Below are 69,620 nucleotides of genomic sequence, written 5' to 3'. Positions count from 1 at the left end.
TGGAACAATGGGAATACCTAAAGGTGATGAGGAAGCTGTATATTTGAGGTTGTTTCCCTTATCTTTAACAGGAAAAGCTAAAGTTTGGTTACAATCTCACCCAAATCAGAGTTTGACAAGCTGGGGTGATGTGGAAAACAAGTTTGTGAACATATTCTATCCATCATCCAATTATATTAAGGCCAAGTCAAAAATTACTACTTTCAGGCAAGGTGCAGATGAACCATTTTGTGAAGCCTGGGAAAGATTTAAGTCATTGCTTAGGAAATGTCCTAACCACGGGTTTGAAGATATAGCTCAACTCAATTTCTTTGTGAATGGAATCAAGCCTGAGGTGAAGATGTTAATGGATGCAGCAGCTGGTGGCACTATGATGACTGTGAGTCCAGAGGAAGCCACTCAAATCATAGAATCTCTGGCATCTTCTGATCACCAAGCAGAGCATGGGAGACACCAATCTCATAAAAGAGGAGTTCTTGATCTTAGCACTAATGATGCAATCCTTGCTCAGAATAAATTGCTGTCCCAACAGATTGAAGCATTGACTAAGCAGATGGACAAGATTCCACAACAGCTTCATGCTATTGCTTCTTCTTCAAATCAACCAAATCCTTCTCTAAAATGTGATTTTTGTGGAGGAGATCATCCCAATGGTCATTGTGCAGAAATTCCAAATGAAGAAGAGGTCAACTATGTGGGGAACCAACAGAAAGGAGGTAATTTTAATTCCCGTAATTATAATACTAATAATTATATGCAGGGAAATCAAGGTTGGAGAAACAACAACAACAACCAAGGATATGGATGGAGGAATGAAGCTGGACCATCCAATAGGCCACCACCACAACAACAACAGCAACACCAGCCTGTTTATCCTTCTGTGCATGAAAGAACCAGCAAGTTGGAGGATACTTTGAACTAGTTCATGCAGGTGTCTATGAACAATCAGAAGAACACAGAGGCATCTATCAAGAACTTGGAGGTGCAGGTGGGTCAGCTAGCTAAACAATTAGCTGACATGTCTGGAGGACCATTCTCAGCCAATACCAAGACCAATCCTAAAGAGCATTGCAAGGCCATAATAACAAGAAGTGGGAAGGTAGTTGGTGCAGATGTTGGAGTGAGTGAGAATAAAGAGGGTGCTGAGAATGAGGGAGAAAATAATGAATTGAAGGAGGTTGAGGAAGAAAGTGAGAAGAACGAGGGAGAAAACAATAAGAGTAAGAATGTAAATAATGAGAAAATAAGAGAGAAAAATGAAGTTGAGAAGGAGAAGAATAAAAAGAAGGGCAAGGAAGTCAATTCTGTTGTTCCTGCAAAGAACTTACCTTACCCTCATGCTCCTTCCAAGAAAGAAAAAGAAAGGCAATTTCTGAGATTTCTGGATATCATTAAGAAGCTACAGATCAATATTCCTTTCACTGAAGCTATGGAGCAAATGCCCACATATGCTAGGTTCATGAAGGAATTGTTAACTAAGAAAAGGAGAATTCTTGAAGAAGAGACTGTGGAGCTTGAAACAGGATGTAGTGCCATTATACAGAAGTCTCTACCTCAGAAGTCCAGAGATCCAGGCAGTTTCACTCTCCCTGTATCAATTGGTAATCTATCAGTGGGTAAGGCACTCTTAGATCTTGGAGCCAGTATTAATTTGATGCCTTTATCCATGTTGAAAAAGATAGGAGATGTGGAAGTGAGACCTACAAGAATGACCTTACAGTTGGCAGACAGATCAATTAAGCTTCCACATGGCATAGTGGAAGATATGATCGTGAAGGTTGACAAGTTCATGTTCCTAGTTGATTTTGTAGTGATGGACATGGAGGAAGATTTGGAAGTTCCATTGATTCTGGGCAGACCTTTCATGAAGACAGCTAGAGTTATCATAGACATGGATGATGGAAAGCTGAAGGTGAGAGTTCAAGACGAAGAGGTGAATTTCAATGTTTTTGAAGCAATGAAGTTTCCCAAAGGCAATAAGGATTGTTTCAGAATTGATGTGTTAGATGATGTGTATTTGGAAACTCAAAGCAATTTCAAGAGTTCATCACCATTGGAGAAAGCTTTGTCTATGTTTGATGACGAATGGGATAAAGTTATAGATAAGGAAGTCCAGGATGTGATTGATGCATTGAACAAAGGTGAAAGCTCATCAACTAATGTTCAGTCAAAGGAAGAATTGAAGAAGGAGGTGAAAGATCAAGCAGTGAAGCTGGAGTTGAAACAATTGCCACCACAGTTAAAGTATGTTTTCTTAGAAGAAAATGGTGGGAAGCCAATCATAATCAGCAGCCAGCTTTCAAAAGAGCAAGAGGATAGTTTGATTCAAGTGATAAAAGCCAATGAAGGTGCTATTGGTTGGACCCTATCTGATTTGAAAGGGATTAGTCCTTCTTATTGTATGCACAAGATTCATATGGAGCAGGATTACAAGCCAGTAGCCCAACCTCAGAGACGTTTGAATCCAACTATGAAAGAAGTGGTGAGAAAGGAAGTTACCAAGTTACTTGAGGCTGGTATGATTTATCCAATTTCTGACAGTGCTTGGGTTAGCCCTGTGCAAGTTGTGCCTAAGAAAGGAGGTATGATTGTGATTTATAATGATAAGAATGAACTGATTCCCACTCGTACTGTGACTGGGTGGAGGATGTGCATAGACTACAGGAAGCTGAACCAAGCCACAAGAAAAGACCACTACCCATTGCCTTTCATGGATCAAATGCTTGAAAGGTTAGCAAGGCAAGCTTATTATTGTTTTCTGGATGGTTACTCAGGGTACAATCAAATTGTTGTGGATCCAGAAGACCAAGAGAAGACAGCTTTTACTTGTCCCTTTGGTGTATTCGCATACAGGAAGATGTCATTTGGGTTGTGTAATGCACCAGCTACTTTTCAGCGTTGTATGTTTGCAATCTTCTCTGATTTGGTGGAGCAATGCATAGAAATCTTCATGTATGATTTCTCCGTGTTCGGCTCGTCTTTTGAAATTTGTTTTAATAATCTCAACACTGTACTCAAGCGGTGTGTAGAGACTAACTTGGTGCTGAACTGGGAGAAATGTCACTTCATGGTCAGAGAAGGCATTGTTCTTGGCCACAAGGTCTCTCAGAAGGGCATAGAAGTAGATCCAGCCAAGGTTGATATCATCTCAAAGTTGCCACCACCAATCAATGTGAAGGGGATTAGAAGTTTCTTGGGGCATGCAGGGTTTTATAGAAGATTTATCAAAGATTTCTCCAAGATAGCTAAGCCTCTTAGTAACCTTCTTCTTAAAAATAACAAGTTTGATTTTGATCATGATTGTTTACAAGCTTTTGAATTGTTAAAAAGTAAACTTGTTTCAGCCCCTATAATCACTGCTCCTGATTGGAAACTTGATTTTGAATTAATGTGTGATGCGAGTGATTATGCTATAGGAGCTGCTTTGGGCCAAAGGAAGGATAAATTTTTTCATGTTATTCACTATGCAAGTAAGGTGTTGAATGAAAATCAAATTAACTATGCAACAACTGAAAAAGAGTTACTTGCCATAGTGTATGCATTAGAAAAATTCTGTTCTTACCTTGTGGGTTCAAAGATCACTGTTTATACTGACCATGCTGCTATCAAGTATTTGTTGACAAAGGCAGATTCAAAGCCAAGATTGATCCGGTGGATTCTTCTGCTACAAGAGTTTGATTTAGAAATCAAGGATAAGAAGGGGTGTGAGAACCATGTTGCTGATCACCTATCTAGACTTATCAATGAGGAGGTGACCAGTCAAGAAGAAGAAATCTTAGAGGAATTTCCAGACGAGAAGTTGTTTGCAGTAAGTGAAAGACCCTGGTTTGCTGATATGGCAAATTACAAAGCAGCAGGGGTTATTCCAGAAGAGTATAACTGGCAACAAAAGAAGAAGTTCTTCAGAGATTCTCACTACTATGTTTGGGATGATCCATATCTGTTCAAGATAGGTGCGGATGGCTTGCTAAGGAGATGTGTCTTCGGGGTTGAGATTAGAGATATTCTCTGGCATTGTCATAACTCACCCTATGGTGGACATTACAATGGTGAAAGAACAGCAGCAAAGGTTCTCCAATCTGGATTTTATTGGCCAACCTTGTTCAGAGATGCATATGAACATTGCAAGAGCTGTGATAAGTGTCAAAGAACAGGGACAGTTTCCAAGAGACATGAGTTACCCCTGCAAAACATCTTAGAAGTGGAAGTTTTTGATTGTTGGGGAATTGATTTCATTGGGCCTTTGCCATCATCTTTTGGGAATGAGTATATCCTTGTGGCAGTTGATTATGTTTCAAAATGGGTGGAGGCTAGTGCTGTGCAAAAAGCTGATGCCAGAACTGTCATAAAATTTTTGAAGAAAAATATTTTTTGCAGGTTTGGATCACCAAGGGTACTAATTAGTGATGGTGGATCTCACTTTTGCAATGCTCAATTGCAGAAAGTTCTGGAACACTACAAGGTCAGGCACAAGGTCGCCACACCGTATCATCCTCAAACCAATGGGCAGGCTGAGGTATCCAATAGAGAATTGAAGAGGATTCTGGAGAAGACAGTGGCCAGTTCTAGGAAGGATTGGGCCTTGAAGCTAGATGACACACTATGGGCCTATAGGACTGCATTCAAGTCTCCTATTGGGTTCTCACCATTTCAGCTTGTCTATGGTAAAGCCTGTCATTTGCCGGTGGAATTGGAACACAAAGCATTTTGGGCTTTGAAGGCCTTAAATTATGATCTGAAGGCAGCAGGGGAGAAAATGAAGCTTCAGTTGCATGAATTGGAAGAAATGAGGTTGCAAGCCTATGAGTCTTCTAAGTCCTACAAGCATAAAGCCAAGATATACCATGACAAGAAGATTCTAAATAGGAACTTCCAACCTGGCCAGCAGGTATTACTGTTCAATTCCAGGTTGAAACTCTTCCCTGGGAAGCTCAAATCTAAGTGGTCAGGTCCTTTCTCAATTAAGTCTGTCAAATCCTATGGAGCTATTGAACTTGAAGATCTTGCTTCTGGAAGGACTTGGTTAGTTAATGGTCAGAGGCTCAAGCATTATTTGGGTGGTGAAGTTGAGAGATTCACTACCAGCACACATTTGAAGGAGCCATGAACAAACAGAATTGTCAAGCTAAAGACATTAAATTAGCATGTTTTTGTTTAAATTTCTGTTTTAAATTCTAAGTTTAGCTTGATTAGTGAATAGCTAAGAGTTTTTGTTCATAGACTGCTTGATTTCAGTGCGGATGTTGTTTGATGACTTGCATGTTGTGGAATGTGGTAACATTGCTGATTTAGTTTAGGTTATGTTGTGTTTTGTGTGTTAGGATATAATAAGTTATTTTGGTGCCCTCTTACAGGTGGTGCAACTTTTGGGTTTTAAGTTTTGAATATCATAATACTTAGTGTGTAATAGTAGAGATTTTGATGTGTTTGTTTTTGTTGACTAATTTCATGTTGATGATTAATGTTTAGTAGGTAATAATATTGCAGTATATTGGTACTATTGGAATCTTAAGACTCACTCAGCTTTATCCTTGGTTGTGAGGGCATTAGTAGTTGATAGAAATGCTATGTAACAATGGACAGTTTGAGAATGTGAGGCTTTAAGAAGGAGTGATTTTCAGCTTAGAATTGCAATTCTAAGTCCTAGTGTTGCAGCTCTGAGGCCAACGCTTTAGCGCCAAGTCTCTGGAGCCCTCAATTAAGCTCAAAAAGTCCAGCGCTGGAGTGCCATGCTCCACAGCCATGGCGCCAACTCTCTGTTTGAACCAAATTACATTTTGAAAGTCCACAGCTGAAGCCCCAGGACCACGGCCATAGAGCCAACTCTCTGGTCCAGTTTGTGATACATTCTAATGCCACAACTCCAGCGCTAGGCTTCACAGCTTTAGCGCCAAGTCTCTGGAGCTATCCCTTGAGTTTAAAAACTTCACAGCTGGAGCGCCAGGCTTACAGCCATGGCGCTAACTCTCTGGTAGCATATGCAATTCCCAACGCTCAAGCGCCAGTTGCCACAGCCTTAGCGCCAACTCTCTGTTGGCATCTTTGTGCATGATTAATCTTCAGCGCTCAAGCGCCAAAACCACAGCCATAGCGCCGATTTTCTGGCGCCAATTTCAGACCATGGAACTCAACCATTTGGGTCAGTTTTAAAACTGAACCTTCTCTCTCCACCTCTTCATTCCCTATTTCCTCCACTCACGAAAAACCTCCATCTCCCCACTCTTCATCTTCATCCTCACATTCTCTCTAGAAAGCTTCTAATTTGAGACATCAAGATTTCATTTTTCCTCAATCATTCCACACAAAAATACCAAAGCATCCATCTTTTTGCTAAGATACAACAACAACAACAACAACAACCAAGCCTTTATCCCACTAGGTGGGGTCGGCTATATGGATCAAACGACGCCATAGGGATCTATCATAAATCATCTCTCTTGATAAGGCATTGATCTCTATGTCCTTTAGCACTGTTTCCCCTATAGTTTTCCGAGGCCTTCCTCTCCTTCTAGCTCCAACAGTAGCCTCCATCTCATCGACCCTCCTCACCGGTGCGTCATCCGGTCTCCTCCACACATGCCCAAACCATCTAAGACGGGACTCAACCAACTTCTCCACAATAAGTGCAACCCCCACACTTTCTCGGATGCATTCATTTCTAATCCGATCTTTTATCGTGTGTCCGCACATCCACCGTAACATTTGCTAAGATATCAAGGTAAAAGTTTTCATCTTTCTTCCTCCTTCACAATGCTCTTCGTGTTTGTGAGCTTCTCATCTTCTTGAATTTTTTTTCTTAATCTCTCCTCAATTTTTGAACTTTTTGATTGGCTTGGAAGTACACAAGTGTGAAAAGCATGAATTTGGGTGTTTGAATCTTCAATGTAACACATGCATGAGCTTTCATATTTCGTGCTTGCTTTGTGTTTGACAAAATGCCCAAGTAAAAATTTCTCTCATTTTTCAATCAAAATAACCTCTGTGGTGGGTTTCTCAATTGAGCATTTGGCAAATTTGGTTATAGAGAAACTCTTCCAAACAAAGATTTTGGGGCTTTCAATGTGTTGCATGCGTCGTGGGTGAATGATCATGTTTGTAAATTTCAGGCATGCATTGTATACAATTCTACAGCTAAATGAAATGTACTGAACCTCATGTAGTGGAATATTAGCAATATCTCTTTTGCCACATGAAGAATTTTCTGAATCACTTGTGTGTTAACATGGTTGCAAGCATGGTTTTGATCTTTCAGATGGTTCGTTCAAGAGGGGCAGGTTCAGGCAGAAGCTTTAGAGCCACTCATGAGATCTCAACTGATAGAAAAAGAAAGAAAGTGGCCACTTCCTCCCCAACCTCATCAGCAACACCTTCTGAGGACGAAGAAGCACCACCCTCACCTCAGCCAACCAGAAAGTTCACTTTTCTGCCAAGCCGATTTCGCACCAGGCACAAGCAACAAATATTTTTGGATCTAGAAGGCCGCCAGATTATAGCTGAACGTCCAGTGGTTGAAATGCTTCCTCTATTAGATTTCTTGGATGAATATAAAAGGAGGAAGTGGACCAAACTTGGTGAGCTAGAAGAAAAATACAACGAAAGCATCATTCGAGAGTTCTTTGCTAATGCCTTTCCTATCCGACCTGATTGCAAGGATAGAGTCTCATGGGTGAGAGGTAAAATCATTCCTTATGATCCAGTGGCCATTAACACCTACTTGGAAACTGAGTATACCATTCCAGAACAAGATGATTATAGGAAGCTCATGAGGACCGCGATGGATGAAGAGATGTCGACTTTGATGCTTGAGACTTTGAGCCTGCCAGGAAGCCAATACCAAACAGGCACCAAGAGCCAGCCCACACACATTCTTCGAGCTGATCTGAAATCACTTGTGCGCTTATGGCAGGCCTTCCTTTACAGCAATGTCGTCCCACTCACACACACCTTTGACATAACCATCTCCAAGACAAAGCTAATTTTTTGTATATTGCTGCAGAAGGATGTGGACATAGCAACTCTAATATCAAATGAAATTCACGCTATTGTCCTTTCTAAGCCTTCTAAGTCTGGTGCTGTCAGACCCCTAGCTTTCCCTAGACTGATTACAGGTTTGTGCAAAGCAAAAGGAGTGGTGATTCCTCAGCCGCTGGTTCCAATTAGGAGGAAGATAGATCATTTGTTTGTAAATGCTCGTTGCTATAATCAACGAGAGTTTCCTCGGGCATCTCGCAGATCACGCCCACCACCTACCCAATACCCACCACCAGCTACCTCACCTCCAGTTCCACCAAATGGATCCTTTGATTTATCTGCCATGCAGGCTTGTATGATGCAACAATTTCAGCGCATGGAGGAGCAGCACCAATTGGAGATGGCTCATCTCCGCCATGTCCAACTTCAACAAGCTGCCAATCATCGAGGGCAAGTGGCTTTGCATTCTTATTTTTACCACTACACTCAAAATCAGGCCAGTACCGGTGAAAGCTTATATCCTTGGCCTACACCGGAGCAATTTCAAGATGTTATTCTATGGCCTGGGGACAGTCCTGTATTTTCAGGAGGAGGTGGTGAGCATGAGCATCCTCATGTAGGTGAACAAGGACAGCGGTCTGATGCTGAAGTTGAAGAAGGGAATGATGGAGGAGAGGACAATGAAGAAGGATTTGGAGATGAAGGGTCGCTGTCACCCACATTCTGAGCTCATTTTCTGAGGAAGCAGAGTTTACTTTAAATTCATGCAATTTTAAATTTCTGTCAATTTAAATTTCAGTCTTTTAAATTTCTGTTAATCATTTAAACTGTGGTGGTTTGTTTGTTTTGGGATTAGATGTCTAAACTTTTGGTATTTTGGTTGAATGGCATATCTGGTGGTGCAATTGTTAATGTTGAATTTGGGATACTAACTGTTTTGTTAGGAGCTTGCACCTTAGTTACTCTAAGAGCAGTAGTGTATATATATATAAAAAATATATAAATAAATAAATATTTGTAAATATATATATATATATATATATATATAATTATATATATATAGATATTTTTTGGGAAACATTGAAAATTATTTTTGAGAAGTAGTAAATGAGTTAACTTTTAGATCAACAAAAAGGAAAAGTATGTCTTTTAATTCACTTAAGAATGGTTTGCTTTGTGGCTTATTTTGAGGTTGCACTCAGTCAACTTTGTTTGATCATAAAATTGTGAGTTATTTGATTAGCATGGCATGAAAAATCAATAATTGAACAGTTAGCCAAGCTGGTGAGTGAGAGAGAACAAACAGTGCATATATCATATATATTTCCACTTTTGAGAGCCATCATCATGGTATATGTGTTTGTATTGATTGAATCTTGAATGATTGTTCTTGTGAGAAGTTTTGGACAGGATCAAGGCATTGTAACCATTCCATGTGCATAATTGAAATCTTTTAAGCCTAGAACCAAACAACCAGCCATAATTGAATCCATTCTTCAAAACCTGTTTGAGCTTTAACCTTCAAATCACCTTAAACCTTTCCCAAATACCAACTCATCACCCTGACCAAAAATTTTGAGAGTGAAATGAAAATGAATTGGGAATTAAGTTGGGGTAGTTGGTTAGAGTTGTCAAGTTGAGAGAAAATGGAGAAAGTAAGCCAATGCAATTTGAAGGGAAGAGTCACCTCTCTATTATGTTTTCTGCTTATAGTCAAGTGTGCTTGTTAGTTTTATCTTACCATTATCCTGTATTTGATCTCAAAAAAAAAAAAAAAAGAAGAAGAAGAAAAAAAAAATCAAATTAAATCAAAAGAAATAAACAAGCACTTGGATAAATAGTTTTAAAAGAGAGAGGGGTCTCTTAAAATTTAGGCAGCAAATTTTGAGGAAAAATGGTATGTAATTAGAGGAAGATTTTGGGCTGAGAGATTTGGTTGGAGTTGAATATTAAGAGTGAACAAGGTGGAATGTTTGGGTCATTTTCATTTTACTCTCTTGAGTTTAAACCTTGTTAATCTGAAAAACCACGTTCCCTTGGTAACCAAACCTCAGTAGAACCCTAAAAAAAGTCCTTGTGATCCTTAATTTTCTCTCAAAGAGCAGTAATGAAGAGATGATATCAATGCTTATGTTCATAAAAATGATGAGTGGAATTGAGAGAAACACTCACCCTGGAGAGTCATTCTTATGAGAGTTTGTTCAATTGTTGGTTTGTAATGTTTGTGTTATGATTTAGCTTGCAATCTTTTTGGTTAAGCATGATTGATATGTGGGCACCTCAGTGAGTCGAAAATGGTTTGTGATAGTGAATTGATTGAATGTTTGCCTTATTGTTGATCCAGAAGAAATCTCATGATGGGAAGTATCTTTTTGGTTTTGATTGGTATCTTGTTGGGGACCAACAAGAGATTAAGTTGGGGTAGTTGTTGAGTGTCTTTTTTGTATGTTTCGCACTCAACTTTTAGAAATCTTTTTGTATAATTGTAGATATTTATATGACATTTCACCCCTTTTATTTATAGAATTAAGTCATACTATAAGAGTAGATGAGTAGTAGTAATCTTAAGGAATTGTCTCATTTTTTGCAGGATTTTTTGGCTAGGCAGAGATCCACAGCCATAGCTGTGGATCTGGAGCTTGAGCTGTGGAAGTCTGGGAAGGATATAGAGGTCTAGAGACTTGCAGCTATAGCTGTGGTTCTGCGGCTATAGCTGTGGAAATCTGGAATGCTCATTTTTGGTTTCAGAGACTTGAAGCTACAGCTGCAGGGTCCAAGGCTTGAGCGTTGAGGCTTGGGAAATCAAGGGAAGCCACAGAGACTCACAGCCATAGCTGTGGTTTCACAGCTACAGCTCAGGAAGTTGCTTACTCATGAAGGAGTCTCCACAGCCATGGCTGCAGAGCTACAGCTGCAGCGCCATAAGTTACTTCACCTTGAAGGATTCTCCACAGCCATAGCTGTGGTTCTACAGCTGCAACGGTGGAGTTAAAAATTTCACTTTTTGCCCAGTTTTAGAGCTGATATAAAAGGGAAAAAGGAGGAGAACCTGGGCATAATACAGAGCACGAATTTAAGAGAGAAAAACAGGGGAAAAGCTGGTGGGGAAGGAAGAACAAAGAAAGAACAGAGATTTGGAAGCTGGATCCTTTGGGATATAAGATCAACTCCATTTCTTCATCATTTGCTTTGTAATTTCTTCTTTTCACTCTTTGATTCTGTAATGGACATGGGTGGCTAAACTTCTTAAGGATTGGTTAGATGTAACTACTAACTCCTCTTCTTCTTAAATATATGCATTTTGATCTCATTATTTGTGTATTGATTCTTCGCTTAACGCTTATATGGGCTTGATCAACCGTTGTATGAATTTTGGCTTTTGAATCCAGTTGGAAAACGCTTTCGAAAACCTGAACTGAATCTTGCACCTAATCACTTCTTGTTCTAGGAACAGACTTGATTTGGTTAGTCACATTGTTCAAGTTATTGTTCTTAATGCGAAGTGTTAGACTCAAAACATTAAGGAATCATGTTTTGAGCTTAATGACTTTAGGATTCAACCTTGAGGAATCTTGTTGGATTATTTAATGAACGTGGAAATAATGAAATTAGAATTGCATTTATTTTAAGAAGATCTATGAGTTAGCAAGTGCTCTGAGCCAATCCTTGTTTCCTTATCATTGTCTTTACTACATTTGCTTTATTGTGTTGTTTGAATCTATCTTCATTCAATGGCAATTTTAAAATCATTCTCTTTTAAATCATTAGAGCGAGAATTACTAAACACGCAAATCCCTGAGGACGATCTTTAAATACTACTTTGAAACTTGGTTCACTTGCCAAGTGGTAGGTTTGCGAAAAATCTTCATCAGGTATCAAGTTGAGAGTCCTAATGGTTAGGCTAGCTACCTTGGAATCGAGATAATAAAATAAACTAACTTGATAACCTTGACACCTGCTTAGCATCGCCAAAATTGGTTAAGCATATACCTCTAGGAGAAGCCTTGTGCTCAATTGTTAAGAAAAATGATAAAAAAAAAATGGTACTATTATGAGGGGGATATGAGATTCCAATCAGTTCCCAAAACAAATAAAATCCTTGGTGATGATCATCAAGTGAAGTATGGATCCATACAAGTCTGGAATCTCTTACGATAACTTAGGTTAAATCCTAGAAAACCTTGTATATAAAATATTAATTGATTCATTTTAATTGATTGCTCAGGTATATTCTACAAAACTATTTGTGGAAGTGACTTAGGAATTAGATCACCTTACTCTTTTCTTTTATTTTCCTTCCATGTATGTGGGACGACTTCATGATTAGTAGTTGACATTGATAGGGGACATTGCTGTGATGGGAAGACTTTCCATATAGTTTAATAACCACGATTATTGGACCCATGATGACTTTTTGAGGATGACACCTTTAGAGGGTTGGTGTCCTTTTGATTCTTGTTTATAAACCCTCAAGTTAGGATGCAACCTGACATCTTGACATTGACACTATCACTTGTTCCTGGATATGTTAGAGTTGACTCGCCACCTTCATCCCTAGGTTTATCATCTTCGGGTATTTCTAATGATGAGTAAGTAGTTTTAGTGGTTCAACTTTATGAGAAAAATGGATTCCATGCTCATTCACCTCCACATGTACCAAACTTAATGCATCACTTGTCCAATGGATACTTTGATGATGGAGAATATGATACTAAAGGTGATGATTTAGATACTGAAGATGACACCTTTAAAGGGTTGGTGTCCTTTTGATTCTTGTCTATAGACCCTCAAGTTAGGGTGCAACATGCCATCTTGACCATTCCACTGTTAAACACTACCACCAACTATTAGATATGTTAGAGTTGATTCACCACCTTTATCCTTAAGTTTATCATCTCCTAGTACTTCTGATGATGAGCAAGTAGTTCAAGTGGTTCAACTTTATAAGCAAAATGGGTTCCATGCTCCTTCACCTCCACATGTATCATACTTGGGGCATCACCTACCCAATGGATACTTTGATGATGGAAAGTATGATGCTAAATATGATGATTCAAATATGAAAGACGAGGAAGAGGAATCAAATCTTGAGGAGACCCCTCAAAGTGACATGTATGACTAGTTAGTTGACTTTAGAGTAGTGGAGAAAAGGTGGATAATTGTAAATATTTGACTACTATGGCATATATACCCTTATATTTTGTTTGTTTATAATGGGGTAGTGAAATATTTTTTTTTTGTATGTGTATATCTTTCTAATGTCAGTAAACAAGAAGGTACTTTTTGAAAAACTCTCTATGTTGATGGGTTGTAATCCATAATCTAAGAATATGTTTGTGACACTATATGATGATATATGACTTGACTAATCATGTGTTTATGTTAATCCTTATATGATGTTCTTCTATAATGACATTATTTTAATTTCATACTAGTGCACTACAAATTAAATTCCTGATAACAATTTTTTCTTTGTAATAATATTCATAATAATATTACACTCAGATTCTTAAATTAATTATTTTAATTAAGCTATAATTAATTAAATAAATTTAACATATTATACTAATATTATATATTTGGTCAATTTTATTAGGCCTCACATGATCTTATTGTGATTGTTGACAACATTCTAGTGACGCTAGTGACGAGGAAAAAGATAAAGATGATGATCAATGAAAAATAAAATCATGCAAGCCACCTCTTTCTCCCCAATGATCCTGATAAAGGACCATCGATATGATTGCCTAGATAGGATAAACCTGAACCTTTTTGGATATATAAAAGAGGTTTAGAAATATTAAGAGAGGAAGGACCTTTTCCTCTTAAAGAGCCTCTAAAGTATAATAGGTGTAATCAGATTATACATTCATCAATTAATCAATCAATTCTTTGCATGATGTTTATTTGAACATCATATGATCAAGAATTCCCTTCTCTTGATAGAAAGACTGGTCTAGTTACTAAAATAATCATTAAGCCAAATGTCTATTCATAAGAAATTGGGCTTGATGGAAGGCCTAAACCATCACTACAAGAAAAATACAAAATAGCAATTGAAATTAGCGATTGAAATTTATCGATCGCTATTTTGCAACCGATTAAAAATAGCGACTGATTTAGCGATCGAAATTTATCAGTTGCTATATTGCGACTGAATTAGCGACCGATTCAAGTGGTAGCGAGAAAATCAATCGCTAAATCGATCGTTGTTTAATTGTGTTTTATGAAAACATAGTTTGCGACTGAATTAATGACCAATTTTGAATAAATTAAAAAAATTACGACCGAATTTAATTCGGTCGCTAATCCTAAACTTTTGAATTTTTTTAGCGACTGATTAATTTTCGGTAGCTAAAAAATACAAAGCAACCTTTTCATAACAACGGTTTTTTTCGGTCGCAAAATATAATTTAAACTTAGCGACCAAATTAAAATCGGTCACTAAACTTTTTAAAAAATATATATATAAATTAGTTTTTTTTATATTTTTTATAAGCATTTTTTAATATAAAAGATACATTAAATATTATGTATCGATAAATAATAAGATATAAAAATAATATATATAATTATGCATCATTAAATCATTTCATCGATGTTTTTTATAAAAATGTCAATTAATGTGGCATTCCCTGTTATTGGCTTTTTATTAAAATTTCAATTGATGTGGCACTCCCGCTCTATTATGAAATTCATAATGATGAATTTTTTTTATTAAAATGTCAGAGCCAGGTTTCGATCGTTGAACGTGTGGGTTATGGGCCAACCACGTTACCGCCACGCCACTTTGATTCTTTTGTCTAATACTGAAAGTAATATATATATGTAATACAGAAGCTTATGATTTCTCACTTTCTAAACTTTCAGAAATCAGAAATAAGGGTTTCAGAAATCAGAAACTAGGAGAAAGTAAGTGTTTGCAAAAAGTGAATGTTGATTTGTTTATGAAGAGATAAGCTCACTAAATAGATCAATATTTTAAGTGTAATATAAGTTTTTTTTTTAAATAACTTGTAGCCTATACTTTTAAATTAAATAAATTATAGTAAAAACTTTAGTTTGACCTATTTTAAGAGATTTTTAGAAAATGAGTAAAATTGATGTCTTTGTATATTGCAAATTTCACCTTTTATGTAAGTTAACATATTTAATATTTTAAAAATAAATAAATATATAATTTTTTATTCTTTAAAATTATAATTATATCATCAGCATTTAAACTTAAAATTTTATGTACATTATCTCGTTTATTTAATACATCATAATACAAAATTAATACAATAATAATAAATGAATATTTATTTAATTTTATTTGAATAGGACCATCTATTAGACCTAAAAAAAAAAACTTTTTAAATGTTCTAGAACTTGATTTGTTAACTAAATAGTCTTTAATATAAATATTGATCTAACTTTTTTTTTTTTTAAGTAGAGCTTGGCCGGGACCTAATGTATACTAGACATAGACCTATTAAATGGTTTAAAATTTTCTTCCCTAGTTATGACCTATCCACGGTTACTTTCACATGTATGAAGATCATATATATGTTAACAAAATCCTATCATTCTGATAATTACGTAGATTATTCATTTTTCTAATTATTTTGGATAAATTATTTCACTCATTCAAATTATTTTGTTGAGCCGAAAAGAATCGAAGAGGGTCAAATGATTGTTGGGGATTGACAAAAGAAAAAAAAAAAAACAGAGGAAAGCAATTGCATGAATAGTACCTCAATGGAAAGGTGACGTGAATAATGAATATGTACACCAAAAAAAAAAATTCTCTTCTGCTATATTCGAGTTTTTCTAGATACGGCTAAGATTGCACCTTGATTATCAGTTATCACTAATTTAGATAGATACAATTAATCTACTTTACACATTGGTTATCACTACTGTTTTCGTGAATTCGAGCAGATTTCAATTCTCTACTTAAACAAATGTGGGTACAACATGCAAACATACACACACACAGAGCAAGACGTAACTAGGACGAACAAATCCATTAGAATTCTAAATGTACGCCGACATAGAACTACAAACAATATCCCTTGATTTGACTTTCTGTATTTAAAATTCTCATTCACAAGTTCTAACAGCCACAATCAGTATTGGACTAGCTAGAGGATCAATGCCTAACAGATTGTTTAGTTTTTATTGAAAGGAAGAAAAAAAATGAACCCAAGTACATCTAGAAACATTCCACCCAGAGATACCACCTAGGGTGTGTTTTGAACAGTGAGATGATATTATGAACAAACCTTACATCAACTTGGCATCACTGCGTAGTTGCAGAAGCAGAATGTAGGAATCTCATGAGGTAGCTTGAGAAAGACCAAATGCAAATCACAAGAAGGATATTAATGACAACTGCAAATCTACTCAAAACAGGTATCTCAACTCCACTAAAATCAAATACCATATATGTTACCAGATGTGCTGCTTTATATAGTTGGTGCAATCTGTATACCTGCACATTAAATAATTTTAGTTTGTTGCCAACAATCATCAATTGTGAAGCAAGAATAAGAATATTTGAAAATTTTCAGCTGATTAAGAGCCAGTGCAAGAGAGGGTATTAGGATTACACTTACACTGAAGATAAAAGGAATGGCAGCCCTTGAAGGTGACTTCCGATATCTTGCCTGCTGCTCAAATTTGATTTGGACAACTATACCAGCCAGGTATGGAGTAAAAACTCCAGGAACTCCGGGGCCAGTCCATGGCCAGGCCAACCCCATTGAGATCAATGGAATTGCGAGACTAAGCACCAGGGTAGCAACAGAAGAGATACGGTGTCCCAATTGCGGGGTCAGAGTGTCACTGTTGTTTGCAGAAGGATCCAATTGTATTGGTCTCATTAAATGGTCTAGTAGAAGAAGAAAAAACGCAACTCCGCAATAGGAAATTACTTCTATGAGGAATAAGACGAGGAAAACTGGAGATGAAGAATGAAGGAAAGTTCAGAGTTCTACATTAAGTAAAAGAAGGAACACCAAGATAATAAAACAACAATATTTAAAGCAAGAAATGGGGCATTCTTCACATTCCAGTGTTCGAGGATATTCAGCTCAAAGCTGCCAGCATTGTAGCAAGGATTGTTGAACAATTCATATACAAGCTCAATTGAAGTTTACTTATGTTTGTTCAAATCTTACGTATACAAGTTTGAACGGTTTAAAAAACTATTAATAATCTAGCAAATTCAAACAAGTTATATATATTAGTTCACTTATGTTGCAACTTGTTTATGTAATTGTTTGTTATTCATTCATTACATGCTTAAAACCTGTTCACAATCACTTAAAACCTGCCCACATGTAATTCACAAGAATTATACTACGGAATTTCTTTTTCCAGAAACTCCATATATTCTTTCAGTATACTTCATTTCTGTCCAATTATCTGATGATTCTTGCCAACTACTGTGTTGTAATTATATCATGAAACAAATGAATGGTTCCTTGTCACTCTAACAAGCCTCATTACCCAAGCTATGAACATCCAGAATGTTTAATAAAAGAAAAGTTACTCACATGTTGATGACGAGTTTCCACAAATTCTACGGAATAATCCAGGAAAACAGAATGAAGGCCAAATGAAAGAAGCAACAAGGACACCAGGGCCTATAAAACATAATAGGCTGTTCAGAATCCTTCCTGAATTTGATAAAATGACTTCATTATTCCGGCTAAATGGACGGTTACAAAATGGGACTACTCCGGGCTTTCCATCATTTCCTGATAAATGAAAAGATGGGTTGCTAATAGAAAAGATATCCTCAGCATTAGAATCATGGTTTTTTGGCACTAAAGCAGCTGTTTGGAGCCCATTGATTTGTGAGCGATCCTCAAAGACGTCAACAAACGCATACTGCTGTTTCTGGAGCCTTCCTCTTAACTTTGGCACTCCATGCACATACTGGTATGTTTTGTCTAACCGTGACATAAATGCACAAACAGAAGAATGTTAACAGAGGTCACGTCCAGAAAGTGCATACCAATTTTCCATAGCTAAATAATATATTTATTTAAGAAATCCAAAAGGAACCAATCATATCAAAATGACAACTTAAGATTTGTTTGAGTAAACTTCTCTAAAAGCACTACTAAGAGAAAAAGAAGAAGTTTATCTTCTCTAAAATCTTATTTTTAACTTAGACATAAGCTAGTTTTGTCTAATGAAAAAGCTTATTTCAATTTTCACTATTTTTATCTTTTAGAAGTACTTATTTATCCAAACAGACTGTTATTTAAACAATGACTGATGAATAGGTAGTTAACTCAAAATATTATCAAAAAACGGAGAAAAATTCACAAAAAGCCAACAAACAAGCAAACTACCTTTACCTTTATCACGAATTGTCAGGTGAGCAACACTTTGCCGGTTGACAAACTGCGATAACCTCAACTGGAAATTGAAGGAAAAGAAATGATAAAAGTGGAAGAGCGAATGAAGTAACACTCTAAGACACAGCAGTGTAGTTAAACAATTTTCAATGACATCATAATGAAACAGACTCTTTTATTTTTATTTTATTTTTCGGATACATAGGTATCCTTATTGAGTGAAAATTTTGTTCGAGACTAACTCCTTCCACTGTACCAACCCCGATGGTTCAATAAAATCGAATTTATTTCCAAAGAAAAAAGAAAATCATTTCTCTCTCTCTCTCTCTCTTTTAATCAAATACAATTCGTTCCCATAGAAAAAAACTAGTTATCGGAAGGGATTACGTTTCACAAATTTTACTCTCGAATTCTTGAGAAAATGAAAGTTAAAGATTGCACAAAAATTGTAAATCCAGAAAGAATGTGGTTGTGATAAAAGTGGAAAGAAGTGACTATTGAATCTGAAAATGTTTCCTAAAGAAAGAGAGGAAAAGTGGGGAGTTGCAGTGAAAGAAAAGAATATTAGTAAGAAAGCGAAAGCTTGTAGTGCAAGAAAAGCGAAAGATAATGATAATCTAATTCTTTATTTAATTTAGAAAGAGCAAGATACGGTACCTTGGCATTTGTATTGCGATGGAAAGGAGAAGAAGAAAAGGAGAAACAGATTTTGGTGGCCATTACCGATTGTAAGCAAGAAAGTGGGAGGAAGAGAGGTTACTCGTGTTGTCTACTTTTCCAATTCAATTCTATATTTATAGCCTACACGCTGACGGTGCTTCTAGTTTTTCGAATATTAGAAAAAATTAAAAACCCTCATGTTTGGCGCTTCAAAAATTATATTATATATAAAAACATTTTTCTTGTTTATCACTTTTTAATTTCATCACCTTATTTAATATATTTATTATCTCATCTCGTATATTTTTTCTTTTCTTTTTTTTTTTAGTTGATAATTTGTTATACGAGTTATTATATAAATAGTAACATTCCTCTAAAAACTTAAAAGGAAAATTTAACTCATTTCACTTTATTTAATGAAATCACTTAAATAATACTTTTTATTTCTAAAAACTCTTTATCCTTGTGATATCAATTACACGACCTTCAAAACAGTGAAAAATTGTTCTCATTTAAAACAAGTTTTTATAGAAATTAATGTTTTCTATCAATTAGTACGAAGAGTAGTTTAGAAAACTATTTTTCAACCAAGATTGAGAAAATTAAATGAAATTTACTAATGTTATTAGTTTTAATAAAAAAAAATTATATTCAAATATACAATGATACATGTTTAACTTTTATCGTAAAAAATGTCTTTTTTCAACTAAATTATTATTATTATTATTATTATTTTGAAAATGAGACTCAATTTGGTTCCTTTTTTTGTTGATTTTTTTTAAATATTTAATTCAATCTCACTATTTTTAAGTGATTCAATTTGATCTCCTAATCTCAAAAAAATGATCAATATATTTTTTAAAATTTTTTATTAATGTCATTATTATTCATTTAAGAAAAGGATAACATTACATATTTTTAACTAAATTTAACTTCAAGAATTTTGATTATATCACTGATTTAATATTTATTGATCATTAAATTTTAATGTCAATTCATGACATTTAAAAATAAAAAATAATAAACATATAAAACATCTTTCATATTTATTTTAACAGATTTATAATAAACTAAATATTAATTAAACAAACTTTAACAAAAAGTCTAATAGTTACTAATTAATAAAATATCTTTCTTTAAGACTAAGGATTAACAAACTTATAAACCTTACCACTACTTTAGAATGCCTTTTTATCGAACAGAAACTCATTCTAATCATATTTGACTGTAACAATAATCAATAATTTATATATAATTAATTACTAAAATAATTTATTTTTAACAATTATCCAAACATATTCTTAGTTCCAGTTCCATATAACAATAAAATATAACATGTATTTCTGATAATTTATTATCATATAAAAATATATTCCAAAAAAAAAATGTCAGATAGTACATAAAATTACACAACTCTACTCGGGAAACGTTGTCATGGAACAAATTGGAAAACAGCATGGGAAAAAAATGTTCAGAAAAATCTCGACAATCAATTTGAAAGAGATTTTACAATCCGTAATCTAAAGCCTACTTGGTAAGAAAAGAAAAATATACGCGAGAAATAAGTCAAATTAAAAAATATCAATAAAAGTAAATGAAAAATAGTATTTAATTTAAAAAGAATATAAAAAGATAAATAAAAAGTAAAAATAACTATTGAACTTCAGATTTTTATTTCTTTCATCTCATTTTCTCTCTCTCCCCCAAACACTTTCTCACATTTCTTTCTCCTACACCGTATTTTCCCTTCAAACAAAAGGCAAGAGACAATGTTAAAGGTGCCACCCTAGCATCCGTCCCAAAAGACAACAATCCCTCAATCCCTCGCCAGAAAGGAAAACAAACAAAAACAAAGCAATATGAACAGAATTTGGTAGCTTACGTCTTTGCTGAATCAGTGACTAGTCATTATCTCAATTCAAATAATTATTTTTACTCAGACTGCGCAAACGCTTGAGCACATTTAATATATTTCCCAGCAAAAATACGAGGAAGAAAAGGGCACCGTAGAACACACACGTTCTCCCTTTGGTATCCTTGTTATCCCTAGCAATAGACACGTTGAAACATGTCAAGTATTCCATACTTTCATTAAAAAAAACAAAATGCCATCAAATTACTATTTTTTCAATCAGATTACACTAGAAAAATAACAATCAACCACGGTACTCTATTCACGAAACCCTTTTCTGCCCCCAGTCCCCCACAAAAACGGGGACACCATCTTCGTCGCTCCTAGCCCTGCTGAATACATACTGAACATCAGAAGTTAATTGATGTGACTAGATTTACAGTACAAAAGTCAAATGTATTTGGAACCTAGACTGCATATACCTGAAAACACGGCTGAATACAGCAATACAGTTGATGGATGTACGGCTTCTGATGGAAGACACAAAGACCGCCTTAGGAAAGTCTCTCCACTACTAATTAGCTCGGCATCTAATCATAGGATTCAAAACCACCCTGGCGTCCATAAGAGTTTCCGCCGCCTCGGCGGGGATGAGTTTGACCTCTCTCCCGAAATCTTCCCCCACCATGGTTACCATTTTTAGGTCGTTCAAAGTTGTCCAATTTGCCGTCATCATATGGGCCAACAGGGTGATACTCATAACCCTGCCTTTCCCGGTTTGTAGGTTGATTATAATGTCTGTTATCCTGGGTTGGTGGCTTCAAATCTCCATGTGATTCATGTCCTCTTCGAAACCGATTTTGGTTTATATTTTTGCCCGACCCAGATGATGGGCGTTGATCGTGCAAAAGACCCTCACTTGTTGGGGCCTGCTCAACTGAGGTAACAGAAACCTGAACTGGGGAGTGGTGATGCCTTTTTGATGGAGCATTTTTTCTCTCTCTTTTACTCTCTTGATTCCCAAAATGGAGAGCTTCTCCAGCCTTGCTCTTTTCAGAGACTGATTGATCATGGGAAGGTTGGGAGAGACGAGTGTTGGAACTCTTGCCACGGCTTACTTGAAGAGATTCTCCATCATGAGTGGAATCCTTTTTACTAGCTCCAGCAACAACTGGGCTAACATTTTGATCAATTGGAACATTTCCTCTGTGATTGTTAGATGCTTGAGATTTAGGTTGCCATTGAGACATCAACCGCTCCCCAACACCTCGATTTTCTTTAGAAGCCACACCAACATCCAGTTGACCATGCTCGGAGGATGAGATACGTGTTTCAACTTTCTCTGCCTCCCCAGAATTTTTTTTATTATCAACATCACGGTTCCCACCTGCACCCTTGTGTCCTCTGAAAGGGGCACGCCTCCCTCTACCTGTTGAGGCATGGTCTTTAATAACAGGAACTGAAGCCAAAGCAGCTGAATCATTTATAGAATTGTTTGAACCATCAACATCACCAGAGTCATTAAAATGCTTTGTTTGCCCTTTCACAAAGCTTATTTCAGACTTCTGATCATGATGATGCTCTGTTGGTCTCTGAACATTCAGTTCAGAGTTTGAATCATGATCCATTACATCATGCACCTCATGCATATTGGTTGATTCTGTTAGATTCCGTTGCCGCCATGATCCAGGCGCTTTTCCCTGCTTTGTATGCCTGGCATCTCTATTTTTAGACTCCATTCCAGAACCCACTTTTCCAAAAACTAAATTAGTATGCTGAGTGACCTGGGGGCCCTGTGACCCAGAATCAACTTTCCCAATACTATCATCAGTAGGAGCTTGACTGCTCGATGAAGCAACTTGGATGTTTCCTTGCTGAGCCATTTCTTTTGCAACAGGTTTTGGAATATATCTCTCCATCTCTGCCCTCTTATTTTTTAAATTATGCACCTGCTGCTCATTCTTTACAGGATTAACAGACTCAACTTTATTTTTCTCACTCGATTCATCCATGATCTCACTCTTGTTCTGAGGTTTAACAGGTGCCCACATCACAGCATCAGTCCCGTGGGATTTCTCTGCCGGTCTATTTGCCTGCATATTTCTTGGCATCCTTCGAGAATGCTGCGATTTCCACTGGCTATTCATTCTACCATGAGATTCCTCATTTCCTAAATATCTATGTTGCTCTGAAAACTGATTTGAATCTTTAGACAAGGGTGCTGACTGAAGTGAGCCCTGATCTAACTCAAAGTCAGAAGCCCTGGACTTATCATTTTCAACTGGACTTTTGGAAAGATTGGTTTCTTTCGGAAATGTTGATGGTTGTGCAGCCAAAGATGAACTTTCTTCAACTTTCTGTTTGTTTTTGTTATTCCTCATATTCTTCTTTTTCATGTTTACTGAAGACTCGACCACAGCAGCTGAATTCATGGGTAAGTCTGAGCCACAGGCTGAACTAACTTCATTTGCAACAATGCCAGGAGACAGAGAATCAATCACTGTCTCATTCTCAACTTTCAGGGTAATTGAGGTGGTAGAAACAACCTTTTCACCTGATGTTTTCTCTGAAGGAAGATTTTGCTTTTGTTTATAGCTCATTCGCTTCTGCTTTGAGGTGCTATTGTTATGAACATGCAAGGCATTAGTAGCATCAGCATTATTAATATCTTGGTGCAGGGCCACTGATTGATTATGAATCACAACAGGATCTTTACCAGAACTCTTGAGCGTCTCAACAGCTGTCTCACCAGACAAGATCGGTGATTTTTCCACTTTACTAATGCTGGGGTCATTTACTTGACAGATAGTATTGGCATTAGAATTTACAGCTGAACTGACAGCTCCAAATTTGACTGCTGCAGCTGTAGACTCAGAAGGTTGTAATTCATCTAGCTTATTATGGATGGCAGAATTTGTGATGTCCTCTTTCTGAGTTGACCCATCCCCTGCTTGAGAACGTCTGTTTAACTCATCCAACTTTGCAAGAGCTTTAGCCTTTTGTTTTCTTGTCCGTTCCTCTTCTTCTTCCTGCAGTTGCTTAGTCCGTTGCTTGGCTATCTCTTTCAGTTTGACACGCTGATGAGTTTCAAACTGTATTATTTACGTATTAAATGCAGCGTTAAGCAAGTAGTAAGCATAAAAAATGCATACACATTACCTGTGCATGACTGTCAGCAGGATCAGACCTGGTTTGAACAGATTCTCCAATATGCCTTGCTTGATTATAGTTCCCAGACCTATCGTAGGTTTGAACGGATATTTGATGGTCACCCACAAGAACATTAGATGTTTCCAACTGTGCACCTGATGAAGCTGAAGAATCTTCAATAACAGATTTCTTTCGCCAACCATCAGCATCTTGATTGTTTGATCTTCCCTTGTTACGATGGTCGCCTCTGCCTCCATGAGCAGTTTGCCTGTTAATAAGCACTTCAATACCTTTTTTCACCAAAATAAATTATAAATGAACCAGAATTACAGAAGTTGACACCTAGAAGTTATGGCCAAACCTGGATGTGGCTGTTCCACTCTTTTCTGCACCAGCAGCACCCATTTCACAGTAGGCTGGATTTATGATTTCTGTGGCCTGGGTTCTTGCTGGAAACACTACATCAGCACCAACTGCATTTTCCACATGGTTTAACGGAGCATTACCAGCATGGAATTTATTCCGATGCTCCTCTTTAATTCTAGCAGATGAATTATCCCTGGCTTTTGCATTTAAACCCTCTATCTTTTGAATAAGACTGGCATCTTTTGGAGCAGATGGTCTCGGGGAGATTTCTAGCACATCAGATGCAACACCATCAAATTTCCTTGCCGAAATATCATCGGACTTTTTCTTGTTTGCTGAGCTTTCAGAAAATTTGGCCTTAATGACAGAAGAGCTAGATACTAGATTTTCTGAAGTCTGAGAAGAAATTTCTTCACCATGAGTACTTCTCAAATCCATCTCCTCATTCTTTCTGTAATTTGATCTCTGCTCGTTCTCCCAAACAGTCATTCTTGGTTGGCCCCTGCCATCAACATATTTTGTATTGGTTGTCTCTGAATCCTCCCAATTTGTTGGTTCATTTTTCCCATCTGATACATGCTGCTTAAGAAGAACTCTGTATGGTCCAGCAGTATCAGGAGGATGGTTAGATTCCACTTGCTCTGAGGCCAATTGCTTCCCAGCATTACCATATCCACCAGATCTACCTTGTGAATTACCAGGTTCAGGGGGGGTTTGATTTGGGTACCTATTATAGACAGGCGGTCCAGCAGCCATTCCCATGAAAGGAACATCCCTTTCATTTGAATTGCAGTAACCCATTGGAGAACTGTAATATCCTTCATAGGCCATTGAACCAGGATAAAAGCCAGGTCTGATAGGAATGCCTGGGCGAATAAAGGCATCAGGCATATGAGGCCTGTAGACATCTCCATTCTTATGGTGCCCTCTTGGTCCAGCTCCAGGAGGGGGAACTGGGGGTGGGTTAGCAAGACCAGTAGGAGGCATATGTGGACGGTAATATGGAAATGGTTCAATTGGAAAGCCACCTGGAGTAACAGGATTTCCAAATGGAGGACCACTAGGAGGACCCCTGAACCAAACGCAGCCCTGGGGGTTATTTACTGGAGGACCATGCCAAGCATCATAGTGTTGTGGAGGAATACCAGCATTAGGAAAAGGTTGGGAATTTCCCTGCCATTTCTCTATGCCTGGCCTCACACCTTCCTCATTATAAGCCTGATAATCTCTCCTCCACGAATTTCCAGTTCCACCCTTAATATTTGCATTTACAGGAACATCATCTGAAATATAAGCAAGCCAAAAGATCATCACAGAAGGGAAAACTACCAGCAGGAAGGGCAGAAATAAAAACTGAACCAAAACAGTATAGAAGCAAGAGCATGCACACATACCAATAACAGGGGTCTCATCTATCCCTTTCCTGAGTCCACCAGAAGATGAATCAGGGTCAGCTTGAGAACTGTGGTCTGCCAATAGTTGACAAAGAAAAATTATTCCAAAGAAAATCATCGAAAATCAGTGGTATACCTTAAGATACTAATGGAATTTCTATATTTCAAGTTTTAAGGTAACAATACCATATTGCAGCATAAGTATTCAACAATTACGAATAAAATCAATACAACCATGTTTATCCCATTTTAAAGCCATAATGCCATAATGAGTCATATGACTGTACGGGATGAATTTCACACAAAACACTAGTTTCAACACATGTAAACTAAAAATTAGAAGAATGTATTCATAAAATATAAGTGAATCCTCTTCCAACCAATCCTGATATTATACTTATAGCACTGCATAGAGAATGTATAAAGGAATTTCAATTATAAAACCCACAGACAAGATGTTCCACCTATAAACCACGTATATGTTAGTGTTAACTCTTTAATCTTCTTGGCAAAGCAAGATATAGTGGCGATATCATTACAACATAAGCAAGAAATCCTAGAACTTCAGTTAAAACCTTTTTATTGACAGTAACCACAACTACATGATAAATGTGTTGTAAATTTAAAAGCAACTTTGACCATAAAATACACTACTATTGTCCATAAAGAACAGATACTCAATTTAAAAAAGCAATCACAATAATAGTTATAGAGTATAATGATACCTTGCAGATCAGAATTCAGGACAGACTTATCTTTATCAGAACCAAGGGTTGGAAAATCTCCAGAGCTTAGAGAAAATTCTTCGTTCTTGGGTTGTGTAACTCCCTGCATTTGTACCAAACTATTATCATTGGACAGGGCTAGCAATGCATACAAAATAAAGGCAGCCACAGAAAGGTGTACATAAGAATACAAGGACAAAACATCTATTTGATAGCATCCCAAAAGATAACGAATATACACAAGATGTATGGAATATATATACCACAGATCTTAATCAATAAATCATAGTCATACAAGAAGATAATAGCCCTCACCACAAAATTACCAACTCATGACTATAAATAGTGCATTGGAACAGAAATTATAATACATAACAAGGTGAGCACCATCCCCAAACCAACAAAAGTGGGTAAGAAATGGAAGAAAAAAAATACAACTGTGAAATTCTAGTGATGATTATTTTAGAGGCAAACATCTTAAACACTAGACTAAATCAGGCCATGATCCTAGAAACACTGAATAACAAAAAATAGGATTAAAAAAAATTCTTCAAAGGTAACTTATAGTAGTACTCAAGTTTCAAGCACAAGCCTACCAGTTTTTCTGTAGTCCTAGCAGCATTCCAAGCACCTGAATTTTCAGTCAAGGGTTCAGCAAACCGAGACAGCTGTGAGCTACCAGGTCTTGTTTCTGCACTACGAGGACGCATTGATGACAGTGAAGACTGATTTGAAGACAGTATCCCAGATGCTGATGAAGGCCGCGAATTTGACCCCCATGAATTAGCAGTAGGCTCCAGAACCCTGTCACTACCAGCTGTAGAAGGCCGTGTGCCGCTTCCACCAGATGATGGCCGGGCACTGAGGTGACTGGGTGAACTAGTGCCACCATCAGTATTTGGGGACAGAGAAGAAGACCCCCATGCATTAGATGTAGAAGTCGATGATCTACTACCCCAGCTGAGTGTGCCCCTAATTTAAAAAAAAACACAAGCATCAATAATCTGAGAGTACAAAAACAAAGGCAGCAGAAAAAGTCATCATTCAGGTCTATAGAATATACACTCACTTGGGAACAATCTCCACATTTGGATCCAGACCATGATTTTCTAACCTTCACAAAAATAAGAGGAAAATTTTTCAGATGGTAAACCAGTCACAGTTAGTTAATTTTAACAAGGAAAGTGTTCATCCAGAATTCAAATACCTCTGACTGGGTAAGTTGATAGGTTTTGGAACTGCAACTTTCCCTAAAACAGTCATACCACCTCTTCTGGAAGAAGAGGCCCATCTGCAAAAGCATTAGCATATCATCAATTTCAATTTTCTTTTTATCACTTAAGTTAATATATTTATAATTCATGCACACATTTGGGTGAACTATGATAATTGATAAGATACTGAGTTATAGCCCAAATCAGATAACAAGGCAAGACGGGACTTAGAGCAATATTGGATTTGGGCACAATGCCTAAAGGAAGATATTATCCGAATTCTTTATACTTCTTCACTACAAAAGGCAGTGAGAGGAATCAACAAAGGGAATTTGTTATGCTGAGTTGGCAAACCAGTTAGAAGGGTAGAAGAATATAGGGAGGAAGAGGATTGGACATGAGAAGTATGTTGTTCTTTTTTTCTCTGTTTTTTTTTAATTGAATAACACTCATACATTGGTTTCTCGTAGTGTTCTATCAGCTTAGCATTGGAACCATACTGACATATCTTTATAAATATATATAAATATATATATATATATATATGATTTGCCTTCCAAAGCACAAATTTGGTTTTTGGGTACAATGATACAACAGGACCTCTTGCACCCAGCACACTACCAAAACCCTCAAAAAACATACCTTCGCTCTCCACTCAACATGCTCGAAGTCATAGCCTAGTTGCCACCACAAGCTCATTCAATCAAATTGGAAGGCCTGGTAAGAGAGAAACATAATTCAATCAATAAGACATATTGCAATGAGTTCATACAGGTACAGAACTTAAGATGATTATATTGCCAACATTAAACCTGTGAACATGTAATAGAATAGAAATACTCTTTCTTAAATTTCAAGGGAACGGTAGGAGTTATATAAACTGGTCACTTTAAAAAGTGTTGGGTGGCAGCAACAAATTCTCGATGTTCTATCCCATTGTTGACAGATTATAGTTCTAACTTTTAGGCTGCCATTCATCCATAGCATTCTAAATAAATGCATTTCAGGCAGTCACCATGGTAGGCCTACAATATATAAAATAACAACAAAAACCATTGACATCTTCATTATTTTCTACTTTTACTACCAAGGTTGTCAATCTCGAGAGTTTACATAATCTTGTTGTGGCCCAGTAAAATCGAATCACAACTCGTATGAGTAGACTTGATATAAAAAATGTTACAATACTTATAAATAACATAATAACTCAACATATCAACTCTATATTAAAGTAAAATAGCAAATTACAATACTAAAGTAGTAATGTTTAGTAGCAAATCATGTAGAATTTCACACAAGACAGAGTTCTTAAAATGACAACAAATACAAAACTAAGAAAAGACTAATTCTTTCTTTTAGCAACACAGGAGGCGAGATTGCTGAAAAACGAGTTTGCTTCCAAATTGTATAGGTAGACTTGACCAATCTCATAAACTTGGTAGTTATTACTAGTTGTCACTTGAGATTGACAACCATTTTTATTACCAAACCTCACTAGTCCCCAATGAAGTTGAGTCTATATATATAAGAAATGCTAAACATGACAGGTAGTTCATGTGCTCATAGTTTTCACTAAGCTCTTATTGACTTGCATGAAATAGGATTTGACTCCTCTAAATAAAGGGGAACAGTTCAGAGGGTAAAGTGCACTGCACAGTTATATCTGTGGGTCATTGAAATAGTGATAAAATACTTGCGTTTTTACAACAGATTATGGAATTGTTAAAATCACAACTATTGATGATCCTATCAACTATTATAATTCTTCATTTTACACAATTGACCAATCCCTTGGAATAACATCTATGTTTACAATTTTACCCATCCACCTCACGCAGTAATGTTCTATTACGGGTTTCTATTTCTGATCATATTTTCTGCCAATGCATTTATTATCATGCAGTTATATCCAAAGTTCAAAGGACTACAAAAAGAGCCTGAACTTCAGGCATTAAATCAACTGATAGGAAACAGCCTTTCCTTCTGATCATGATCACCCAGTATTTGTTTACAGCACCAGCTCAAAAACACAGCAAATATAGGTATAACCCTTGCAGTCACATCACAAGTACAACCCACAACCATGCGCTATATATACCAAGTCTACCACATAGCATTTTCAAAACCATTAACATTCAATTCCACCACAGAACCAATCATTTTTCAATCCCACAGTAGTGATCTTATCAGCAAACCAAGGATCCAAAAGCAACACAAACTATTCAACAACGAGCGCTCCTCGACAATGCTATCACAGGCAAGTTAGGCTCAACAATCACACACACACAACATCATCAAAAATTGAGAAAACAGGTCCCCAAACGAAGTTCAGAAGCACAATTGTAACAGAAAGGCCTTTAGATCATCATATTCCACAAAAATAAAATTAAAAAAAAAATCGAAAATAAACGATTGTGCAAAAACAGTCTTGGCGATAAAACATTTTCTACACCGGTCCATTTCAATCTCCAAAAAACATAAAACATCAAAACGAGAGGCATATCGAATCCCACAGCAGTTAAGTTTACAGTTGCCAAAATGCCAGTTATAATCTCCCCCCTCGTAATACATGTTTCTCTTTGTTCGTTTGAGCGGAACGAATCCCCGATGAATTAGAGCAGGAAGTGGAAAGGAGAGTGTACCAGATGGAACTGGAAAATCCGATGGCTGGGAGAAACCCTAGAGAGGCAATTGCAGAGAGGTGCGAAAAGAGAGATGGAAAAAAGGAGGAATATGCGATCAGAAGTTTTGGGGAATTTGGTGTAAGGTGTGGAGTGAGGCCGAGAAAGAGAGATCTACGGGAGATAGAGGCGATGGGTGGTTTCGGATCGGAGAGCGAGAAGGGCACGCGAGAGAGAAAATAAGAGAGAGAACGAAACAAAGTGCTGAAAGACGTAACAGTTGAGTTACCTTACCACCCGTGACAATTTTCTTTATTCATATATATATATAGGCTTAAGGCCCACTCTACAAATTACATTTAATCACTTTTACACGTTACTAGTCTATCAAAGTTACACAACATTTATAAATAAATAATATATATTTTTATATTATTCATATCAAATATTTATTAACTTTATTATAACTAATTTAATTAACATCTTTTAATGAATTTTCATTTCTCAATTACATTCTTTTATCCACAAGACTCATATTTACTTGAGAAAATTAAGCATATTTTTAATCGGATCAACAATTTTTTAATAGAAGACATTACTTAGCTTGTAATACAAGCTAAATTTGTATAAAAAAATATTGATTTCATAAAGTAAATTTATAAAATTTAAGAAAAAAGTGAATAAATTTAAGTATATTTAAATACTAGACCCAAAAAATTATATCAACAAATCATTAACTTAAGTTATATTGAATTAAAAATGTAGTTAAAATGTGATCGGTTAGATTTTCAATAAAATTAGTTTCATTAATAAATATTTTGTATAGTAGTAATATAGATAAAAAATAATAATTATACCAAAAATTAGTTTAAAATTTATAGAGATAGTTGAAATTCACGAGAGAAACCTATTGCCCTACGTACTAAAGAATATCACATGGGGAGTAAAAATAATCCAACGATAAATTAGTAGTTCGTTTGTCTGTATATGCACGTTGTTGTTTAATGTTTGAGTTATTGACAATATTTGCTGCTCAAATAATAGAGTTAGTTGAGAAATTCCAAAGCGGAAAGAGTAAAACATTACGTGTACAGAAATATATAAATTAATTTGGATTAGAAATGTGATTTAAGTTACGGAACATTTCATTCAAACTTTTATTTTTGTATTTTACTTTATTATGTTAATATATGATATTTAAAATGAGTGGTCAAAAGATGTATTTGAGTGCCCTTACAAATGAAGTCATGTTAAAAGTGGATAAGAAGAATTTTATAATTCATGGTGGTCCAATATGCTTTGAATCGAATTAATCAAATGTCTATTGTGTTATTTAAATATTAAGATTCTAAATTAAAATGGATATTATTAAAAAAAAATAGTTTCCAGTTTAACATGAACCGTACTTTAAGAAAGTAGCTTCTCAGTTATCAAGTGGGAATATAGTAATAAACCCTAAAAAAACATAAGGGTATCGATCATTATATTAATTGTTATTTGTTTTCAATAAATACTATATATATATATATATATAACATATCAAGTGAGAGGAAATTTATTATGAGAGGTGAGAGAGGGTTAAAATATAATCCTTAGATTAATCAAGTGAGAAAAAATTTGAGGTTTAATCAAGTGAGAGAAAATTAATCTAAGAGTTATATTTAACTCTCTTATCTCTCATAATAAATTTCCTCTCATTATGCTCCCTATATATATATATAACTACAATAAGTAAAACTTAATTGTAATAAAGTGAACAACTTTATCATAAATAAGTAATAATTTCTTTATTCAGTATTGTTTGCAAGCAATAATTATTCTTCATAAAACTAATGTCATTGTAATAATTACATCACTTTTTTAAAATAATTAATAATTATTTATACATTATTTGTATATTTAATTTGAAATTTTCATCATGTGCATAAATAATCAAGTGAATATTATAAAATATTTAGGCACGTATTCAATTTAAAAGTTAACTATTTGTTTTTTTATATTTATCGTAATTATAAGTAACAAATTATATTTTTATTTAATTTTAATTATAAGCAACAATTAACAATTTCCAAAGTTACTCAAGAATATTTTTTTATACTCTTAATTTATTTTAACTTTATTTCTTATACACTCACTTATTTCATACATAACAGATGCCTAAAAAATGATGTCTTTAAAATAAAATTTAAATTTATGGTTGAATTAATTAAAAATAATTAATTTATTTTTTTTACTTAATATCGATAAGCTGTGTTGTGTGACTTATAATTAGGACGAAAGGTAATTAGTAACTTTTAGGAGAGTGTTATCAAATATAAATGAGATAGAATTTCCTCAAATATAATCCTTATTTTATATATATATATTTTTAAAAAAATTCTTATGTTTTGCCTTTTGTCATATTTTATTAATACTTTTACTTTTGTAAGTTGGAAAGTGTTAACATGTTATTTATTTCGAAACAGTGATTTACAAATTTGTAAAAATTTTCTACAAATACTTTATCAAAACTATTTGAATAAATTGTATTTTATATTGTAGCATGATTGTCATTGAGTTTGACGGATTTGGATCCCCTACAGATGGGAAAATAACTGCAAAGGATGCAGTTCCATTCTTCACCATAGATTCCCTTTAATTATACTTTTTTTTATCAATATTTCCTTAATTTAAAATATCAACTAATGGCTAAGATTCATGCAGTTCAAAAATGAACTGCAGGAGATCTTGATCCGAGTTTGACAAAATAATTATTCTTGTTATCTTTCGCTATTAGTATTTATAGCGGTTACTATGCTCTCCTGAGTTGTGTGATTCACTCATCTCTTATTTATTTATTTGGTAATAAGTTTCCATTATTTCAAAGGCCTTTTTTTAAATAAAAAAAAAAAAACCTTATTTTTAAGACTTTGTACGTTCTCCAATTATAAAGAGTGTTTTGACTTTTGAACACATCTTAATCGTAATAAATATTTGTATTTTGATGATACTGCATTACTGCTAGAGTGTATTTCTATTTGATAGTGATTATTAGTTTGGAACATTGAATTTACATAAGAAGACTATGCAAAATCTTGATAAACTTAAAAGTATAATTTATTTTGAAATAGAATATTGTGCATTAACCTCAAGTCACAATAAAAGGAAAGGTCATCTTACACTCCATGTGTCATCATGGAAGCACGGGGACACCGGTGAATTTGTATGAGTGGATGACATTTCTTCATGTTTAGTAAGAGCTAGATAAGACATTTGAATGCGATGGAAGAAGCTTATGGTTGAGTGGCTTTCAACTACAAAATGAGTAGGGTAGTTTTGATTAGGAACAATGCAAAGAGCTAATGTTGCTGCTGCTTCGAACTTGAGCAATTCCAGTGTCATAAATTGCCAAGCTAGTTCATACTTGTTAATTCAAAATTACAACATCAATTTCAGCACAGCAAATGGTAGATGAAGTCATCACTAATCAATCACTGAACTAGGTAAGAAATCAGTAGTTTGGTTTGATGGCTATATGAAGTTGCTTTCAGCTTCTCATCCGTTCTCCAAAACTGTCCCTGTAAATTCACCAAAGTAAAAACTCGAACCAGCAACAAGGAAACTTCCATCTTATCTATGAAAATTGATGCCAAAAAATTTCATTTCCAAACGTTGATAATGTGAAACTATATTACCTCTGATGATTAAGATTAGGATATAGATAAGCTTGACTTGTTCTTTATGGTAGAGCTGACTATCAGACAACCCTAGCTCTCGGACAGCCACAAGAACACAGAGGGAAGATTGTTATGTTATGGGCTGTGTTTCTGTGATGGTTGATAGGAACCTTGTTGCACTAGATACCTTGCGTACACATATTATATATATATATATAAAGAAAAAAAAAAACACTGAACAATGGCTTGTCGCAGTAAAAATAGACTAATATGAACCTAGCCCAACCAGCCCAACCTCAGTCACAAAGATTAGTCTTACAATTATGCCTGTGAAACAAAAAAAGCCGCAAATGGACCATGAAAAGTTGTGACTCGATAAGTTTATAAGTTTACCCTAAACCCGAACCAACTTTTTGTTCTAAATTTTTTCCTTTAGATATGCACCAATTTGACTGCATCAACTTTTTTATCACAGAAAAAATAAAGACAGCATCAAATTTCTTCCAAAAAACAGAATAACACTATTGCAGATAGTGTTTGAAGATATAAAATGAATAGATAAATCAATCCATCCATGATCCAACAAATTAACCTTGTATTCTGTGATTTGGGTTAATCTTGTCGCAAGTCTTGATTCGTGTTAGTTTAAGCCATAAAATGCAAAAATAAAGAAAATATAAAAATCCTATGTTCCATAACCTAAACTCCCAAAGCAACTCAACCAAGGTCATATAGGGCCTTTCTTATAATAATCACAAAGCACATTCTTTCACTAGCGCTTCTTACATAACTTTGCTTTCCAACAAGATTTTAACTTGTGCAGCACATCACATAATTGCAAACTGCATCGCCGCAACCATCTCAACCACAATTTAAAACCTTCATCTTGCTAGCAAGCCAAAAATAACGCATCTAGAACTACCACTAAACCACACAGCAGCTTCCCATCCTTCCCCACTCTCCCACTTGGGAAATAATTAGTGTCAGTTAGCTTCATATAGCTACAAGAGAGAAGAAAGACGATGCTTTCCACAAATTCCATCATCACAAATTTGATATTTTCAAACGAGTTGCATTCTTTTCCATGACACGACCATGTGAAAAAAGCTCACACAATCCTATTAGTATTATTTACACACACACAAGTCAACATTTCATGATATTACATAATATAAGCATATCGGAGTAGTTTAAGAGAAAACCTATATACATTTTCATAAATATGTCGGTATTAATCTCTGATCAGAATTGAAATTTTACGTCAATAATATGTATAGATATTTAAATATTATTTTTATTACCCATACTATCGAGGGTGAAACTCGAGAATAACACCGACAACACTTATGATAATGCATGCAAGTTTTATGTTGATTTTGATCTTTGAACATATAGACAGAGCTGTAGGCAAGCAATCACAATTCACAACTCACAAGTAGCGAAGCATTCTGATATCCATCCTCCTTCAATCAATACGTGGCAACACCAACTGACTTACATCCCAATTCAGGAGCATCAATGTCCACCCACACTTCATTTTTGCGTTTGACAATTCGGAAGGGAGTATTGTACTGCGCAATGGAGTAGCCAGGGCGAGTCTGGGAGTGAGCCCAGGGAGAGCTACTTAGAGTGGTGGCGAGCTTTTGGGCCTCTTTGACAACCCTCTCATCCTTGGCGAATCCAGAGAACATTCTGACGGCGACGCAGTGGCTGCTGAACTCATAGGGTTTGATGTTGAGTTGGGGGAGCGGCAGCGGTGGAGTGGCCTGGAACTTAACGGGTAAGTAGAGACTAACGTAATAGCCTTGGGATTGAAGGGGACCGGCGGCGGGGACGGTGGTGGTGAGGACGGGAAGGGTCATTGGGATTCGGGAGAAATTGAGGTTGGCGCCTTCGGTGAACTGGAACAACCTGGTGGAGCGAATTGGAAAGTGAGAAAGAGAGAGAGAGAGTGGTGTTGGATTTGAATCGAATTGAATTGAATTGAAACTGAATACCTGTGGAAGCCGTTCCAGGTGGCTTTCTCGAAGGAAATGTCGAGAGCGGGAGCGGACATCCACACGGAGCTTCGGTAGAGCCTCACCTCGAAATCGGATTCGGAGTGTACGATTGTGTACTGTGGGGACTCGATCTCGACCGCAGCGCAAATCATAACTAAACACATCACGTTGACTGCCACCGTCAACGCCTCGCTCTTCTTCATTCTGCTTCCTTTCCTTTCCTCACCGATCGCTTCCTATACCACTTATGCCCCTGCGTGCCTTGCTTACTCTCTGTCCTTTATTAAGGCTTACGACGTCGTCGTTTTGAGGCAGAATTATTCTTCTTCTTTTTTTTTTTTAATATATTTATAACTTAAAATATTCAAAGTGAGTTAGTTTGGGAACCAAGTAAATTATAGAATACCGTTAAAAGCAGATCAATATGGTTTCGTGTGGTAGAGCTGCCATAATTCATAACACCCACAGACCACAACTAAGAGAAACCGAAGAAAACTTCATGTCGATGTCCAATGCTGTTTCTCTCAGAATTCACGTTATCTCTATTTTGAATTCCCTTTCTCTAAAGCCTGGTATTTCCATCACATTTGCACTCCTAATTTACAAACACATTTCATATTCATCGTACCTTTGCTTTGCTGTATTTACGACAAGCATGCAATAATGACAAACTTTGCATGTGACGTTGCATTAATCTCTTGTGACTTGTGAGATCATAACCATGGGTCGTTTCATTTGAAAATGTAGACAAGTGTAAACGTAAATATTTTGTTCGGTGCCTTGTTAAAAATTGATAACTGAGAAAATCAAAATCATCATGTTTAAAGTCTTTAAATTTCATATTAAGCTTTTAAAAAAAGTTGGAAGTGGAATATTTGTTGAGCTGAAAGCAAACGGTGGACACACTGTTTTCAATTTTCATTCTGTCCTAATAATCCCATTTTTTCCACTCAACTCAATCAGCCGTGGGATCTAATAATTATTTGGTTTGGTCAGAAAAATGTGAAGATGTCCAGGTTAATTAATGTGTGGGTAAGATTAGCTTTTGCTATTTTTCTTGAGACATTGTATTTGGTAATGATCTTTTTGGCTTGAATGGGTAAAATTCTGTCAAATAGGTGCAACGCTGGTGCAGAACTGTGCGGATAATGAAATTGGAAGAATTGTGATTCAGACTGCTAAAGAGCGGAAATATAAGACCATAAGCATAATTGATGACAAGCCAGGAACCCCTGAAATCATTGAACAATTAAAAGCACTTGGTGGAGATATTGTTGTACCAGAAAGTTATACAAAGACCTGGTGAATTTTTTACAGAAATATTATTTTTTTTAAAAAAAATTACTTAATTAATCACTGTGCAGCTTTATTTACAGGGATAGAACCATTTACTGTTTAAGCTCAGAATTCGGTTCCCGGGGAACCGAATTCTGAGCACCAAAATGTATTTTTTTTTGTTTTTTCAACTCAGAATTCGGTTCCCGGGGAACCGAATTCTGAGTTGCTTTTATATATATATTTTTTTTTCGTGTTTGCAGGGGAGACGTGGGCTGACGTTGGAAGCGGAACGGCCCGTTCCGAAATCAGAACGGGTCGTTCTGCTTAAAGAAACAGCGTGGAATTTGTAAAAGTGAAACGGGGTCAAGAACGGGCCGTTCCAACGTTAAGAATTAAGGTTGAATTAGATGTTGGAAGCGGCCCGTTGTAAACAAATTTTGTGGTTGTTTTTTTTTACATGGAACGGGCCGTTCTTCTTTTAGAACAGCCCGTTCCAAAATAGAAATTTACACATTTTTTTACTCCTGGAACGGCCCGTTCCAGAGCTGTTTTAACAAAGGGTTTGTGATTTGGAACGGGCCGTTCTGGTTTTGGAACGGCCCGTTCTGGGTAAACAGTAAAAGTTGCGTTTTTTCTATAAATAGTCCCCCTCCCCTTCATTTTTTGATGCGATTTGTACTGCTTCTGATTCACCTTGATAGTAAGAAATTTTTTTTTTCTTTAATTTTTATTAACTATATCAAAAATGTTGTTGTGGAAGCAAAATGAACATAGGTCTGCTTTCATTGGTAGAACTGTAAGTTCAGCACTTTCGTTATATACTTTAAATTTCAATTAACTTGTAACAAATTAGTACTAATTTTGGTAATTATTATTGCAGGAGACTGAGAATATTATTTGTTCTTACTGTCATTCAATGCCAGAACCTCACCCTCTAATTGTTCCTATACTAGAGGAAGTGGGTTTTTCTGGGGTTGCAAAACTCAGACATCTAAAAGTGGATCACGCATTAATCACAGCTTTGGTTGAAAGATGGAGACCTGAGACTCATACATTCCATTTTCCAACTGGAGAGTGCACCATAACACTGGAGGATGTTGCACTTCAACTTGGCTTAAGAGTTGATGGTTTACCAGTCATTGGCCCAACATTATATGACTGGGAGGAAATGTGCTCCACCTATCTCGGAATCATGCCAGTTAAAGGTGAGTCACTAATTGGCTCTATGATTAAGTTAAAGTGGTTAAGAGATAATATGTTAGAATTACCAGAGGAGCCATCTCAAGAACAACTTGATGCACATTGTAGATCATATATATTAGGGTTAATAAGAGGTGTTTTGATGCCTGACAAAACAGGCAATAAGGTACATCTTATGTATTTATCTTTATTAATAAATCTTAGAAGAACAAGACGATATAGTTGGGGGTCGGCTTGTTTAGCTATGTTATATAGGGAAATGTGTAGAGCTACAAATGTTAGTAGCAAAACAATGGGTGGTTGTGCATCTCTGTTACAATCTTGGACATGACATCGCATGCCATATATTGCGCCTATTTCCAGGTTACCAGCATCATTCCCTCTAGTCTGTAAATGGAGCGGGGGCAGAGTTTTAAACTTTCAAAATGTACCTCATAATGATGTTGTTGGATATAGATCAAGGTTTGATCACATTCAGAATGATCAGGTAACTCTTTAAAATCAAAGTTTTATTTTTTTTTTCTTTTGTTTAGCATAATATGTTAACTAAAGAAGTTTAATTTTTTTTGTAGTTTTTATGGGCGCCATATGGAGTATTGCAAACAGCAATACCGATGCAAGCATATAGAGATGCTCTGCTATGGACATCATGCACCTCCATTATTTGTTTTGCAATTGTTGAATGGCACCAATCTGATAGAGTGAAATTGCAATTTCGTCTCTTCCAGGATGTCCCTTCTCCACCGAATAATTTGGATAACCTGCACAACATTGACATGAGGGGAAGACAAGATGAAAATTGGGTTACAAGACATGCTCAGTGGATCGACATATGGAACAATAGACGTGAGCACACATTGATGGGTCATCCAATGCAAGGCCCACTGTTTCACACACGAGAATACATGGAATGGTACATGGCCAATTCCATCTATTTTTTATCTGTGCCACGACTACTACAAGATCCAAGGACCCATCAACAACGAAGGACTTCCACAACATTTGAGACTGGTCGAACTTCCATGCGATCGCATGAAGAGACTGGTCAACATGTATCAAATCCTCAGTACGTCACTCCTGAACAAAACATAATTGACAGACGACATTCATTTGCAACAACTTCAGATGATTTTTTTACAAATTTATTTGGAGTAGATTTTAGAACTCCATCTTCAGCACAATCATACATGCAATCTCTTTACCGTCCACAATTCGGTAATGAACCTGGAAGTTCTTCAGCACCATTTCAACATCCGGTGGTTGATGATGAAGCAAATCCTTCTGAGCAACAACCTCCACGGCGTAATCCAGGCCGTAATAGACGTCGCCCTCGTTGTGGAACTGGACACCATTACGGAGATTGAAAAATGTATATAAATCACTCTATGTTAATGTTATTGTTTTTTTATTCTAATGTACTATGTGTCTTTATCAATGTAATATGAATTTTAATATTATGCATTTTTACATGCGATCTAGACTAAGAAGGTTATAAACTATTATAATTATAAGTATTGTAGCGAACATAATATACGATTTCAACACAATATACGATTTCAACACAATATACGATTTCAACACAATATACGATTTTAACACAAACACAACGTACTATCCGATACTAACACAAAGTAATTAACTTTAATATTACATAACTAAATAAATTTATTACAACTGATTACAACAATAATGATCATTGGTGGCGGGAACTACATCCATGACTAATATTCGGACATGTCTTCCTAGTGTGACCAGGAGTGTGACAATAAGAACAATTTTTGACATGAGTATGTTGTTCTCTAATATCCATCTCTGTTCTAATCCTGGTGGACTTTGGTCGACCCTTTGAAGTTCTCTTCAGTTCTGGATTTGGCCACAAAGTTGGACCAGTGTAAGTAGGCCAATAATCTTCATGTCGAAGCTCTCCAAACTGTCCTTCGTATACCTTTGCAACTTGTTGTAAGGTATATATGGGAGATATGTACCTTTCATAGTCATGATGTGCATGTAAGCATGAAGCAAGCACATGTGAGCAAGGGATATGAACTTTTTGGAACTTGCCACAATCACACCACAATTCATCAAGCCTTACCGCAAATCTCCCAGCTGGTCGAACTTCTCTCAAATGTTGCGTTTCTTCCACTAGAAATCTACTGCTTGATCTGTCAAAGCTGATAACTCTATGAGTATTTGCCTTAGACTGTGCATCTTGAATAGTTTTATTTGCAATTTCCGAGTAGACATGTCCTGCATTAATCATTGCGCCCACTTCCGTACCTCTTTGAACGAAAAACTTGTTGCAACGAGTGTATGTGGCCATTACCATGGAACAAATTGGCAAATTTCGTGTTTTCTTCAATACGGAATTAATTGACTCAGCTAGGTTTGTTGTCATGTGTCCCCAACGTCGTCCATTGTCCCATGCTAGTGTCCATTTTTCCCTAGGAATGTTGTCTAACCATTGAGCTGCTTCAACATTAGTATCTCTTACTATGTTGTAATAGTAAAAGAATCTAGGTTCAGTCATCCCGTAGGCTGCAAAATAATAAAATTATTAAATAATTAAAAGTAATAATCAAATGCTTTAAAAAAAGTAATGATAAACTTACCCATATTGACGACATCCTTCTTTAGTGCTGCATTTTTGAACCGTCGCATGAAATTTTGTGCAATATGTCGAATACAATAGACATGAACAGAATTGTTTTCCGTCCAGCCACTTCCATTTCTTGAGTATGCACTTCGAATAGCTTCATGACGATCAGAAATAAGGCACAACCCATCTTGCGGTGTTACATACCGCCTCAAGTTCTTCAGAAAAAAAAACCATGCATCACTAGTTTCACCTTCAACAACAGCAAATGCAATAGGAATTATGTTGTTGCGACCATCTTGCGCAACTGCGACCAATAGTGTACCTTTATATCTCCCATATAAAAATGTACCATCCACTTGTACAATTGGTTTGCAGAAGGCAAAACCATCAATGCATGGTTTAAAGGTCCAAAATAACCTTTTGAAGATAACACTCCCCTCGTCCAATAATTCACCTTGGTAAGCCGGTTGCGTATTTAATTTCCAAATAAAACCTGGAACATACATTTGCATTGCTTGCAACATACCTGGTAATTTGTTGTACGACTCCTCCCAGTTTCCAAATATATTCTCAATGGCATGTTGCTTGGCCAACCATCCCTTTCTGTAACTAATTGTATAACCCATGGTGGACTTGATGTGGGCTATGATGGTTGAAATGGATGCCGATGGATCAACCTCAATAATTTCACCAATGCTTTGAGCAATCATTTGTGATCCCAATTTATTATGATCTTGGGAGATAAGTGGGGAAACACATGTGTGGGGGCCCTCAAGGATCATGATTTCCCAATGTTGTTCCCTGGTTCGCAATATACCACGACATCTCCAGGCACAGTCGTGGTGAACGCATTCCATAACAAGCCTACTACTGCTTGAATTTTTAACCTTGTAAGTGCAATGGTTGACAATGTGAAATCTATTTATGGCATCCTGCATTTGTTCTTTTGTTTGGAAGCGTTGGCCAACAAATAGTGTTCCAAGTGGATACACAACCATATCACGCTCCAACAAATGGCTATACTCACTGTCTTGTTGGATTTCATTGGGAAACTCTAAAAAGTGTGGAGGTGGGTTGTATATGGCTACTGGTTGTGGTTGTAGTGGTGGATTATTTGGAATTGGGAGGGTTTCTTCATCATCATGTTCATGTGCAGAGAGAATTTCGTCTTCGTCCTCACTAAAAGGATCAAAGACATTTTCTGTTGGGAGACCAACAACAACATCATCTTCAATGTTGGTTTCAACATTGGGTTGAGAAGCAGAAGGTCTAGCTTGCTCAAATGACTGAGAAGGTATTTGATTAAGGTCCATGATTGGACCACTTAAAAGCTGTGTGTATGACTCAATGTTGTAGTTGGAGGGGATATCATAAGAAGGGCCAGATGGGTTAGTGTACTAGTAACTTTGATAAACTTCGTAAGGTGAACGTGAAGGTGAAACTTGTGGTGCATGTGATTCAACTGTAGTAAATGTAGCATATAATTCAATACCTGATTGAAGTTGATTAGAATCGTGAACATTGAAAACTGCCTCAACGTCTTCATCATCCGTCAACTCAACACAGGTATAGTTACTAACCCCTGGGCCAAGTCTAATAGGGTACCGAAAATGTATGCTAGCCACCCTCTCAGAATCTTGTCGATGTAGCTTTCTGTGGATGACTCTTTGAAGCCTTTCTAGAGTAATTCCTCTGTTGATACGAACTAATTTTGCAGATGGAGAAGAGAAGGTGATTCCTTCATTCGGACATTGGTTAATGGAACCATCAGAATGAACAATAACGTAGATTGAAGAAGCCATTTTATGAAAGGTTTAAAGGAAATTAACGTGATTCTAAGAAACAGATTCAAAAGGGGTACACGGAAGGAATAAAGGAGATAAGCTAATCTGAAATCGTGTGAAAAAAATGAAGGGGAGAGGGTCTATTTATAGAACGGGCCGTTCCAAAACCAGAACGGCCCGTTCCAAAACCAGAACGGCCCGTTCCAAATCCAGAACGGCCCGTTCCAAATCAAAAAAACTTTGTAAAAACAGCTCCTGGAACGAGCCGTTCCGAAGCCGTTCCAGGAGTAAAAAAAATGTGTAAATTTCTATTTTGGAACGGGCTGTTCTAAAACAAAAACGGCCCGTTCCACGTTAAAAAAATTACCACAACAATTTGTTTAAAACAGGCCGCTTCCAACATCTATTTCAACGTTAATTCTTAACGTCGGAACGGCCCGTTCTTGTCCCGTTTCACGTTAACAAATGCCACTCTGTTTCTTTAAGCAGAACGGCCCGTTCTGATTTCGGAACGGGCCGTTCCGCTTCCAACGTCAGCCCACATCTCCCCTGCAAACACGAAAAAAAAAAATATAAAAGCAACTCAGAATTCGGTTCTCCGGGAACCGAATTCTGAGTTGAAAAAACAAAAAAAAAATACATATTGAAGCTTAGAATTCGGTTCCCCGGGAACCGAATTCTGAGCTTAAACAGTGAATGGTTCTATCCCTGTAAATAAAGCTGCACACTGATTAATTAAGTAATTTTTTAAAAAAAAAATAATATTTCTGTAAAAAATTCAAGACCTGGTATGTTATTTTCTTGTGGCCGCGGGTTACAATCGTGCACTTGTTTCTTATGATAAATTTTTAGTTTATTACTTGGAAATTTATGTAACTTGTCTGATTTGAGAAAACATCTCCATTTATTCTTTATGTTTTTACTACTAATTTCAAACTTGTTTTGGTGTGTTGATTTCCGTATTTAGTTCATAGCATATGTATGTTAAAGCATTGAAATAACTCCAGCAATTCTAGCTGCTGCTAGGAATTTTATCAACTTGTCATGTGGTGCAAATTGACTTTTCAAGCGAGATACAAAGTGTTATTTAGCTATATGTACTATTGTCACGGATTTAAAATTTTGGTTTTTAACCTTTGTTTTTACACTGGTTTCTGCAACTAGGTATATGCAGCGTCTAGTTGGAGAGTTGAATCCTTCAGCAGGTTTGAATTTTGATGATGGATACCAAGCAACAGCTGTAGTGAAAGCTCTGGCTAGTGGTGGAACATTCCTCACGTACGGCAAGAAGTTACCTCAACATGTTGTCTTTGAAGAAACAGATAGTAAACCTGTTGAGTGGACTGCTTTCCTTAAAGAAAAGAACCTCAAACTGAAAGCATTAGGCGTGTAGGGAAAGCACTTCAAGATTGTTTTCCTACGAAGCAATGGAGATAGTCAAGATTTTCTCCTTTTACTTTTGTTCCCATTATTATCAAGAATTGAGTTCCTTTCTGTTTGTACCTTTCCCTAAAAGGTATAGTTCTTGGCAATAATTAATGAACTCATTTTCGTGAAATTGAAGTAAATTGGTGTATTAATCCTTGATATTGTACGCATCGGCACTTTAAAATATGTTGAACGTGAATGCATCTTGAAACAAGGATTCATGTTGAACATGGCTTGGAAAGTAAAAGCGAAGTAATATTAGACCTCAAACAATTTAATACATGAGATTAGTAATATCCTTTGCTGTTTTTCTCTTTTATTTTGCTTATTCCTTTGTCTTTTGTGCTGGTCTCTCCTGCCCATGCCCATCAATCGTTGAAAATCAATACAAATGATGCGTACCTTTCTTTCCTTCTCTTTAGCTTCCACAAATAATTAAAAAATATAATTATTTCAGAAATCAAGTTTTTCTTGGGAGTTACCATTTCCTGAATTCCAACATGACTATAAACTACAACGCTATATCATGTGGAACATATTCAGCATTGTCATAAATCAAATTCAAATCAGTGTCAAATGTCAACTTTATAGCAAATATGTTTTCATGAAGTAACGAACATTGTTGTATACCCTAATCGACTTACATAACATTAGCTCAAAAGTGGGAAAGAAAAAAAATGAATACAATGTTTTTTTGGTAGATAATGAATACAATGTTTAGTTTGTAAGATAAGAGATAAAATAAAAATTTATTATTACACCCTTATAACAAATAAATAAACAAAACCATTAAACTAAAATGTTCAAAATTAAGGATAATTTAATCGGTACATTTTAAAAGCTTAATTTCTCTCCAAATCTTTCCATTATTAGAAGGCAGAAAAAAATGGAGAGATTTGGTCCCTCCCTTCCCCTCCAAATATTTGACCCAAATAAGATATATATCACCCTCATTTATTTTATTCTTTTATTAAGGGCTAAGTCCTATATTTAGAAGTACTGGAATGGCTAGAAAACGACTATGTGTGTTTAGTTTACCATCCGAAACCCACAAAATCACATTCAACGGAAAAGATAAAAAATGTTACTTCTCAGTTTATGTTACTTCTCAGTTTGGTGCTTTAGAATGTGTATTTACTCCGTTTAACGAAATCCAACGATAAACCAAACATGCTTTATATTATGTATTTAAAACACAAGTTTGCACTGCTTGAACAATAGATACAGGTAAGAGTATAAGATGAAATGCCAAAACGGAAGCAATAATCTGCAAATGAATTCTTGCACCTCGGATGGCAAACTCAAACCTGTCTTCTCTGTAAATGAACTTGTCTCTTCAGTATTGCATCTATATGGTATTATTCTCAACAGGAGATTAGCACTATGTCAACCCTCTAACACAATTCTCCAATCTCTTGCATAGTTTCTCTCATTTTCCTATATATCATGAATAAGAAGAAACTAGGGAATGGGGTGCATATGTCAGCATTGTTCTAAAATTCCTCTCGAGCACTTTTAAGTAAGAAGCTATTTTTTTTTTCCCAACTAATTACATGTTGTGTTGCCGTTGTGAGATCCACAAATTGGTCTTTGAAAGTCCAAGACAAATGCTAAATATTTATGAGTGTATTTGTAAAGTTTGCTGCAAATTCTCATATTTTCTAACTTTCAATCTCTGAAGCATGGTGGCAATGTTTCGTTTGTAAAATATTCCTTCCTAACAGTCTCTGCAGAGCAAAACCTCACCTGTAAAATAAAAAGAGGGGGCAGGAAAAAGAATTAGAAGAAAATGAAGATGAGGCAGCACCAAGACTTACTATCTAATGCCAAATAGTGCTGAAATTAATCGTTGTGGCTTTGTTCCACTTAAACCCTAAACTTAAAATATGAGCCAACAATCATACGTCCAAATATCACATAAGCCAATGTAAAACATTCTGGCAATTGGCTTGATCAAAACGTAAAGTCAGTTACATGATGTTAAGACTTGAACCCTTAACATCAAATTCAGAAGGTGAAATTGCATGGTCAGATACCATGACAGGCTACCATTCAGCAAGCAATCGCCTCCTATATCTGGGATGTTAGCTTCAATCAAGTCTTTACTTCAATATAAATTATTAGTAACTTAACCAAACGAAGATCTTAACAATCTCTAATATCTTGAGCCCTTGTGAGAGAGAAATATAGAAGCAGTGAGAAATTGTGTGCAATTCAAGTAAGAAGTGTAAGAAATAAAATGGCCAACCAGGCATATGTAAACTAACCTTCATATTGTGACAAAAATTGAGAATACAAAAAAGTGCAGAAGGCAAAAACAAGAATACACACATTTTACATATTTCAGCCAATGTGACTTACATCCTTGGGTAGTCAGAGATTTTCTATTTCTTTCTCATAGAAAAAATACAAAGAGTCTCAATCCTATTTCAATGAACAACACCCCTGTTTTTATCCTAACCTGCAACCCAGTAAACTAGTTCACATACACAAAAATGGGCCAGGTCCACCACAAAACCCTACCAGCCCAAGTTCTCTGCTTGCATGGTTCCACGACAGAACTCTCTTTCCCCCTCTCAAATTTTGAGCTTCAACATATTGGGTCAGGTTATAATTTGGGGTGACCCATTAACAAAATTCAAGGCATCTCAACACTCCATTATAAAGGCAAAAATAACTCTTTTGTTCTTACAGTAATAAAAGCAAATTTAAAACGAGCAAAACTTACCAGAGAAGCATATGATTTTAACAAGGGCTTGACTAGCTGCCAAATTGGCTTAAACACAAAAGGTGCATCCACAAATAGTACTTCAGACAATCGCTTGGGATAGTAACAATAGAATACATCAAACTGTCAAATATTAAAAAATATATATATATTAGTTTTTGTGATACTCTTTGTACAATTTATTTCTATTGAGGCACTATAGTTCATCACATCACATGATAACAATACAGACTTCATAACTAAATGATATTTGGCAGATGGTAAGAAATATTACCAAGAATGTCAAGAATTTAAGATCAGTATTTTTTGTACCAAAACCTCTGAGATCAACTATTCCAAGTATTTGTTCTTTCCCAGTTGGAAGCTTACTCAACGCCTTCTCAATTAAGAAAACACACAGCCTCTCATCATCTGCAGGGTCCTGTGCCTGTGACATAATTATTTATCCAAAATTGTTAAGACAGTTTTCCAAAGGTCATGAGGATCTAGTTAGTTACATTTAAGTAACATCCACAAACTAATATATGAAAATCCAGTATGCACTACAAAAAATGTAAGATAATTGACCAAGATTGACCTCAGTTGTGCTAACTGACATCATGTTGCACATAATTGCTACCAGAAATTCATATGCAAAATTAGGCAATCACATTAATTCCCCAAATTTAATATCTATGATATGGAGCAGAAGTGCCAATTGCAAGTAATGAATTGCTAGAAGAAACAATAGACAAGTTGGAACAAAGGGAAAGCAGAAAGAGGAGAAGTTTGATAGGCAAGTGGTTAAGACTTAAGAGTGTGTTTGTTTCAACTCATTTCGCACTTTCCTTTGCACTTCCAACTCCAATCCATGTATTTTTGGTGTGTTTGGATGTCAATTGACCCATGTTCTAATGAATGCAAACAGAAAAAGTTTGTCACTAGGTGGATTGAAGTGATTTTAGTGTGTGCAATCGTAAAGCCTAACATGCTAATGATCATGGATGTAAGTATTCAAACACTAAATCAGAGTACCAAGGTGAAACTCTTAATTATACAAAGTTAACCTCAACAAAATTGAAAAAACATGTCTTTTGCTGTTAAACAAATTATAGCTGCATGCAAGTAACCATACTCGTTTACTCTGATCAATTTCATTTCAGAGAACATGAAAATACTGAGAGTAACAATACAAGTTAAAATATTAATTATTACAACTTGTACTCTTACATCTGGAAAATGCTTTGATGCAACCACCATAAGCACAGGTCTGCTATTGACATCTAGAAAGTCATGTACATATGCTTTTCCAGTTTGAGCAACATCTCTAACGGCTTCTTCAGTCAATTTAGACACCCCAAAATCTTGACGCCATTTCTTATAGAGTAGAAGGAAAAGTAACAAATTGAGTAGGTGGAAAATTTTGAATGAGAATTAATTTATTAACACAAACATGATTGATTACAATCTGCATGTTCCAGATAGATTGTTGAATTGGGGTGAATTATGGTGGGTGTTGACCGTGGATTCCATATTAATTTGAACGTATCTTTTGCTCTTGCTCGTACTAACCCATCAACGGTGTCTCAACCTGGCTGTAGTACCACCCGAAATCAAAAGACCTTGAACCTAGGTTCTTAGAGCACACCATGGCCAACACCCACCAGAGCTCAGCCCAAGTCAACGGTCCACTTCAATCACGTCATCTAGGTCCACCTCGAGCAGATTAAATTACATAAGTAGTAGAAAATGAAATTTTCCAAAGAAGCAGAGGTTGTGATTTGGGAATAAAATCTCATAATGATATAAATTATAATAATGAGAAGAAGGATACAATGGCTTTAGTCAACTTGGAAATAGCATCTTCAACAGAAAACTTGCGATCTTTGAGAAACCACAGTATCATATCTTCGTCATCCCTTCCATTTGGGCCAACAGGGAGGTTATGGTGTTCATTTTCAAGCTTTTCCTTCACTGCAAGAACTAACTGCAATTTTATTTTATTATTTTCAAATTAAGAGAGTAATCAACAAGGTAAAAGGTATTGAATTTAATTAAATAAAAATTAAGCATTTGAATTTAACAGAGGAATTAGCTGTGATTGTGGAATTTAAAAGAGAAAAGAAAAGTGCTGAATGTTTTTGGTTGGAAAACGGTGAAAGAGTTAGTTACCTTGCGGGAGTGGAGTTGCGGTTGGGAGTGAAGGTTACAGCATCGAACGGACATATTGGAGCGAACGGGAAGGTTTGAAGGCGGAAGAGGAAGAGCGATGGTTGGGTACGCAGCGCGCATTAGCGCCATTGTGTGTTCCTGCAATTGCAACTCTATCTGTTCTGTTACTTCGCTCCTTCCTACCGCATTAACGGTGGCTGGACCCCTCCCTCTATTTCGTATTTAACATAAATGAGCTTTTAGTTCATGTAATAATTTTCTTCAATTTTTATTTATAAAATCGTTATAAATTTCATGTCGTTAAGATTATCATATTATATTCTTACCATAATTTTGATCTTTAAATTTTAAAAAATTATGTGAATTTTTATATTTTAAATTTAGAAAAGAATATATTTGCATGTTTTTAAACTTTTAAAGATTAAATTTAACAATATGGAAATATATAGACTTGATTATATTTAACTGAAAATATACAGACTAAATTTTTATTTTAAATTAGAGCTAGAAAATGTACAAAATTACATATGATGTACATTTTTACTTGAATATTTAATAGAATATAAATATAATAATATATTATACAAAATAATACCGTCTAATACATAAATCGTAAAGTTGTTTTAATCTTATCAATGAAGAGCAGCTGCCATTGTAGTATTTCTTAAATGTCTCGCTAAAAATATATGCGTGGTCTAGATAATAAAATATATAGAATATTATTTAATAAATTAAAATTTTATTAATATATAATTTTAAGAAAAATGATTTTAAAAAAAATAAGACATTGAATTCTAAATCAAATAAACCCATAATTAAAAATATATAAACTAAATGTAAATATTAAAGTGCACGTTAATTATTTACATACATCCCGATACAAGTCCTTTCCTTAGTTCTATGAAGGATAATCAACTTATTGAGAAACAATCATCGAATGAACACAGCTGTCCATTATATTATAAAAATTTGTGCTGATGTACATTCTTATTGAATATCATTGGATTGAGTCTACTCAACAAATAGAGCAAATCAAATCGATTAGATTGGTTTTTATTTTCAGCTGGGGCCTGAAGTACATCAATGCTATTCCGGTTAGCCCGAAATGCACAGAACAGAACAGAACCAATGACGAGTCAAAGACACCTTGCTGTTGATCGTATTCCAGACAAGGAAGCATCTGAGAGGACAAAAAGCTTTTTGTTTTGCTGACAGCTATTCATACCATGGTAGTTTAACAGACAGCGGAGCATAAACAAAAGAAGTCATATTTTGCATTTAAAAGAGCTTGAGAAGAGGGCTATTCAGTTTCGATCCAGGTGTGCAAATATAATAGTCCATATTCCATGTCAGAATCCTCTGGCTACCATAAGAGCCAAGGACCCAGTTATTGAGAAGCATGTTAAGGTGAAAACTTTGAGAGCAAAATTGGAGGAAGAGAAGACCAAACATGAAATGTCAGCAGTGTAACATGGCAATGGCACTGAATAACCTGCAACTGGGTTGCGTGCATGTTCAAGGGATGGTGGGGTTTTCAAGTGTGCATGGTGGTTTTTAACTCTGTATACAACAATGCCAAAGTTACTGAACAGGAGCATGACGTTAAGAGAGTATTACCGAAGGAAAATTGACCTGCCACAGTATAGATGATCACCCTTGCCCATATTTATGGATCATATTTACACCAGTTATATCATAAATCATGTCCTGCATACCACAGTGGAGGCAGAAGCTGCAAACTAGCAAACCCATTTGTAACTAATAGTAATATGAATCTATGTAAGGTTTAGGGTTTAGGCTGGTTTCTGTTAATCTAGTGTAAATATTTAACTCCAACCGTTTTTTAAGAAACCAACCCAACAAAAGCCAAATCAGAATTAGACCATAACGTATGCATGGAATCTTTAGTGTGGAGATATATAAAGTGAAACTAGTTTATCATGTGAAAAAAAGAATCGCACCAGTAGGGCGATCAAGTAGAGGATCAATTCTCAAGGAAATGATCTAGTTTTGCGGTACCCAATCTCAATGAAGTTTAAAATATGCTACAAGAAGAACAGGCTCCAGGAGAGTCGGGATTTCTCCATGATAATTTTTTCTGAATGTTTTAAAAGAGAAACATCAGAATGTGTTTTTCTACACTTGAATCAGTGCAGTTATATGTCTCTCTTAATGGCTTAGTTTGTGAAAACTTATTCTTAGTGAAATTCTATGTATTTGATAGGATGGGAAGAAATAAATCATAAAAGGTCCAATTTTAAGTAGCCATGGGCGCGCCAAACTTGACCTCGATGGTCTAACATATCACCTCGTAAAATCAGGATTCAGGGGTTTAGTTCAATTCTCCATGAGGCATTACACTCCTTTCCCCGTCTCCCTCCCCCTGATTAAAAATAACAAACAAGTGTGACATGGGGAATTTCACTAACTAGGGAAATTGAAATCAATTGCAACAACTAACAAGCAATCAAGTATAGAGTTATAAAAAAAAGTAATACAAAAATAAAGCAAGCAAGCATTACAATAAAAGAAAATCATTAATTATTAATAACATGCTCTTTTCAACACATGTTGTTAATGGATAAAATTCATGTAAGTTCTACTAACTTGAGAATGTGACCTACCAAATAAGGCGTGGAACCTACATCCTTAGTAATGAGACCCTTGTGAAAAGAGTGTGCTACTAGCATTCCTTTCACAGAAAACGGTCATCTGTTTATAGTTATATCTTAGAATTTGTAATTCAAATTTAATTCAACTTCACAAAACTACTTTATAAGAAGAGAATTGTTTAAGTTTTATAATATCTATTTAAGCCACATCTTCAATGGATGTGAGACTAAACCACCAATCTTGAGGCTGCAATTAAGGTAACCCAAGGGTGACCGCAATTAAGACAGCTTTTCAATACTCCCCCTCACGCTCAAGGCTATCGGCCTAAAGAGTGCAAATGCAGGTGGGAAAATAATGGATCTAGGAAAGGTTTTGATACTATCTTAAAATTTGAGTTTTATTTAAGTCATATCTCTATTCAATACGAAACTAAACCACCACTCTCAAGGCTGCAATTAAGGCAACCCCCCAAAGAGGTCACCACCAAAGCAGGCTAGGGTTGACTGCAATTAAGTTGACTTTCCAACATTATAATTAAATTTCCTCATCAACTTATTACAAAGTGCAAGTTTCTTCAATTTTCTATCTTCCATATGAAAGTGCTTTAAACCTAACTCTAACTAGTCCAGAGAGAGTACAGGAGTCCGCAGCCAATGGAAAGTTATCCTTCACTATCCTAGTCCCTGGATCCACTAGCTGACCCATAAAAATCAAGAAAAAAAGGAAGATCAATGATCAAAGAAAATACCGGTTAAAGGGACTAAGAATGTTTATAGCAGTTAGACAACAATATTGGATCTTCCAAAAAGTTTTTGGAACATGCAAAACCCCTCTTTCTTATAGGTTTGGTGTTCAAACAATAACTTATAAAAGCAAGGTAAGCCATTAATACCAAATGTTAAGATTATACGAGCACTTAATCATTGACAAATATTCATATTATGGCACATATTTTCAACTTCTCAAGCCATATCCTTAATTTCAGAAACTTCCCAAATATAAATTGGATGACTTTTAGTATGCAAATACTTTGCTTCAGATTATATCAATTGAAAATGCAACAGAATACATGACAATCCCCCAACTACTTTTCAATTAATATTGCATAATTGGCAATAAAACTTTTGGGGATAACAGTGAATTTCCTATTGGTGTGTGTTTTAAAAATTGAGTGAGCCAAGTAAATAAACATTGGTTTCTAAAACCTTTGATATCACAACGTTCTCCAAAATGAATCGATGCAAAGGAAAGATACAAAAACACTGTAATATTATTAGTTAGATCGACGTCTTACATGAGTATAGGATGGCAAAGATGAGACAGGAGCCAAAGCCCTCCTGCTTGGCATTGGTAGCTTAATTTGACTACAATAAACAATCAATAAAAGAAATAGAAGTACAGCAAAGAGAAAAGTTGGAGAAGACATGACCTTGACATTCCTTAAAGTTGAAATAATAACATGAGCTTTGTGGCTTGCACTATTTAACCACGGAAATTTCCCTTCAATTAATGCAGCTCCTAAGGTCCATGAAATGTCACCTGGACCAAATACCATTTCAACATCACCAAGACACAGACCATATTCAATCAATGATGCCATATAAGCCACCCGGAAACAAAATTGTCCAGCATAATTTGGATTGTCAGAAACACTGCTCAAGCCAGACCACAAATTTGAACATATTTGCTTGCCAGACTCCCAAACCATTGTTAAGTTGGCTCTTTGGCTCAAATTTAGCTTGTTGTAGACTAAAAAGAAGCCAGATAAAGCATGAAACTTGATTGGGTGTGCAACAGCTGTTAAATTAAGTATTCCAGTGCCTGCAAGGAGCATAATGAAACATAGTAAGTTCCTAGCAGCACCTAATAGAAACAAAACCTATATCAACACCTCCCTCTGCCATGTTCCTTTGGCTATCTGGGAGCAAGGATTGTGTAAAGTCAACAAGTACCATAAAGAAAAAAATCAACTATATGTCAATCTTAGTCATCAAAAGTAATATAGTTTCACATTATCAACATTTTTGGAGTGAAATTTTTTGTATGATAGTAGATGGGACGGGATGGAGTTTCCTTATTGTTTGATGTATTTTTTATCTTGATGATTTTACAAGTGAGAGATTTGGAGAACCAGTGAGAGGTTGAGAAGATGAAAGTAACTACATATGGCCAAACTGCACATTTTTCACTCAAGTCAGTGATAACTTCTTCAAAATATTCCTTGCTTAAATTACTATAATTTTCAATCAACATATATATTCTACAGACTTCAAGAAGACTAACAAAACATTATTAAAAAGAAAGTAAGGAATGAATAAATAAAGTAAGATAAAAACCTATAATGCAAACAAATGACGATACCCTTACCAATACCAGAAAATGAACTAGCTTGGCAATTTTTGCTAACTGTCAGATGTGACACTTCCGAATCGCTCATGTTCATAGCAGCAGCAATAGCTAGTTTTTTGCACTGCTCCCAATCAGGTTCTCCAGTAAGACGTAAAGAATAAAGTTCACTTTCCTGGGGTTCGCTGTGATTTTTCTGATAAATAGAAGTCAATCCAGAGCAAGAATGGCATGTATAGTTTTGTAAAAAATTTGATACCAAACAAGGATGTCTAAGCTCAGAGATATCTGCAGCTCTTTCCCTACTTTGATTACTTCTGAGCATAAGAACTGTCCTATCAAATGCTTCATTTAAGCCAAATGCTGGCAATGAGTATGCCATAATCCGATGTTCCATTGAACTGAGCTTCGATCGCATCACATGCACATCATCCCCGGAACCATCTATCTCAACCACAACCTGCAACGACGAGCCACCCAAATCAACAAGTCCCAAAGTGGGAGACTCAGGATAGCCATCAAAGCTTCCCATTTTGTAGTTCAAAGCCACCCAACCATAATAAGCTTCCTCCCTCCCACTCAAAACCCTTATCCAGCTCTTGTTAAACATAAGGGAGTGATCCTTCACAACAGCCTCAACATCTTCCAACACCCGGTCAGCATCCTCCCTGGGGAGCCTCCTCAACCCAGCAGTGGCCAAGACAAAAACAGGAGTGTCACTGCGCATTTCGCGCGGCACAAGATGTTCTGCCCACACAATCAAAGGCTCCAATGCCTGTCTCACTCCTAAAGAATCATTAACAAAGTTTTGTAACCCGGGTTCAGTTTGCATACAGTGGTATTGACAAGAATTTTTCCAAAGGGAACTCTTGGTTGCATTATCAGGATAAGAGTGCAACAACACTGGCAAGTTCCCTTTGCTTATCCCCCCTAACCCTACCATCCACTCATAGACATTCACACGTGTTCCAGTGCTTCCACAATCCACAACCACAGTGTAATACGAAGACGGATTGAATTTTGCGGTATCTGACTCGAGATAAAACCCCAAAAACAATAGCAGCATTACCAAAACGACTAAACCTAATTTTATGAGCCATTTGTGGTTGGCGATTCGTTTATATTTGGAAGGGGATTTGGGGACTTCCATTAGAAAAATGATGTAACGCGCATTTCAAAAACAAGGTTGAGATGAGATCAACTTTACTAGTTGTAGTTGATAGAGTTGAGGACAGAAGATGAATTTACCTTGGCTATGAAGTTGGTGCAGTTTGATCCGTGATTATCTGATGGAAAACTCATAAACTGTTAACAGGACTGGGGACTCTGAAGATCGGGGTTGATCACGAGAAATTTCAATTCTCTTTTTTCCCTTTTTCGGAGAATTTCACTGTTTCATTGTTTGTTTTGTACGGTAAATTTATAGTTATGGGTTTTTCGTTACAAATTTATGAAAATATTTTGTATTTTTTAACTACGATTTTTAAAATTTTAAAAATATATAGGATTACAAGTTATTTTTTTATAATCAAAATTACCATGAGACCAAAGTTCGAACGCAGTACTCTCCAATTTCATGAATGGATTTCATGTTAATGTTATTAATCTGGCTAGACAAATCAAATTAATTCATTCTTTATTAGGCAAATTTTATTTGAGTTTGTTAAAAAAATACAAATTTAAAGCAACTAGAATCATTTAATTTAACTTTAGTCTTATTATTATAGTCTATAGTCTTATTGTTATTCTCATATAAAAATTTTAGTTTGTCTTGAAATATTTATTATTTTTTGTGGTAATGTTTTTATTTATTAGTATATTAGGTAAATAGTTAATTAATTTATAATCACATTCTAAAAAATTGGATTTTTTTAAAAGAAAAAATATGTTGAAAAAAATAGTATATTTGGGATTACAGCTAAACTTTGTAGAAAAATTTTTTTTTCTTCCAAGAATAAGAGTGTGATTGATTTCTAGTTTTAAAAAAATAAAAGTACGTCATTTGAAAATTTCTTCTCACATACTTTTTTGTTTAGTTGTTTAGGAATATGTGCTACCAATAAAACAAACACATATTAAATTATTTTCATATATCTAAAAATTTAAAATTTATTATTATTTTTCATAAAAAAAATCTCAGTAATAATTTATTACGGAAAATTTTCTTTAATATTTAACTAAAATCAAATATCTTAAAATTATTTTTCAATGAAATTATTCAAACAAAATTTCATTCTGATTATAATCTATGATAATAATAATTAATTATGCATATAATTAATTATTAAAATAATTTAATCTTTGCCGTTTTTCAATTGTACTCGTAAGTCGTAATATACCATAAAAAACTCGCTTATATAATAAATAATTTTAATTAAGGTTAAAATAATTAATAGTTAATATTATGTACACATAAATAATGAATTATAAATATATTAACTATTGATTTTTTCTTCTACCTGAATTGCCACTTGATTTGCCAACGAAATGATAGTAGACTTAGGATGCGTTTGAATTACTTTCTATCCAACGTACTTCTTTTTCTTTTTTTAATTCATCGATATTGTTATTTCTCTGTTTTATATTTTAGAATACCCAAACAAATGTTTAAAGAGATATTTTTTTAATAATTATTTTAGTTTTTATATTTTTTTTAACTATTATATCTTTTTATTTTAAAAAAAATAGAAAAAATAATATTTTTAATCAAATTCAAAGACTTAAAATTAATGAATTAATTATATATCATAATATACTTTTATTACTTAATTTTTATTTTTATTTTCATTTTTAATAAATACACGTAGTATTTTGACTCTGTAAGTTTTTTAATGATTATTTAAACATTTAATTAATTTCTATCTTTTAATATGTCCACAAATACTTATAACAAAAAAAATAAAAAATACAAATATAAATATTTTTTTCTAAATTGCATTCATAATTGTGAATTAAAAATTATGATAAAATTAAATTTACGTTTAATAAAAGTATAAATTAATTATAATATCATCAATCAATTTTTCAAATAAGTGCGATCTCATTCATTGACGGATCTATAAAGAAGAGAGTGGGGACACATGCCCCCACTACCATTTTACACACACACACATATATATATATATATATATATATATTCAAAAATAATATATTTTAGAAATAAAAATTAATTCTAATAAGATAAATATATATTTAAATTATCATATGTATAAAATATAAATTTAAAAGAGTTGTTCATTTATTTGATATTTATCAAATTTTTTAAGAAGACTAGTTTTTATATGTAATAAAGAATACTTTTTAATAACATTATTTTTTTAAAAGTTTAATTTTTGATAAAATAAAATTTGTGGCATATATGTTTACCTTTTGTACTATATATTTATGTATACATTGATTAAAAAAATCAAAATAGTAAAGATTGTAAGATTGTATACATTGATTAAAAAAAATAAAATAGGAAAGATTAGAAGATTTATGCTCTATTTAAAATTTTTATTATAAAATATGTTTTAAAATAAATTATCATCTAAAATATTATATTATATTAAAAACATGTTTATATTATAAATAAATTAAACTTGATTTTTATACAATTTAATATATTTATTTTTATATTTTATTAGTATTAAATTGTTATAAACTATATTTTTAGGATTGTAGTTTTAATCAAACATATAAAAAATATCTATGATAAATAAATAAGTCATTTTTAAAACATGTATTTTTTTTAAAAAAAATGTTAAGTCCATACCTACTAAATTATAATATAACATAGTCTAATCTAACTTATTTTCATCCTTAATCATAATCATAATTATAAAAGCTTGTAAAAAATAATTATAATATATATTTATATTTTTAAAAATTATATATAAATTTTTTAATATTATTAACATATAAATAAGTAGTGTCACTGATCTCATCCCTTTAGAAATAAAATCTTTCCTATTAAACACAAAAATAAAATGAGTGAAATCCAAAGAAAAGAGGTGCATATTAAAATTTTAAAACAAGCCTAGTCATTATCTTCGTGATCAACTTTTCATTCTACCTTCAACCTTAGCCTTCGGCAATTTGCTGCTTGCTTTACATTTTTCATCTTTCTTTACGCATAAAATATATATATATATATATAAAATATATATATATATATATATATATATATATATATATATATATATATATATATTATAATGCAATTTTCATCTTCAAGCTATTCGCTTTTTGTTTATTTATTTCATCAAATTTGGTTTGTAGGTGATTTTCGAACTTGTTCTTAGTAGTATAGGGACTTGTAACTGGGAGACAGTCGCTTTCTTAACTTATCGCTTGTTTATTGGTTATCACAGTTGTTAATAACTTAATCGATTCGGTACTCGGTGAATAAGGAAAAAGTCGCAGACAAATATGTTCCAATTTGGACAATAGCCAAATGGTGAAAGTATTTATGGGCCTGGTTTTTCAAGATGAAGAAAAGAAACGAAGAAATAATATCATATGAAAGAAGTCCACAAATTGTTTTGGTGATGCACTCAAATCTTAATCACTTCAAGAGTTCAAGTGAAGTCCACATAATCTTTCTGGCTCTCATTTTGATTAATTGCAATCCAAATTTATGTTGCCACATGTGCATCTTAACCGGCATTAATTATTACATGGTTGGAGCTTTTCTCAAACCATGTAATAATTTATCCTTTTATGGGACTCGAGTTCACAAAGGCTCTAGGAACACACTAGCTTTAGGATACAAGCCAGCTTCTTTGAGTGTCATTCTCATTTGATCAACACCATAAGCTTTTCTTGGGAAGTTTGATATCAACCTGTAGTTACCAATCCCCGGCAAACCTAATGAATCGATGTATGAGAAAATGGACTGGATTTTGTCTGTGTAGAGGAAAGTATGCTCTCTTCTTTCACCGTTTGGAAATCTTATCAGTATCTGCAACACACAAAAATTTACAAAAGTTAAAAACACAAGCTAAACTTTGTCATGCTTTCAACTTTGTTGTGTAGGACTCTAGTATATGTACCTGTGTGGGCTGAGACTCGCTTCCTTTATTTGCAATTCCCTTGTCTTGTTTTTCTCCAGAGGACTCATTCACTTTGTTGTGCTGTTTAGTGACATTGGTAGAATTGGTCCCCATTCTTCCATAATTAGTGCTGTTCTGAGATTCCACTGGCTTTTGAACTCTCTCTCTCGAAGATAAATTAGTGAGTTTGTCTTTTTTCTACATTTAGCAATGAGTATTTGTTAACCATTGTTCTTAGGAAAGCAATAAAAATAAGAGAGTATATTTTGGTTAAGCTTAACTTGGTACTATAGAGAGTGGAGAGGTATACACCTTGTCAATTTGCAAAGCTGCCAGATAAGCAGCATCTTGTTCTTCTCTAAGCCTACGATCTGTTCGGATCTTTTCTTCCTGCTTGGCTTTGGCACTTCCAAAAGCCACCCCTTGTTCTTCCAAAGTTCTCTGTAGAATCTCCACTAGCTCAGCTGGTGAAAGGGGTCCCTCTAGCTGAAAACCAAAAGAAAAAATGAGCACAACACAAACTGTCTCAAATATTGAGTTTGTGACTAATGATGCTCTCACGGATCAGCATAATTTCATCACAAAAATCATAGTTTCAGTCTCCTATAGTTTCTTTAGATTGAGATAAATGTAAATTCTCTGTAGAGACTTTACGAGTCAAGAGGCATTCCTACCTTGGGCTAGAATACTATTTTCTCACCGTAATAATTTTATCCCCAGAAATATCATAACTGTGCTAGCAATACACTCATCTCAACACAATCCTTTTTATAGGTTAAAATTCATTAAAAACATTAAATACTAAATAGGTTACAAAACTCACAAAATTTTATAATTTTCAATAAATTTCAAAAGATAAATAGACTAACAGAACAATAGCTAATTTATCCAGTTTTTTTAAAACATCTTGCATATTTGAAGCATCAAGCATAATCCATGACAAAAGGCTATAATGTGTGTGTGATAAAGAGAGTTATCAACCCCAAAATTGAACCAACCTGTTGCAGCACTGCTATGCTCTCACCAGAAGCAGGGGCTATGACAACACAACAGGGAAAGGTAGCAGGACTTAGCGTTGCAACCATTTGCAGTCCCTCTCCTCTATCTGCAAGAGCACCCCAGCAAACAAAATTCACATCAAGAAACTGGGTCACTAGCTCCGAACACAGGGTCTCCTTGCAGAAAACGTTTGCAAAAGGGTGGTCAGGAGAGTGAAGGTACATGAGCAAGAACTTGTGCTCTTGTTCTGCTAACTTCATGGCTTCCCCTAAACGGCAAGCATAGAAGAAAGGATGTTTGGTGCCATATTGCTGCTCAAAGCTCTCTAGGAAACTCCATTCCTCAGGAACCACTACGTGATCACGTGGTTGTGGAACATGATCTTGAGGCTGCGATGGAAAATGTGCACGTTGGTTTGTTCTTCTTCTTCCTATTCCTACTAAGCACATACCATCCCCCATTGCCCTTGAAATACCCCCCATTATGCTTCGAGGAAGACTTGCCATCCTCCGAACAATCCTGTGATCCCTCACCGTTGATGGCATTTCTTATGTCTCAACTTTCCACAATTAGTTTCGGGTATTCTAATGTAACAACATAATGATGTTGTACATGTGTGATTATCGAAATGTTAGAGGAAATCAAGTTTACCATGCAATTAATGTCTCACTCTTTCTTTGATGTCTTCTTCTATAGAAAAGACACGAGGATTGTCGAAGAATGTTTAGATGCCATATTTATTTTTCTTTCTTAGACAAAGTATAAAGAAGATTCTTTCCTTGAGGCCGAATTTGCCGTTCATTTGATAGCTCAACATCAAAGTAGTGCCTTTTTTGTGTAGGGCAGTTATGTAGATGGAGATTATGGTGAATATGGCATCAAACTTATTCTTTTCCTACATTACTTTTCATTATCCCAAGACCAAAAAGTTAAGTAGTCAAGTAATAAAGGTGGGAACGTATTTACATGCAGAATGAAAACTGAACTTTATTCAGGTAGTGTTGAGTACCACTTTGGACTGACAAAACTAATCTCTGACAAGATTTCACAGGAAATCTTTAATTCACTAATTCTCCAATTTGTGCATAACAGCTCGAAAGAAGGATAGAAGAATATTTTACACATTAATTGCCTGAAAATGTCATAGGGCTAAGCTGCTCAAGAATCTTACAAGATATGTTACTCTTTATTTATTTGGTTCCTTTAAGTTAGAATGTTGAAGTAGTGCATATGCTAGCTAACAAGTAACAGATTATGGCCTCTTTCTTTTGGGCCGGACACAGGGTTAATAGCCCAAACTATAAATGTATATAATGAAGTATGAAAAGCTCCATCACAATCATCTGTTGGTCTACGTCTGTAAAATGGATGTCCAAGTTATGAGCACAGCAAACTAACCTTGATCAAACCATATACCCATTTGGTCATTACAAAGATGATATCCACCGATCGCACCTTTTGTAATGGCCCTAAAATTTCAAATGCTTTTCACAAAATAAAAAACCCCACACACACATGCATACATATATATATATATATATATATATATATATATATATATAATATTATTCTTTTTCTTACATAATATTTCTAAGCTGATAATCAAAGACTAATTTATGTTTTAACATATATGTTTTATCGGTCAAACATTATTTTAAGAGGCTTGATTTAATATTTTAGTTATGTTAGAGTAAGATAGACTACTTGATAATTCATATTAAATATTAAAGATAAGAGAAATTCTATAGTACTCGCATAAATTTGATGGATTTTGAAACCGTCAATTTTTAAAATTAATAATAATTAAATTTTTATTTAATTTTTTGTCATGTTATAGTTTTGCACTTGTATGAAGTAGTTGATTAAAAGTATCCTAGATATTTGAAATTAGTGAACAAACAAAATAGAAATTAGACCTCCCACCTTTTATTAGATTAAATTAGTATTGCAAATATTTTTCACTTTATATTTCATAGTTCTTAAATTATATTTTTACACTTTTATTGAATAACTAATATGGTATAAGAATGTGATTCAAATATAAAGAGAAAAATCATATGAATGTGAAGCATGTAACTCAATGACGACAAAAGGAATTGGGCCAAAATACCTCAATTTATAAGGGCACCATAGAAACACCTAATGATAATTCATGTTATTAAATATATAAATATTGAACATTTTTAATTAATAATTTTAAGAAATTTGTATAAGGAAAATAGTTATGAAAAAACATTCGGTAAAAAAAAGTTTTATGTAAAAAGAAAATTAAATATATTTATGAGGAGGGATCCGTTTACTTCAAAAGTATGTCTACCTTACTTCGTTCAATAACTCATGTTTTACATCATATTTTAATGATCATGAATTTAAAGTTATTAATGCTTAAATTAAATCTGTAAATTTTTTAAAATTTTGAAAACTATTTGATACTTCATTTAATTAATTTAAATTGAAGGATAATCATAAAATTATTTTATATATTGATTTGAATTAATGAAATGAAGTATCAAATGATTTTTAAATTTTTTAAAAATTTATAAATTTGATCTATGCATTAAGAACTTTAAATTCAACAGTTGGATCGTGGTAGAACATGAGTTATTAAACGAAGTAAGTCTAAATAGACTTATTCCTGAAGAAAATGGATTCCTCCTCTATATTTATTTTTTTCAAACGGCATAAGATAATTTTTTTATAAAATTAAAACTTATAATGAATAAATGTTTTCAAATATATAAAATGTTTTATATTTATAATGAACATTTTATATTGTGAGATAAGGCATTTCAATTTAGAATATAGATAAAAGATGATAAATTAAAAGAAATAGATATGATTAAAAATATTAAAATATACAAATAAAGATAAAAATGATGATTTGATATGGTTTAGGGAAAAATATATTATTAATTGCACGGGTACTATGTGAAATACGAATTCAAATAAAAGTATAAAAGAATATTGAGAATTTCTAATCGAAAGGATGAGAGTCCCACTCTTCAAGTTGTATAATCTAATATACTCCACATTGGAAATTGCGACTTCTTTCTTTGTTTTATCAATTAGACATTTTAATATTCTATTTTGAGAAATTAAAAAATCACAATTCAACACTTTTCTTGTGTGTACCTATGTTTTACGATGTGAATACCATTTTTTTAATTATAAGTTCATTAGAGTTTTTAGTGACATGTGAAAGTGATGATTAACTTTTGTAACTTGGAGTTTTGAAAAAATGGATGTGCAAAAATATTTTCTATTATGTCTTATTTTGTTAAAATAATGTTGGGATACTAGAGAAAACTAAATATTATTCTTGACTTGAATATAAAAATAATTGATATATACGATTAGTACAATTTTTTTTAGTTATAAGTATTTTCATTATTTGAAAATAATGTTTGTTATATAAGGGGTGATAAAATTAGTTAAGTTTGTTAGGTTGGTATGTTGGATCTACTAGTTTTGTTGAACAAGAAAATTTTAATTATTTACATACATAGTCTATTTTATTTTGGTCCATGCAAGAAAAGTTAATAATTAAGGATGATAATATGGATTGAAACAGGTGAATCAGTTCTCTAACTTATTTTTTTTATATATAAATACTTATTCTCATTTTATGGAAAATTCAACTATATTATTTTAGTTATATATTTTTTATTAGTACATTTTCGTGTATAATATCTTTTTTTAAGAGTATATTTTTTGGGCATTTTTTTAGTTGCATTTGTTTAAATTAGAGTTCATTAACTTATAATTTAATTATAGAAATATATATCTTTTTGTATGAAAATATAACTCCTCTAATAAATTTAACAAGCGATAATAATTTTTAAGAATTTAGATGGATTTTTTTATTGATCAACTCACTAATCCACATTTTTAATTACTAATTCACTAAAGTGGATCAATCCGTTAACTTATTTTTAAGTGGAGTGGTACATTTCTTTTGTGGATCAAGTTGTCTCATTCACTTTAGATGAGTTATCCACTTTACCACACTTATTAAGAATAAGTTGAAAAAGTTATATACATTGACTATTTAATTTTAATAAAGTTGTTTATGAAGAATTGAAAATGAGAATACAATAATATTTCTTATTGTCATGTTATTACGTGCATGTAACATAACAATTATCACTTTCAAAATCTATCAATTGATACAATTACATGTGTGGAAAAGATTGAATTACAATTTTAGGTTAAAAATAAACAAAATTAAAAGTACTAATTAGGTTGTTATTATTTTAAATAAATATTTTTGTTAAATAATTATATATATATATATATATTTTTTTTTTTTTATATATATAGAAATATAATATTATTTTATGCATAGCATGACATTAGTTATTATATATATATATATTTCACATCTTATTTACCTATTATTTTATATTTTAATAAATAGTAGTAAGATATTTCTTACATATTTAAAAATTATACCACTTTTACAAAATAAAAAAAAATTGGCAGATACGGCATAGGGCCCATATGTAGTTATTTGTGTCTGAATTTGATAATAAGTCGGTTAATATGACAGTGATTGAAAGTAGATCCTCTTGTTTTCATATAATTATCCTGAAAGCTATATTTTGTTAGTCCTCATATCCTTTGCATTTTCCCCTAAGGAATCATTGCTTGTGCCTCTATAGTTCTAATTTGTCAAATGTGTTGACAAAAGGCCCTTCTAGTGCTTTTGGCACTCGAATAGTTTTGACTCGTTTGATTCAACATCTACAAGTTGGGTTGGTGCGTTTCCCCAGTTATGGCCTTCTGTAACAAATAAATAATCCAAAAGGAAACATATAATAGCTACCCCTTTGAGCATTTATTTTAATTTGCATATATATGTATATTCAATAATTCCACCTAGCTTCAAAAGTTCATATATATATATTTCTGGTGTCATTTGAAAAAGGGTGTAAGAACTTTCTTTCATCTTTTGATTTTGTCTTCACAACGGAAACAGTAAGATTAGATGCGAAGGCACAATATCACATGGCTTCCACATTGAGAGGCATCATCATCATTCATCTTGAACCCACTATGACTATATGAACTTAGTGGGTTATCTGTATATAGATTACATATCCTATGCAGGCACACTCTCTAGCTTTTAAGAGGCCATACTCATTCCCTTCCTATATATCACTTGTCGCATCACATGCATGCTTTGAATATATTTTAGGTAAAAAGCTAGCTTATGCTCCTACGGAGGCTATGCACCTCTCCACCTGGCAATTAGGACTAATTCTCCTCATAACTAAAAAAGGTAGTCATGACATTATATTTTCATATTTTAAAATATATATTATATTTGTTTTAATTTATATGAATGAAATATCATATAATTTTGAATTAATATATAAATTTGTATATAAAATCTAGGAGAAAGAAATTATCAATGTAACAATAAATTTGGAAAAATAATTATTCAATTATTATTAAACAGTATAATAGTTAATAAAAATTATATTGGTGTAATTTGAACACTCACTAATTATTCAATTCTTGCAAAAGAAAAATATATCATTCACCAATTTTTTTATCCATATTTTTTATTCTAGTTCTTATAATAATATTTTTTTTTCATTTTTGTCTTCGTAACATATGTATATTTCACTAGAAATAATTAAAAATAAACTAAATATTAAATGAAAAATAGATATATTTCAGGAACTTAAATAATAAGGTTCAAAGTGAAAAGAAATATAAGACCTTATATATATATATTAGATCATCCAAAAACATAATTAAGGTAAAAAAAATCACATATTAGTCACATATACTAGATTTATATTAAAATCAAACTAAATAATCTTTGTGCAATTTTTTTTTTGTTCGTTCCTGGAGTATTTACTGCCGATAGCAGTGACTAATCTCCTCGCTATGTTGGAGACACTTCAAAAAGTAGGATAGCTGACCCCAAGATTTAACGCAGCTGCATACACAAAGCATGATTCGAACCTCTGACCTTGCTTATATAAATGTTTGTTTTTATTAATTTAGTCATTAAACTATAGTATGCAATTTGTTGCCGTTTTTAGCCATTAGTAATTATAATTTTAATAACTGTCACAAATTATAATATTTTTTTAGTGTATATTATTTTAATTTGTGTCAAATCTATAAAAAAAAATGAATATATGTTTATATAAATATATTTTTTTATCTTTATAATTATTTCTTAAATTACCCTATAAATTAGTCATACTATTATTATTATTATTATTATTATTATTATTATTATTATTATTATTATTATTATTATTATTATTATGTCAAGCCTGAGTTAATATGCACGTGTTTTTCATAAGTTTTGAATTTGGATATTGGAGTTTTGTTGGCTGCTCCATTGAGTTGAGTTCTAGTAAAAAGAGATGGGGAGAGGTCATATGTAAGAGAATCTGACACTCATGTCAGTTTAGGCAAAAAAAAATATAAGTAGATAGAATAAATGATGCACCTGAAATGTATCGAGTCTTATTACCCTCTTATATATACTATAAGCATCGATCTTTTGATAAGATAAATCATGATAAAATAATTATTTTCATTCTCCTCTCAACAAATAATTGAAGTCGTTGAGTTAACCCAAGTTTTTAGCCTTATGTTAGTTAATTGCTCTATTAATATTATCTTGAACCTACGTACAAAGTTATCTGCTTCATGCTTGTTATATATATTAAATGGAGTCTATTTGACCTAACTGAGTTTTGTAAATCCATATTGAGAAAAGTTTAATAGCAAAATACAAATAAATTACGTGTTTTGATTGGTTCAATATTTATTCCTTGGTGAAGAGATGAATTTCAGTGCACATTGTGAGGAATATCTATCAGCTCCACTACTTGTGATCTATCTTTCTCTTGTATTTTTAAATTGCTGATTCTTTTCAAAAGCACGCTGAGCCGTGTCAGCCTTTAACAAAATCCAGCGAACCGATTCTATATTGCTTATGCCATAAAATCACACACTTTTACGATAAAAACTATGAAGTTCTAGGAATGCATGTCGAAATTCGTAAAGCTCTTGCAGGAATCTGCTTACTTTTGGAAAGGGCATAAGAAAAAGAAATTATTAAATCTCCTTCGATCATAAGTTTTATACTGTGGACCATTATTCATGCTGACTCGAGTATTCATCTGCACAAGTTTGGTGAGAGAGTGAGTGGGCGTTCGTTAAAAGAAGAGAGAAAATAAAGAATAGGAAAGTGGGAAGCATCACCATTGCCCTAAAACAAGTGCATGCATGGACCCATACTTTTGTGCTTTGTAACACAATAACACAAAGCTGAGTGGCCGTAACTCACAGCCCAAGACAATTTTACTAGCTAGGTTGCTATGTGCTAGACACGAATATCTTTCTAATACGTTTGCATAATTAATCATATGCTGCATACATATATGCTAACTAATTATTTGACTCATCAAAACTTTAACCGGTAGTAACATGCTGCCCTCGTAGCCATGTAAAGGATTCTTGTCTTTCAACACTTTTGATGGTTATGGTTTTTTCTACTTATAAAACTAAAAAAGCAGCTGAGTTTTAATTTAAATTTTAAATTCCTATTAATTAAATGGCAAGTGTTCCATACGGCACGAATGTTCAAAAGTGTTGAACTAGACTAATTATATAAGAATTGAACTAAATCGAATTAGAAAAATAGTTCGTCTGAACTCAACTTAACTAGAGAAGTTAAAGAAAATTGAAGTGAACTACTAAATTGTTTTTTTTTTAGGTTTAGCAAACTATTAATTAAAATTTGAACTAAATTAAATTTTAAACCAAACTGAATTGCTGAATTGAACTAAACTATTTTTTTTAATGATAAACATATGATTAAAAAGTAGATTAGTTTTACTATTTTATAAAAACAGCTCAACTTTTACAGATTGTTTGATTTATTCACATTTTTTTAATAGTTCAGTGTAATTTTTTATTATTAAAATAATTCAATTTTTATAGTTTAGTTTAGTGTAGTTTTTAATACTTTAATTAATTTTTTTCTTGGAATACCCAAAGTGAGTATTTTTAAATTTATAAACATAAATAACAAGAAAATATTGTTTTTCAAATGATAAATATAAATTAAAATATCAAAAATAGACATTTGAAACTTTTAATTTTAGACAAGTTAATTCAGTTAGCTAGCTTATAACTTACTTGAAAATTTGATAAACTTATTTGTCTAAGTTAGAGTGTATTTGAGTAAAGGATCTCACTAGCATATGAATATAATTGGTAAAAAAATGATTTAACAATTAATTGGGAATTAAAAGTTAACCAAAAGTTGAACTGTAACGTATATATTTTTGTTATTTATGATGAATTCTATTAAATTAATTGTGGTAGTAAGTTGTTGTTGTTGTTATTAAGAGACTTTAAATTTAGGAATTTTTGAGGAGTTTTTAGGTGTTTGGGAGTTATTTAGACAAAGTTCAGTTTGATTCTGGAGAAAAGATATATAAGATTTTCTTTTAAGAATTAAGTCTCATAAGTTCATTTCTTAGAAAATCTTAGAGAGAGAAGTGTTCTAAAGTCAATGAGATTTTCCCTCATCTTGTTGATCTCTTTGAGCCCTTGATCCTTTCCTACAGGTGGTTGACTTGTTGTGTTTGGATTCAAGGTGTTGGAGAGCCTATAATCGAGCTATGATGATCATGGTGCAAAGTTGCCTCAATGAATTTCTTCTTTTTCCTTCTTCCTTGTTCACTTTGATTGCGAGGTATGGGAGACCAAAATTTAATCTTTGTTGATTGTTAATGTTTGTGTGTTGTTGGATTGCATCTAAATTTGTGGTTATGTTGGTGAATTTAATTTGGAGTGAAATTCAAGTTCTAGTGAGTTTTGATTGTATGAAGAATATTGTTGAGGTAATTTTGATTATTCAAGTCATTTGGTGATTGCATGTTGTTATTTTGGTGGGTACTGAATTTTGGGGCTAGACGTGAATTTAGCCATGCCAAGTGTGATTGTCCTAGAGGTTCTTTGACCTCACCCACACCAGGTGTAATTTGAATGACATTGGACTTGGGCAAGAGACACAAAGCTCCGTATCCCAATGAAGTTAAGCGCAAGGTGAATGCGTGAAGTGCCTTGTAAAATTGTGTTGTTTGATTGAGAAAATGGTGAATATGTGTATAGGTGAACTAAATCTATTACATGTGATATGTTGATATATGTTGTTAGTTCTTTATACACTAATCTTGGATAATGTTTATGGATGATTAAATTTTTGATAAGTTGAATGTTATTGGTTCTATATACATTGAATTGGGATAATGTATAAGGATTATTACTTGTTAAACTATTGAGGTAACGATGCTGAAAGTGCTTAGAATATGTTTGGATGGGGAATTTTAATGGAGTAATTCATTTATTTGAATAATTTCAAATTATTTGAGGTGAAATACTTTGTTTGGATGGAGAATTTACAAAGAATTTGAAATTCAAGCATTTGTGAAATTCTTTGAAACAGTAGAATTTCA

The 69,620-nt window shown here is 34.1% G+C and overlaps 10 protein-coding genes across 21 annotated transcripts; 2 read left to right on the top strand and 8 right to left on the bottom strand.

Annotated features, from left to right (window-relative positions):
- Positions 1–6,375: 6,375 nt before the first annotated feature.
- LOC145958110 (uncharacterized) lies at positions 6,376–6,690 on the bottom strand. Its single transcript, XM_083074583.1, has one exon. The coding sequence runs from the start codon at positions 6,688–6,690 to the stop codon at positions 6,376–6,378; it is 315 nt and encodes a 104-aa protein (XP_082930709.1).
- Positions 6,691–15,955: 9,265 nt separating this feature from the next.
- On the bottom strand, positions 15,956–19,648 carry LOC109797863 (uncharacterized). 2 transcript variants are annotated; one of them, XM_029270918.2, is made up of 6 exons: positions 18,984–19,648; positions 18,327–18,387; positions 17,514–17,912; positions 16,572–16,915; positions 16,409–16,447; positions 15,956–16,301 (listed from the first exon to the last, which is right to left on the bottom strand). In XM_029270918.2, exons 1-6 carry the CDS (start codon positions 19,044–19,046, stop codon positions 16,245–16,247), a joined length of 963 nt encoding a protein of 320 aa, XP_029126751.1. In that variant the 5' UTR covers positions 19,047–19,648; the 3' UTR covers positions 15,956–16,244. The 2 variants fall into 2 exon arrangements, with proteins under 2 accessions (XP_029126751.1, XP_020213603.1); XM_020358014.3 differs by having other exon boundaries at positions 15,956–16,447; positions 18,984–19,628.
- Positions 19,649–20,928: 1,280 nt separating this feature from the next.
- Positions 20,929–30,620, bottom strand: MOS1 (modifier of snc1). Of its 7 annotated transcripts, none has more exons than XM_020356496.3 (11): positions 30,330–30,620; positions 28,330–28,404; positions 27,681–27,764; positions 27,543–27,587; positions 27,070–27,445; positions 26,474–26,576; positions 25,749–25,823; positions 24,350–25,637; positions 23,998–24,256; positions 21,321–23,930; positions 20,929–21,241 (listed from the first exon to the last, which is right to left on the bottom strand). In XM_020356496.3, exons 2-10 carry the CDS (start codon positions 28,359–28,361, stop codon positions 21,429–21,431), a joined length of 4,764 nt encoding a protein of 1,587 aa, XP_020212085.1. In that variant the 5' UTR covers positions 28,362–28,404; positions 30,330–30,620; the 3' UTR covers positions 20,929–21,241; positions 21,321–21,428. The 7 variants fall into 7 exon arrangements, with proteins under 7 accessions (XP_020212085.1, XP_020212090.1, XP_020212089.1 ...); XM_020356501.3 differs by having other exon boundaries at positions 20,929–21,230; XM_020356500.3 differs by having other exon boundaries at positions 20,929–21,227.
- A 2,762-nt stretch (positions 30,621–33,382) lies between these two features.
- LOC109797969 (uncharacterized) lies at positions 33,383–36,236 on the bottom strand. 3 transcript variants are annotated; one of them, XR_003803928.2, is made up of 4 exons: positions 35,962–36,236; positions 35,398–35,875; positions 33,983–34,151; positions 33,383–33,865 (listed from the first exon to the last, which is right to left on the bottom strand). XR_003803928.2 is itself a non-coding variant. In XM_020358152.3 (3 exons), exons 1-2 carry the CDS (start codon positions 36,165–36,167, stop codon positions 35,434–35,436), a joined length of 648 nt encoding a protein of 215 aa, XP_020213741.1. In that variant the 5' UTR covers positions 36,168–36,236; the 3' UTR covers positions 33,383–33,865; positions 35,398–35,433. The 3 variants fall into 3 exon arrangements, 2 of the variants coding, with proteins under 2 accessions (XP_020213741.1, XP_020213740.1); XM_020358152.3 differs by lacking the exon at positions 33,983–34,151; XM_020358151.3 differs by lacking the exons at positions 33,383–33,865; positions 33,983–34,151 and having other exon boundaries at positions 34,991–35,875; positions 35,962–36,235.
- Positions 36,237–36,388: 152 nt separating this feature from the next.
- On the top strand, positions 36,389–38,773 carry LOC109796306 (protein MAIN-LIKE 2). The gene is made up of 4 exons (XM_083074582.1): positions 36,389–36,536; positions 37,083–37,266; positions 38,017–38,038; positions 38,123–38,773. The coding sequence occupies exons 1-4, from the start codon at positions 36,389–36,391 to the stop codon at positions 38,771–38,773; spliced, it is 1,005 nt and encodes a 334-aa protein (XP_082930708.1).
- LOC145958388 (uncharacterized) lies at positions 38,037–39,950 on the top strand. The gene is made up of 2 exons (XM_083075452.1): positions 38,037–38,929; positions 39,015–39,950. The coding sequence occupies exons 1-2, from the start codon at positions 38,780–38,782 to the stop codon at positions 39,804–39,806; spliced, it is 942 nt and encodes a 313-aa protein (XP_082931578.1). The 5' UTR covers positions 38,037–38,779; the 3' UTR covers positions 39,807–39,950.
- A 114-nt stretch (positions 39,951–40,064) lies between these two features.
- LOC145958387 (uncharacterized) lies at positions 40,065–43,053 on the bottom strand. Its single transcript, XM_083075451.1, has 2 exons — positions 41,052–43,053; positions 40,065–40,977 (listed from the first exon to the last, which is right to left on the bottom strand). The coding sequence occupies exons 1-2, from the start codon at positions 42,349–42,351 to the stop codon at positions 40,136–40,138; spliced, it is 2,142 nt and encodes a 713-aa protein (XP_082931577.1). The 5' UTR covers positions 42,352–43,053; the 3' UTR covers positions 40,065–40,135.
- Positions 43,054–45,410: 2,357 nt separating this feature from the next.
- On the bottom strand, positions 45,411–49,337 carry LOC109795831 (Sec14p-like phosphatidylinositol transfer family protein). The gene is made up of 6 exons (XM_020355378.3): positions 49,130–49,337; positions 48,792–48,944; positions 48,188–48,334; positions 47,253–47,405; positions 46,979–47,101; positions 45,411–45,996 (listed from the first exon to the last, which is right to left on the bottom strand). Exons 1-6 carry the CDS (start codon positions 49,256–49,258, stop codon positions 45,919–45,921), a joined length of 783 nt encoding a protein of 260 aa, XP_020210967.1. The 5' UTR covers positions 49,259–49,337; the 3' UTR covers positions 45,411–45,918.
- A 1,735-nt stretch (positions 49,338–51,072) lies between these two features.
- LOC109797553 (putative apyrase 7) lies at positions 51,073–55,493 on the bottom strand. Of its 3 annotated transcripts, none has more exons than XM_083075450.1 (3): positions 54,104–55,493; positions 53,172–53,563; positions 51,073–51,512 (listed from the first exon to the last, which is right to left on the bottom strand). In XM_083075450.1, exons 1-3 carry the CDS (start codon positions 55,236–55,238, stop codon positions 51,462–51,464), a joined length of 1,578 nt encoding a protein of 525 aa, XP_082931576.1. In that variant the 5' UTR covers positions 55,239–55,493; the 3' UTR covers positions 51,073–51,461. The 3 variants fall into 3 exon arrangements, with proteins under 3 accessions (XP_082931576.1, XP_082931575.1, XP_020213207.1); XM_083075449.1 differs by having other exon boundaries at positions 53,037–53,563; positions 54,104–55,492; XM_020357618.3 differs by having other exon boundaries at positions 53,037–53,563; positions 54,110–55,490.
- Positions 55,494–58,475: 2,982 nt separating this feature from the next.
- On the bottom strand, positions 58,476–60,934 carry LOC109797423 (plant UBX domain-containing protein 10). Its single transcript, XM_020357460.3, has 4 exons — positions 60,120–60,934; positions 59,434–59,607; positions 59,122–59,319; positions 58,476–59,030 (listed from the first exon to the last, which is right to left on the bottom strand). The coding sequence occupies exons 1-4, from the start codon at positions 60,663–60,665 to the stop codon at positions 58,803–58,805; spliced, it is 1,146 nt and encodes a 381-aa protein (XP_020213049.1). The 5' UTR covers positions 60,666–60,934; the 3' UTR covers positions 58,476–58,802.
- Between the last annotated feature and the right edge of the window lie 8,686 nt (positions 60,935–69,620).

This window comes from Cajanus cajan, chromosome 5, assembly GCF_000230855.2.
Source record: "Cajanus cajan strain Asha chromosome 5, NIPB_CcT2T_4, whole genome shotgun sequence".
NCBI lineage: Eukaryota > Viridiplantae > Streptophyta > Magnoliopsida > Fabales > Fabaceae > Cajanus > Cajanus cajan.
The sequence above is the reverse complement of the archived record's forward strand: the minus strand, read 5'-3'. Positions and strand labels throughout refer to the sequence as shown.

Bases quoted from the DNA above. Each gene is read 5' to 3' on its own strand.
- LOC145958110 (XM_083074583.1), bottom strand. From the start codon at position 6,690: ATGTGCGGACACACGATAAAAGATCGGATTAGAAATGAATGCATCCGA.
- LOC109797863 (XM_020358014.3), bottom strand. From the start codon at position 19,046: ATGGCCACCAAAATCTGTTTCTCCTTTTCTTCTTCTCCTTTCCATCGC. The intron at 17,913-18,326 runs GTAAAGGTAGTT...TGTCACGGTTAG, and splicing joins CCTGACAATTCGTGATAAAG to ACAAAACATACCAGTATGTG. The intron at 16,916-17,513 runs GTGAGTAACTTT...CTTCATCTCCAG, and splicing joins TGGAAACTCGTCATCAACAT to TTTTCCTCGTCTTATTCCTC.
- MOS1 (XM_020356496.3), bottom strand. From the start codon at position 28,361: ATGACTTCGAGCATGTTGAGTGGAGAGCGAAG. The intron at 27,765-28,329 runs GTATGTTTTTTG...ATGCTTTTGCAG, and splicing joins ATGTTGAGTGGAGAGCGAAG to ATGGGCCTCTTCTTCCAGAA. The intron at 25,638-25,748 runs GTATGTGTGCAT...CTTATATTTCAG, and splicing joins AGATGAGACCCCTGTTATTG to ATGATGTTCCTGTAAATGCA.
- LOC109797969 (XM_020358152.3), bottom strand. From the start codon at position 36,167: ATGAAGAAGAGCGAGGCGTTGACGGTGGCAGTCAACGTGATGTGTTTA. The intron at 35,876-35,961 runs GTATTCAGTTTC...TCGCTCCACCAG, and splicing joins ACCTGGAACGGCTTCCACAG to GTTGTTCCAGTTCACCGAAG.
- LOC109796306 (XM_083074582.1), top strand. From the start codon at position 36,389: ATGGTTTCGTGTGGTAGAGCTGCCATAATTCATAACACCCACAGACCA. The intron at 36,537-37,082 runs GTATTTCCATCA...TCTGTCAAATAG, and splicing joins TTCCCTTTCTCTAAAGCCTG to GTGCAACGCTGGTGCAGAAC. The intron at 37,267-38,016 runs GTGAATTTTTTA...AAATGAACATAG, and splicing joins GAAAGTTATACAAAGACCTG to GTCTGCTTTCATTGGTAGAA.
- LOC145958388 (XM_083075452.1), top strand. From the start codon at position 38,780: ATGCCATATATTGCGCCTATTTCCAGGTTACCAGCATCATTCCCTCTA. The intron at 38,930-39,014 runs GTAACTCTTTAA...TTTTTTTTGTAG, and splicing joins ATCACATTCAGAATGATCAG to TTTTTATGGGCGCCATATGG.
- LOC145958387 (XM_083075451.1), bottom strand. From the start codon at position 42,351: ATGGACCTTAATCAAATACCTTCTCAGTCATTTGAGCAAGCTAGACCT. The intron at 40,978-41,051 runs GTAAGTTTATCA...ATTATTTTGCAG, and splicing joins GAAGGATGTCGTCAATATGG to CCTACGGGATGACTGAACCT.
- LOC109795831 (XM_020355378.3), bottom strand. From the start codon at position 49,258: ATGGCGCTAATGCGCGCTGCGTACCCAACCATCGCTCTTCCTCTTCCG. The intron at 48,945-49,129 runs GTAACTAACTCT...ATAAAATTGCAG, and splicing joins CGCAACTCCACTCCCGCAAG to TTAGTTCTTGCAGTGAAGGA. The intron at 48,335-48,791 runs GTATCCTTCTTC...CTACTCTATAAG, and splicing joins CCAAGTTGACTAAAGCCATT to AAATGGCGTCAAGATTTTGG.
- LOC109797553 (XM_083075449.1), bottom strand. From the start codon at position 55,238: ATGGAAGTCCCCAAATCCCCTTCCAAATATAAACGAATCGCCAACCAC. The intron at 53,564-54,103 runs GTATCGTCATTT...TGCTCCTTGCAG, and splicing joins ATTTTCTGGTATTGGTAAGG to GCACTGGAATACTTAATTTA. The intron at 51,513-53,036 runs GTAAGACGTCGA...ATTTTTAATCAG, and splicing joins CTTTGCCATCCTATACTCAT to GGGGAGGGAGACGGGGAAAG.
- LOC109797423 (XM_020357460.3), bottom strand. From the start codon at position 60,665: ATGCCATCAACGGTGAGGGATCACAGGATTGTTCGGAGGATGGCAAGT. The intron at 59,608-60,119 runs GTTGGTTCAATT...TTTGGTTTTCAG, and splicing joins GCATAGCAGTGCTGCAACAG to CTAGAGGGACCCCTTTCACC. The intron at 59,320-59,433 runs GTGTATACCTCT...TGCTAAATGTAG, and splicing joins CAGCTTTGCAAATTGACAAG to AAAAAAGACAAACTCACTAA.